This window comes from Helianthus annuus, chromosome 4, assembly GCF_002127325.2.
Source record: "Helianthus annuus cultivar XRQ/B chromosome 4, HanXRQr2.0-SUNRISE, whole genome shotgun sequence".
NCBI lineage: Eukaryota > Viridiplantae > Streptophyta > Magnoliopsida > Asterales > Asteraceae > Helianthus > Helianthus annuus.
The window spans coordinates 11,015,894-11,076,841 of record NC_035436.2 but is presented as its reverse complement, the minus strand read 5'-3'; the positions used below and the strand labels follow the sequence as shown (position 1 = coordinate 11,076,841).

The window sequence follows — 60,948 nt, the reverse complement described above, 5'->3', positions numbered from 1 at the left end:
TCACGATGTTCTAACATGTGCTTACATACTTTTAATCTTTTGATACACTTATAAGCGTCTTTAGAAATTAACTGATAGGACCCTTATGATGTAACATTATAGCTAATTTAGTACCAAGAAAAGGGTCCTAATATACCAAATAAGATTATGAAACCAATTTTATAGTCGCATAATATGTCTATAGACAACTTAAATAGCGTCCTAAAAAGAACATATTAGGACACTTTTACAATGTTTTAATATGTGATTATCTGCTTTTAATCTTTTGATACAGATACAAGTGTCCTTAAAAATTAATTTATAGGATCATTATGATGTAACGTTATAGATACTTTAATATCAAGAAAATGATCCTAATATCCCAAATAAGATTATAAAACCAATTTTATAAACAGCCCATCAACATATAACATCCTAATAGTTATTGTATAACATCAAGTAATGAAAGAAATAAAACTTCATTATATTTCAAATAAGCATGTTCTTAACAAAAACACTAACCATAAATAAGTTATAACATTATCTAACATAAAATCTTAATATTTAACAAAGAAATTAAAAGCAATTAAAGAAATAAGAATCATAAAATCTTGAGTCATCATGCGCCCTCAATCCTCATGGACTATCTACAAATAAACAATCCATGTATAAGCATTAAGTTCCATGATATTAAATTATTTGTATCACAAGTTTAACAAATACATACCGAGATGAACGGATAGGGCCATGCGATGGATGCACCAATACAATCTCGGTATGAACTAAATTCTTATGTTCTTAAGGTACCAGAGCAAAAGTCATTCCACAATTCTCTCAACTTGTAAACCACAAACAATATAAAAAAATAATTCAAAACAATAATCAATAAATGAAATAACTAGGGCTTGTAAGTGAGAAGATGCAAACCTCTTTTTGTCGCCGGTATGGTACTCCTGAGGGCCATTGAAGTCGTCAAAATCTGTCATCAAACTAAGGCGTGCTTGTTTTTTATGCTAAGAGGTCCCAGTGGTGACACACTAGTCATTGAGGCTGATTAAAAAATGTTATTAATCAATCAAAAAATAATTAGAGAAATTAATATCAGTATAGATTAATAGAATAACATATGAAATTACTATTTGTCTGACTCATCTTGATATGAATTATGTACATTTGATAAATGACTTGTTATTGGTGACTCACTTGAACACGGAAGTGGCACAAGTTCATGATTTTCTTTGAAAAGAAAAAAAATGTAAAACACTGTTGTTATATAAAAAAAATATGAGCACTGAAGCCATAAATTGATTTACCTTTAGCATTTAACTAAGATGACGAGCTCGTACGATTTATACAACTGGTGCAGCAACCATAAGGTTTGTAGCCTGCAATCCCATCAAAAATTTGAATAATGGTTAGGCATATAAGTAATGAATCTAACTGTAATCTCATATGGACAAAGTTCAATTTATGCTCTATAAGCCTTAAAAGCGAACATTGATTTATCTACACTATTAAAAACGTTATTGACTCCCATAACTTTCTTCTTATCATGAGCGTTTCCTAATGCTCTCTAACTGATTAGTTAGAAGAATAAAATAAAGCTAACTATTTAAGTGGAAAAAACTGAAATAAAAAACAAAAGGTAGAGTTTCTAATTTCCAAATCCAAAACACATAGATTTTGTAATGTGTTTTTTAAGGAGTATTGTTAGGTGTTAAAGCAAACTTATAATAAGGTAATGAGATCAAAGTAATTGTGGTGAAAACAACTAAATAATATATACTATGTTATGTACAAAAACAATTATGAGTGCTTATAAAATAAATTATACATGGATTTAAAAAAAATAACTAACTAATAATCAACAAGCCGAGTCATAGCTGAGCTCAAACTCTCTTAAGTTACATGAGCCAAGCCTGAGTTTAGGCGAGCTGGGCTTGGCTTGGCTTGGCTCATTTACACATCTAGTGATGATAGGGGTCGTAATAGTAAAGTTGTCAACTCATTGTTATGACCATGCTAACTGTATTATATGCTAACTGTATTATATGATACAAGCAAGCACATATATATGAATAGACAACATGAATTCAATATCTAGTCCAGATGGAACCATTGCTACATCGTTTGCAGCTACCTGATAAATATAATAACTAAACAATTAATAAAAAAAATAAGCCTAGCTCGAGTTTGAAACTTTTTAACAAGCTAAGCTCGAGCTCAACTTGTTAAGCAAAATGAGCCAAGCAATTGAAAAGACATTTTACAATTATTTGCCATGTATAAGCATATGCATGCATGTATAACAAAGATAACAGTATCCGTAAAACAACACACGCAGATACATTACTTGTTTATGGGAGTTCATACTAGTATGTCGAAGACTGGACCCAACATGATCATCCATCAGATATAATCATTGCCATTCGACTCCCATGTTCTTCAGCACAAGACACCAGTGTCGTTGAATCTCAAATGTTGTTCAAGTAATATCCTACCAGTACAGCAAGAGCTGCTTACCTGATCATATTCATCATATCCATTCCCCATTTTCAGCCACAAATCACGTCTTTACTATACCTTCACATATTTGTCAACATAGCCCTGCAAAAATAACATAGGGAGTTTATTATCTTGACATAGCTACGCATATAAACTGTAAAAGATTAAAGCAATAAAAAGTTGAAACAAATTACCATTACAAGCTTAGTGAGCTTTCTTTGAGAAGAATCAATGTAATGATTTATCTTGGTTTGGGACTTGGGTATCTGGTGTTTCTTCATAGCTCCCGACACTTTATAAACAGTCTTCTTAATGATTGTCTTAAACGCCTCTTTACTCATATTACCCTGTCTCCATGACGGATTTAATACCTCCTTCACAAAATCCGCAAGTGCGATCTTGAACAGTTTCATCGATCTCGAATCCTTACTCTTTCTATTCTTCACTTGATCAATAGAAAAAGTGTCATCGGTCATGAGAAAAAGTGTATGAGCGCCTCATCGGGTTATGTTTGTCTGTACGCCTCTCAGGGCTGAGGCAGTAAGAAAACGTGCGCCTCAGGTGCGCCTAATGGAGTTAGTTACGAAAAACACCTCGAGGCTCGATTCCGTTCTTTTAAACCTTGCTGGTATCTCCTGAATCTGATATCAAACATCAATCATATCCAAATAATTACATCAATTTACATAACAGTACCAAAAACTCTTTATCATATGAGCCACATGAAGCAATCTACTGATGCAGATATCCTAAACATCTTGAAATCCATAATATAATCAGTTTATCATGCAGTGATCAGTCTAATCAACATATATCAAACAAAAATTTACACACATCAAGTCCAAACAGAAACCCTAACAACAATATCTAATATATTTATTCTAATCATAACGATTATCCACAGAGACTACACATCAAGCGTCAATAATCGAACATCAGGATCACCGTACCAGTACGAAATTCAAGTAGTGCGACAATATCAAGGGCTTCATGATTCCCACGAGTTAAATGCAACATTTTGAAGATAGTCAATCTTGAAAAGTAAAACAAAATGCAACATACATTATAATGTATGATTCTTAGCAAACTAAAAGCAACTTTCCACAACAATAAGATACATGACAAAAAAAACCTAACAATCTTGCACAATTTTAAGCTAAAAAACACCAAATCCGCAACAAATACAAACCAAAAGTCTTGATTAAAAGTTTAAAATTCAAGAAACAAGAATTGGTGTCTCAAAAAACAAAAAAAAAACAAAAAAAAAAAAACAAGAAACTAACTATTTCTTAAAGATCTGACTGTGATACGTCAAGAAGTCTTGCCCGATTCACAAAAAGGTCAAAACTTTGAAAACCCTTATGCTCTGCGGGTTTCTTGATAAAACTAAAGAGCACCTCTTTTGCTTACCATGACTTTCTCGTTGCGCTCGATCGAGAGTTGTGATGACTCAGCCGATGTACGCCAGCAAAGAGCCGTACGGCGGGTACGGAAACTTGATTGGTATGCCGCCGATGTGGTTAACATGTGGTTGGTTTTGATGGTTTAGGGTTTGGATTTGATTCTGGTAGTGAGCATGAAGACATAACTGGTCCAGTGTGTAGATTTTCGCCCCTGGTTTGTCTTTTTGTTTTTTGGAGGTGACGTTTGGCTAAGCTTTTTGACTTCTCCTTCTCAAAAGGACTTCTTCTTCGTAAGAAGTCACAATTTGTGACTTCTCCTTTTCTCCTTCTTGAAGACAAAAAATCACCTTGAAAAGTCCTTTTCTAGCTTGTGTTTGGCTAAGTTTTCTCATCTTCCTAACTTCTCAATAATGTTTGGCTAAACTTCTCCTTCTCAAAAAGGACTTTTAGCTCCATATAACTCAATAAGTCATTTTGAGAAGGAATCCCAAACACCCACAGTGGCTCTGTGAATCACCATTAGAGAAGCCATTGTTGTGGGTGTTTTGAGTTTTAGAGAAGCCATGATTGTTGCGGGTGTTTTGAGTTTTAGGCTTAGGCCATGTGTAATAAAGCCCCTTTTGTGGCGTTATGTAACATGTGTCTGTCACGTTATACAGGGGCTTTATGGGGTGTTAGACTATTGGGTATGGTGGGGTTTGGGTTGGGGCATTTGTTGACACGTGGAATGGGAGGACCCCCACCACTCAAACCCACGCCCATGGGATATGGTGGGGCTTTGGTTGGGGGCATGAGTTTGGTTTGGCCATTGAGAGCCCGCCATGTCACCTTACTAGCCCTACTAGCCCGCCCCACGCCCGGCTTCAAACCCACGCCAATGGGGCCACACCCCAAACCCACACCCCAACCCAAGCCCCCGGGGTGGTGGCTTGGACGTTTTTAGCCAACCCATGCCCCAACCCAAGCCCCATGCCCCATGGCCTTATGTCACCAGAGCCCGTAGTCATAAAACCCCTACCTCATCATTACTCAATTAATTAATTTTCGTTTTTTTAATTAATTTCTAACTTTATAAAATTAAAAACCATTTTATTAAATAAAAAAAACGTTAAAAGAATATAAATAAATAAAACTTTACACTAATTAACTCAAATTATAATAACCGGGCTTCTTGGCTCAATAAAACCACAAAACCTTTTGAGCCCGACCCAAAGCCCATAAAAAACAAAACCCTAAAATTCTTTCAATCACAGCTCAATACAAACTGAAAACCTATTTTTTTCCAGCCGTTTCCAGAAGTTCTTCCTTCCTCTGTACCAGCAACAAAACAGAAACAGAGCAAAACATATGTATGTATATATGTTTGTGAGTGAGGGGAAAACCAGCAAATAAAAAAAACAAATAAAAATTCAAACACCCCATAGCGCCGCTATGGAGCTCGCGCCTCACCCCTCTTTTTCCTTCATGGCGCCCTCCGTCCCGGTGTTTGGCGGCGCCATTGGGCTTTATAGCCCCTCGTACCGCCCCACTACAGGGGGACTTAGGGTATAAGGAGTGATTAAACATTTGAGAGTGACAAACTAAAAAATCAACCAATCAGAGTGTGCCACGTCAATCAGTGAAAAGTGTTTAAACTTTGCTGAAAAGTGTTGGCAATTGTTAGACACTTGGTGAGGTGATAAACTTTAAAAAAAAGGTGTGATTGGTTGAGAGATGACATGGACCCCACCCCACACTACCCTCTCTCTCTCTCTCTCATACCCTCCCTCTCTCTCTCCTCCGATCATCTCCCCGCATCGACAACCTTTCCCCACATCGGCAACCTTCACCGAGCAGCAAACCCACTGGCAGCAGTGTTACCGCACGGCAAAGGTGGTTTGCCAAGTGAGTTTGTCTAGGGTTAATGGATTTGGGGGAGCAGGAATTTGAAATTCTAAATTACTTTGGGAGGAAAATGTTTTTGGGATCTTATTTGAAATCCTAATTTTTAGAATATACATTGAATTTTAGTTTAATTATAAACTTTAAAAATAATATTAAAATAGGAAATATTTTTTAAGAAAAGTATATAAATTAAAAAGTATATCGTAGAGTATATAGCATTTTAAGAAAAAAAATATAAATAGAAAAGTATACCGTATAATATATAGCATCGTAAACACTAATATAATATAAGACATTGTATGATATAGCATAATATAATATAACATATATTATGATGTAGTAGATTATAGTATAGTATAGTAAGTATAATATAATATAGTCTAGTCTAGTATACTACATGGTTTAGTTTATTGCATATTACGATCCATTAATGTCCAACGTGATTCAATAAGACATATATGATTTATACTATTAACTGTTGTGATCTACTAAGACCTAATACGGTCTTGAAGAAACACCGAACAAATCTGGCGATTAGTTTGTGGATTGTGCCACGACAAATAAGGTTAATCTTCTTGTCTCATCCGAGCTGTTGTGATGATAATCCTGCAAAACACTAAACACATCGATAAGCTCGTTACTAGGAGGGGAATAGGGGGTTCTTTTCGTAACCACCCTCCTGCGTGATAATAAGTATATGTTTTGAGGACAAAAGTGTGTGATTAAAGTGAGAGAGCAAGAGAGCGATCCTTAAACCTGAAGGTAAAATTCACTATTTTTATTGTTGAGGTGGTTTGTGGAGGAGATGGGTTGATGGGCCTTGGGCCTATAGTCGATATTGGCCATTGTGATCCATTAAGACCCAATATGGTCCATTAAGTCTACTATTGTCCATTGTGATTCATTAAGGCCCAATATGATCCATTAAGGCCTAACATGATCCATTATGATATCAACATGGTCCATTAAGTCTACTAATGTCCATTATGATTCATTAGGGCCCAATATGATCCATTAAGGCCCAACATGATCCATTATGACATCAACATGGTCTATTAAGACATGTACAGTCTACTATTATCCATCGTGATCTATTAAGGCCTAACATGGTCCATTAAGACATGTATGATATAATATTGTTCATTATGATCCATTAAGGCTCAACATGGTCAATTAAGACATGTGTCTATATTATCCATTCTGGTCCATTAAGATCCAATATGGTCCATTAAAAGATCTATCATACACTATAATATATGACTTTAAAAAAATGGAAGGATATTATTAAAATAATGAAATGAAAATTTATAACTTTATATACTTTATAATATATGATTTTTAAAAAATGTTGTTTAAAATATAGAAAATATATTATAAAAATGTATATAAACAGAACTAATATGCACACATTAACATATTATTTATAAGAAAATGGATAATAACAAATATGATTTGAAAATATAATATATAGTATTAGTTAGAATTTTTAAAGTAAATGAAAGATATAGTATTAGTTAGATTTCAATTAAACTTTGAAATCTAAAAATAAAATGTTAAAGAGATGGAATACAGATTGTAAAGTATAATTAAAAATTAAGTTCAATAAAAAATTGGAAACGAATAAAATCTAAATTTAAAATAAACAAACCAAAAATAAATTTTTAAACGATCAAAACATTAGTGTTATGAATTTCTTATATTTTTTCTTTCCAAAATATGTTTCTTTTAGTGAATTTATAGGTTATCCAATGAGATTTGGAGAGAAACAAGCAAGTTGTTGAAAAAAACACTATTTTAGTAAATGATTTTTCAATAACACCAATTTGAGAAAAAAAAAATTACCTACAATCTTTTAAGAAAAAACTCTATTATATATAATAGATTTTTTTTACGGGTACGGGTGTACCCTTCTATATCTAATTCTTATCCTCTCATCAACACTATGTTTGAAGGCTTAAAAACCTTATTTTTTACATCCTCGTTTATCTTCTTTCTTAGTGGGATTAAAAGATAATATAAACAGTAAGATATAAAAATCCAAGTCAACAAAACACCAATATAAACACAACTGGAAAAATAACTTGCATGAAGTTCACAACTTAAATAGAAAAAGAGAAAAATAAAACCGAATGAAAAGCAGATGTAAAAACGTTAAACCACGTACACCTGTTGACTGTAGATCGAGCGGTATCTTAAATCGCGAGTGAGCCGTTCTTCCAGCAGGGAGTAACAAAGACGCAATACCGGATGCAGCCACTGCAAGTACAATTTTACCTTCAGAGCGTAAGGCGGAGATAATAGTAGTCCATAAGAATGTCTTACCTGTTCCCCCATAGCCATAAACAAAGGCCATTACTTGCTCCTTTCGCTCTAATGTGGACAAAACATAATCGTGTATGCTCTTTTGTTGTGGATTGAGAACAGACCGTGATGACATATGTTCAATTGCAAGTTGTTGCCTATTGTAATTTCTTTCTTCCATGAGTAGTCTATTTGTCACTGATGCAACAACTGTTGGATTTGGCATTGGCAACCCTAACTCGCACAATGATGAAGACGATCCAGTGCGCAATAATAGTTCAAGCTCATACAAAACATGTTGCATTTTATCATCATCGTTTAATAGACGATGTTTATGCACAACGTCATCAGCCATTCGATGCCAATGCATGTCCCACAATTGTTTAGGGTTTGACACCTCACAATATAAAAGCATATGTATGAATAGGTGTCGTAACTCAGAAGCAGTAGCCCAAGCAGCAGCCTCAACGAAAGTATATGACCATTCCCTGTCATCACCTAGTAATCCAAGCCTTTCACATGCAGTACGGTATGTTGAGCATACCTCTCCAGAAACTGTGCGAATGTCCTCGAAGGATCGACAACCTTTCTGGTGTGCCAGCAATAGACGCAGGTAGAACGTTTCACCACATGTTGGGTGTACGTAGATAAGTCTCCCAATCGCTGGTGTCCTGTTTGTTATTCGACGTAGCCACGTCTTACTTGAGGCATCCCATCTATACTCCGATAAAAAGTAGACGTAAGTCAAATGTCGTCCACTCTCATCAATACAATTGTTGTAAAGCCATTCTGTTAAGGTAGTACGCCTTGATAACGGGTTTCTAACAATGTTTTCTAATTGATCATTGTCCCTGAAAGTTACACCTTGCATTCCTTCCAAGTGAACAGCTAAAACTTGTACTGCAGGATTCCTCTGATGAATGTGGAAATCAAGAATTCTCCAAGCTGACTCATGTGGACATATGAATCTTCCGTCAACATAGTTTTTAATCTCGTCGATTTCAAACGTAGTATCACTTTCAGTATCAGCAGAAGAAGGACCTTTACTAATGTTAAAACGAATACGATCAGAGCCCTTTGATATGTACTTAAAGAGGTACTTTATCAGCATGCTCCACCCGCAGTACTCGACATTTATGTGTGCTTGGAAGTGTAACAGTAGATCACGGTTGTATGGGACAACGTACCTGTTATCAAGGGCAACGCCACCTTTGAGAACAGTATTCCCAGTCATCCATCTTTTATAATGTGCATATCCATTCTCGTCAATCATACTACTCTGTTGATAAGCCTTTGGAAAGTTCTTAGAGCACATACCGAATGACATGCATGACGCGTTGGGTCTAACAGTACCGCATGGTCCATGTATCATGAAGTCGGTAACAATCCTATGCAGTTCTGGGTCGATTATAGGATCTGGAATTTCTGCTGAAATATACCTATCAACGTGAGTAGCATCAGTTATCTTATTAGTTTCGGCTACCCATAACAATAAATGACAGTGTGGTAGACCCCTTTTCTGAAATTCAATGGTGTATAAATCTGCGGTAACATTCCCAAATGGCCTGTTATTACGAAGAAAGTTCACAAATGAGGCAACTTTCATATGGAAAACGCGAGCTATGATATCCGGACGATCTTGCGCTTTAAGTACCGGATACATAGTCAAATATCTACGAATTTCAGGCCAATTGACGTTGCATGTGAAAGTGATGAAGTATTGAGGGTTTCCATGTACTCTACAAATCGCTAACGCATCCTGATAGTGCTTGTACATGTATCGTGGACCCCCCGTAAATGATGAAGGTAGAATAGTACGTTTCCCTATATCACGTCCCTCAGTATCACCACGGCGAATAGCATCATGTATGCCTTTCAATACGTCACTTCTTAAAGAACTTTGATTTCGTCTGTAATATTCTAGCCTATTCTGCTCTATACACACGTAGGCATCAACCAGATATTGTTGGAATAGACGACCGCCTCGTAGCAACAATGTGTAGACGTTAAGACGATCGTGAAGCTGATAACTATAGAACATATTCATAGATAAATTTTTGTCCTCTTTTCCGGAAACACCCGAAAGACGTAGGTTAGGAGACCAACCACTCTCACCGTAAATAAACAACAAAGGATATTGCAAAGCCATGTATAACGGATGAAGATTGCTTATTCGTTGAGGACCAGTAGCCTTATGCCGAATAATAATGTCATATCCATCAGAATTGGGGTCTTGGTCAGTGACAATCGCACCAATGCAGTCAGGACCAGGTCTATCATAAGACAAAGAATTATATGAATTGTACAAACGAATTGAAAACGAAGGCAAGTCAGACGAAAGAGTCAAATCTCTAGCGTTTCTGAAAAGCCTCACCAATTTATTACATCGCTCAAGGGCTGTAAGAATTGTAGAAACAACATCAACACTTAATCGTGAACGTGTAGCGCCGTCAAAGAAGCGAAGCCTGTTCGCAACTTCGTTATCAGTATCATAGATATACAGCTGTAAAAATCTTGGGGGTTCATTATCTATGGGACACAATGAACCCAACGAATGATAAACCTGGCCCTCAACCTTAAACACATATGGCGCAGACCCAGTATTAATAGTTTCGTCTACTTTGCCACCAAAAGAAGTCATTGAGAACATAGAGTTATAAGCACGTATATTTGCTAGAAAGTCTGGTCGATCAAACAAATCAACGAAGACCGACAAAGGATGGTTAGGAGGCGATAGCTTCACACGTCCACTTTTACAACATTGGTTATATCGAAGATGACGTGTCATAGACGTTGCAACTATACGTTCATCAAACCAAAAAAAAGCACCACAATGCTCACAAACATTAGTACAGTCTCCATTGTCCAAGTATAAGGAATGACCAGAAGAAGAGGAAACGTCAACCGGCAAAGAGACCCTAGTACGTTTACGTGATGATGACATCTTAAAATATAACTAAAAATATCATAACAGTAACACGACAATAGTATTAATCTTTAAGATGCATGTATAAAAAGACGGGTGACCAGAATAATAAGTATTAGCCTAAGAAGAAAGCCTAGTATGCTTGACATCTTAGAAGACGACTAAAGTTAGCATAACAGCAAAAACAATAATAGTATTAGTGTCTAACATGTATGCATATACAGACGGAAAGTGAAGAAAAATTTTAGTAAACCACAAAAGAAACAAAGAAAACTTCAAGAAGGCGTAAAACATAAGTTGTTAACACCTACCTTAAAAGTAGAGTGACAAACTTTAGAGAATCTTCAAACGATCCAAGCTACCTAAAAAAAAAAAGAAAAGGTTAAAAAGTTGTCCTAATCCGAGAACCTAGAATTTCAAAAACTGTTTGTACATTGCAACCTATATGCAGCCCAAGCATTCCGAAAGAAAACATAATGACAGGTTTCGGAAACATAATTACAGGCAACCTATAAACAGAATTAGATTACTATTAAAAACTCACGGTCATTACAGATATGGTCGAAATACGTAGTCTATTCTTCATATATGATAACGATATTCCAAATCAATTGTTACCAATTTATGATAACGATATTCTTTTACCGTTTGGAAAAGAACAACAAAGTTTGGTACTTTAACATATTCCAAAATCATAGAAGCCACAAATTTAAGTATAGACATAAATTTTTTATGATAACGATATTCTTTTAACGTTTGGAAAAGAACAACAAAGTTTGGTACTTTAACATATTCCAAAATCATAGAAACAACAAATTTAAGTATAGACATTAAATTTTAATCTTCTGCACATAACTTTGAACGCTTTAAGCAATCTCAGAAGTAAAAGTCTCTAAACTATTTAATCTTCTAAACGGCTGCACATAACTTTGAACGGTTTAAGCAACCTCAAAAGTAAAAATCTCTAAACTATCTAATCTTCTAAAGGGGAAAAAACATGTACTTTACACCGACAAAATTTTTTGCGCATTCAAAAACTATGAGGTACAAATTTTTCAATTTAGGAAGCCCACATTAGAAACCTGGCATTTTTTTGTTTAGAAAACCCAGCTTTGTATATGTATTTTACACCTGTCGGTTTTTACCCACGCAGCCATTTACGACTTTTCTCTCAAATCTTTGAGTCCGGCCTATCTTCTTTTAAATTAAAAAGATCGAAAAAGGGCCAAAGACAATACAAATTCCAATGGCCCAATATTGATGAATTTTCGGGCGAAACTTTGTGCCCATGGAGTTTGGACCTGAAGGCGAATTGAGCTCCTTGTTATCACAGCCCTTAACCTATATTTGTGATCTGAATTTTATAGAATTTGTTTAGGATTTATAATAAAACCATCATTAATATTGCTAAAGACTAACCGTTTTTCACCCGAACAAATAACCAAAAACTTGGTGAAACACAATTTTGACTATGTTTTTGTTACAAAATTTAATGACAAATACAACCCATGCTAGTCATATTGTTAAACAGTCTAATAAAACTATCAACATCTTCCCAAGACCCTATCATTTGAGTGGGTACGTTTTTTGTTTGTAAGCTATTATCAACATCTTCTTGAAGTGGACTTACAGCTTTTAAACAAAAGTTTAACATATATTTTTTGTATTTATAGATCGAATTTAGTATAAATGAAAGAGCCTAACATAAGATGTCACAAAAAGACAACCACTACAATTTCAATTAGTACCAAATAAAACTGAATATACCATCTTTTAATGACCAAAAAGTAAGAAAAGGTATACTGAGTAAAATGGGACACTTTATGCAAAAGAATTACTGATTAACATGTGCTTAGCTGAAACTGAATAGAAAATCATTATTTCTTTCTTCTGGGTATGGGGCTTGGGGCTTTGGTTGGGGCGTGTTGGCTGAAAATGTTTGGGTTGGGGCGTGGCCCAATGGACGGGAGTTTGAAGCCGATCGTGGGGCGGGCTAGCAATCCTATGTGGCGCCCTCCTATTCGCTTTGTTGGCCACCACATAGGATTGCTAGCCCGCCCCACGATCGGCTTCAAACTCCCGTCCCTTGGGCCACGCCCCCATGGGCGAAGCATTGAAGGGGCCGGGAGGGGCGCCCGACCCCCCGAACTTTTTGCTTAGTAGTGTTATGTATGTACGTTTTGTATAAATTTTTTAGGTATATACGTTTTCGACCCCCCGATTTTATACAAAAAATAAAATTTAGGTATATACTTTTAGGTCTGGTGACTTCCGACTCCCGAGAGAAATTTTCAAGCTTCGCCGCTGCACGCCCCAACCCAAGCATTTTCAGCCAACACACGCTCCAACCAAAGCCCCAAGCCCCATACCCAGAAGAAAGAAATAATGATTTTCTATTCTGTTTCAGCGAAGCACATGTTTATCAGTAATTCTTTTGCATAAAGATGAACATTCTTATATCATTTGTCCCATTTTACTCAGTATACCTTTTCTTACTTTTTGGTCATTAAAAGATGGTATATTCAGTTGTTTTACTACTGAAATTAGCATACCCGTGAAAAATGGCGACAGATAGAGATGACAGCAAGCAAACCTTGAAGACGATGTTGAGTCGATTGTCAGCTACGAAAGCAAATTCCAAACCGGGTTTTCAGAAGAAATAAGACACAAAAGAGAATAAATTGATAAAAGATGAAACCTAGGGTTTTGAGGAAAATAAAACACAAAAAAGAAGGAATTGAGACAAACCTATGGCAGCAAGAATGATCGGTGAGAGTGAGAAGCAGAAGATTCTGGATGGGCCTAAAAGAAAAAGGGTGAACACACGTGTGGTAAAGAGGATATAAAAGAGAAAGGTAGGTGGCATATGCCACCGACCTTTCTCTTTAATATGTATATAATTGTTACATCTTTATTTAGTTATTTAGATTAGTAATAGTCTGAGCTTTAGAATTTTCTTATCCCTTAGTCCGACCTTTAAGGCACTTAATTCAGTCCGAGTTTTTTTTTTAAATTTATTAAGTCCAAGTTTTAGATTTTATATTGGTCCGAATATTGTAGATGGTTAAAGAAGTCCGATTTTTAAGATGTTGAGTGGAATCCGACTTGTATTAGTGTTTTAGGTAGAGTCTGTGTCCGAATTTTTATAGAGTTCATTAGAGTCCGAATTTTGTTCTTAGGGGAGTCTGAGTTTACATTTCTAACAGTGTAGTGTCCGAGGTTTTCTGTTGTTTGTGTTTTATTTCAGGTTTGTGTGATCCGGGTTTCGCAACTCTGTTTAAAGCTCAGACACTTCACTCCGTGTTTCCCTCCGAGTTTGAACTTTGAGAAAGTCTTCTGTGACACATTCTTGCTTGGAAGTTCTCTGTTGTTTTTTGAAATGGCAAACAACAATCTGACTGCAATGGTGCAAAACCTCAAGCACAATGCTGAGGTAGGGAGTAACGACAAACCTTCTTTGTTGATCAACGAGCTTGATTTTCCTGAGTGGAAGGAGCGTTTTGAAAGGATGTGGAGCTACTCCAGTACGTACGTTGACGATTGATACGTATTTGGGGCTCATTGACGAACAGAAGAGATTCTTTGACTGTGAAGAGAAAGCTATGTCAATGATAACGATGGCAATGCCACAATCTATACTTCATACGTTCCGTAAGAGAAATAGCTCCAAGGAGTTGTGGGATAGCATGATTGAGCGATATGAATGAAATGCAATCTACAAGAAACGACGACTCGAAAAGTTGAAGACTCAATTCGTTGTGTTTAAAGCGTTAAAGAATGAATCTTTTGATGACACTATGAATCGATTTTATCATCTGTTGAGCGAACTTGATAGAAGTCAGGAGGGTATCTACACTGAATTTGAGAAGGTCGAGAAGTTTCTGAATTGTCTTCCTAGAGAATGGAATATGTACACCGCATTGATTAGAGAGGGTGTTCTCTATGAGGAGCTCTCCTTGGAAGAAGCTGTTCAAAAGCTGAAGGGTTATGCCTGGAATATGGAAGATCAAGCATCTGATTTCGAGAAGCTCCAGGATCCTTAGTTATATAAGGCTTCGAAACAAATAGAGAAGGGTAGTAACAGTGGAGTCGGTGTTGCTTTGTATTCGGAGAATGGAGGTTCTGCAAGTGAACACGCCTTTATAAGCAACAGTGTTAGTTCAAGTGGAACAACCAATTCCAATCAAAGGATGTACTCTTCTAGTGGAGCTCAGAAATCTCAAGGGACAAGTTTGAACATTCCTAAGATAGAAGCAAGCGGTTTGAAGTTGATTGAAGAAAATATGGGTCTGTTGGCGTCCTTCATGACTGCCTACGAGAACTTCTGTCTTGGGAAACTCATTGAACCGTCAAGTCTCGATGAGGACTTTGATCAGATAGATCAAGACGAAATGGAAGAACTTGATCTACAACTCAATATGGCACTGTTAGTCCGTAGAGCGAAGAAGTTTCTGCTGAAGACGGGTAGGAAGTTCATAGGAGGTCAGATAAAGACTCGAATGGGAGTCGACATGTCAAAGGTAAAGTGTTACAACTGCGGTATCTACGGGCATTTCGCACGTGATTGTCGAAAGCCGAAGATGGAAAGATCTGATAGAGACAACAACTCCCGAGGAAACAATTCAAGACCTCAAAACAATGCATCAACTGCTACCTCTAACTCAAACTCAAGTGCTCGTTCAAGTGGGTCTGAAAATCTTACACCTTCGACAAACAATGCTATGGTGGCTCAACCTCTACAAAGTGTGACGGAGCCTTATGACTGGGGTTGTGCTTTGGAAGACATCTCAGGAGCAATTGTGTCACAAGCATTTATAGCAGAAATTGTGAACGAAGAAGTGTATGAAGAGGTTGTAGAAGAGACTAGCATTGAGGAGCTTGCGGTTGTAGCTGAAGTTCTTGGGGAAGAGTTGGATTCGGGGAATGTTGCTGAGAATGAAAGTCCTTCGATCGAAGAGACTGTTGAGAAGTCTAGCAAGACAGAAGATGGAGAAAAAGGAGAACGCTTCGAATTCAACATCTCCACAGCTGAAATGCAGCAATTTGCGGATGCAGAAGCTAAAAGGTTGGAAGAAAACTCCATAGGAAACGAGGCCTGTGCATTCATGGCTGGCATTGAGGTAAAATCATCTTCTGTAGATAAACGATGTGCTAGATGTGTTGAGTTTGTGACTAAAATTGATAGATATGCAATTCATAACACAAACTTAATTGCAGATTTAGAAAAATCCAGAGAACTCATTGCTGTGTTGTCTAATTCGGAAAAAGAACACCGAATTAAGATAAAAGCGCTGAAAAATGATATCTCTGAATTTGAGAGACTTGTGGCTAAGGGAAATCTTAGAAATCAAGAATTAAAATCTGAACTTGAAACGCGTCAAAATTGTGTTTTGGAAAAGAACAAAATCATTTTGGAAAAAGATAATCTGATTTTAGATTTGCAACAAAAGATTGAAAAGTTCAGGGATTCATCCGAAGTGATGAATTTCTGTATTAACAGCCAACGTCCCAAAGAATCTGAGGAAGAAATGTTCGGCATTGGTTATAACAAGGTGCCTCCGCCAGTAAACCAATAATTATACATCAATGCCAAGCATTGATCCTGAATTGGCAAACTTTGTGCCAACAACCCCTCTGACAGTTGAACCACAAAGTGAGTCAGAATCTGAGCCAGATGAAGTTACTGACTCAGATCAGTTGAAGAAGAGTGGAATTTCTAAGAAAAATGAGGTGAATCTTGAAAACATTGAAAATTTTATAAGCAATAAGATTTTGGAAATTTTCGATCAAGTTCAAAATGAGAAGTCAAAACCAAAGTCACGTGGGAAAAATAAAAAGGCTTTGAAAAATGTCCCTAAAACTGAGTTTGTTAAAGGGGAGGATTTTGTCAAAGAAGAAGTAAAAATCGAAACAGGTTCCAACTCTCAGCTTGTGAACCAAATTTTGAAAAATTCCACCAATGCCTCATCATCTTCGACCGATCATGAGGAACGTCCAAAGAACGCTGCGAAAATTCGCAAATGCTACAAGTGTCGTGGGAAAGGACACTTAGCAGCAGACTGTCCAGATGACAGGGGTAAATCACTTGTTGATCCTGATCAAAAGAAACCTTTTGTTGAAAAGCCACAAAATGAATTAGTTAATGTTGAAAAGAAAAATGGTAAAAATCAGAAGGTTGAGAAACACAAAGTGATTAAACAAGAAGTAAAACCAGTTGTTAAACAAAATGTTAAATCACAACAAAATCAGGATCAAGAGGAGAAACCCGTTGTTATTAACCGTGGGGACAGATCAGAAAATGTACCTCAAAGACATGATACTCGTGAGAAAACCCCTCACAAACGACAAAATCATGTCACCTTTCAAGGAGTTGAGAATGACAAACGTTCTGGAGGTTCGAACAACAACTATGCTAGACCTCATGCACATAACAGATTCGTGAATGATCGAAATGTGTCACCCCCCCCCCCCCCGATTTACAAATCAAAGACCGCATTCGGATAATCATCATTCTCAAGACATGAAGATGCTTCTAGATGTGGTAGGAATTTTGAGCCACCCAGGAATCAAAATTACAGCTACCAAAACTATGGAAGCCGAGGGTATGGAAACTCTGGTTATACCAACAGATCGTCAACTCCGTATAATCCACGATTTGTGGGGACTCATTCCAACAATTTCCGAAATGGAAATGGTGGACACAGAGGCGATGATGGTTATTTCAAAGAGTTTTCTTATGTTGACGAATCAGGACGACCCAAGACCATCATGGCTTGGGTCCCACACTCTAACTAAATTTTTGTTGGGGAGTGTAGGAGCAGCTGAAGAGGGCTATCTATATTTGGTATATCGATAGTGGCTGTTCCAGACACATGATAGGAAATAAAGAGTTATTGAACAATTTTAAACAATTTCGTGGTGGTTATGTGAATTTTGCCGGTGAAAAGGGTGGTTACATCACCGGTGAAGGCTCTGTGTCAAATGGAAAAATCACGCTACATAAAGTGAACTACGTTGAAGAACTGAAGCATAACTTGATGTCGGTTTCTCAAATCTGTGATAACAAGTACACGATGCTTTTCACTGATAAAGCTTGTTTCGTCTTGCGTCCGAGATTTGTTATTCCTGAAGATTGGATCGTCATGAGGGCTCCAAGGGTGAATAACACATATGTCATGGACATGCGCCCGTTGGTTAGCTCGTCTGCTCCAGTGACTTGTCTACTTTCGAAGGCGACTGAAGATCAATCGTATCTCTGGCATAGGAGAATGGGCCATGTCCATCTGCGAAAAATGAACCACTTAGTGAAAAACAACTTGGTGTTGGGGGTTCCTTTACGTAGTTTCAATATGCACAACAAATGTGAATCATGTGAAAAAGGAAAAATCAAACGAAAGCCTCATAAACCGAAAACAGTTAACTCTATCCAAAAACCACTTGAATTGCTTCACATGGATCTTTTCGGCCCGATCCATGTTGCTAGCATTGGTGGGATGTCTTATTGCTTAGTTGTCACTGACGATTTCTCACGTTATTCATGGGTATTTTTCTTAAAAACTAAGGATCAAACTGTTGGTATTTTAAGAGACTTATTCAAACAACTTGAGAAAAATTATTCACTTCCTATTAAGAAAATCCAAAGTGACAACGGCACTGAGTTTAAAAATCAGTATATGGATGAGTTATGTCGGGAAATGGGAATCATTCATCAGTTCAGCGCTCCATATGTTCCTCAACAGAACGGAGTTGCAGAACGGAAGAATCGTACCCTGATTGAGGCGGCCCGCACTATGCTTTCTGAATCAAAATTGCCAATTTTCTTCTGGGCCGAGGCGGTGAACACTGCATGTTATGTGTTAAATCATGTGCTTACTGTCAAAAGAGAAGATAAAACATGTTATGAATTGCTTGAAAACAGGAAACCGAACTTATCTGGTTTTCAGCCTTTTGGGATTAAGTGTGTTATCAAACGCACCAAAGATACTCCGAAAATGGGGGAAGTTGGTGAAATTGGGTTCTTTTTGGGTTATGCCAATGGAACTCCAAACAAACGCGTTTATAACATCAAGAAGCGAACAGTGGAGATCGTGTTTGATATAACTCCTTTGAGTTTCGATCCTCCACCGTCCGAATTTGGTCCCAAAAGCGGTTATGATTATGATAAATTATTTGATTCGTTTGATCTTCCTGATGTTTCAGAAGAAGATTCGGAGGTCGTATACACACATCTTGTGAACAAAGATGAAGTGGATGCGAGCTGGAGAGCAAGTATTCCTACTAATGTGTCTTCAAATGTTCCAGTCGCTGATTCTTCGTCCGTAAATGATGTTGTTGTTGAGCAGATCCCCAATGCAGCTGCTCCAACTACAAGTGGAGATCTATACGTTGACTTTTCAGCATATCCAAATGTTGCTGCGTCTTCTAGTAATGGTGGAGCTTCTAGTAGTAATGCACATGCTGAGGGGGGATATTCAATCGAATTTGGGAAACAATCTTCAAGCTCCGGAAATCCATGTTCCTAGAACAAATATTCATCATCCTGTTGATAATATTATTGGGAATCCAAATGCGGGAGTGCAAACGCGAAGGAGTATTTCAGAAATGCAATGTCTGTTCTCTACTATCAAGAAAGAAGAAATCTACAATCTTAGCCTGCATGAATGTTTTATCTCTCAGATAGGGCCGAAGAACTATCAAATGGCTCTGAAGGATAATTCTTGGTGTGAGGCGATGCAAGAAGAGTTAGCTCCGTTCGACAAGTTAAAGGTGTGGAATTTGGTCGATCTTCCAAAAGGCCAACATGCAATCAACACGAAATGGGTTTTCAAGTGCAAGAAAGACGATAAGGGTGTCGTTATCAGAAACAAAGCACGGTTGGTTGTTCAAGGCTTCACTCAGGAAGAAGGGATTGATTATACAGAAGTTTATGCACCGGTGGCAAGACTGGAAGCTATTCGTTTGTTTCTAGCCTTTGCTGCACACATGCGTATCAAAGTCTATCAGTTGGATGTCAAAAGCGCCTTTCTTTACGGGAAATTGCATGAAACTGTGTATGTGTCCCAACCACCGGGTTTCGAAGCTCCAGGGTTAGACAACAAGGTCTATTTGTTGGACAAGGCTCTCTATGGTTTCCATCAGGCTCCTCGAGCATGGTACGAGACGTTGTCAAAGCATCTTTTGGAGCATGGGTTCTCGCGTGGTGCGATTGACTCCACACTGTTCATTTTGAAGAAAGGGGGAGATTTTCTGATTGTGCAAATTTACGTTGATGACATAATTTTTGGTTCTTCAAATGAAGAATTGTGTCGTGAGTTCAAAGCGGTGATGAAGTCAAAATTTGAAATGAGCGCGATGGGCGAGTTATCATTCTTTTTAGGTCTCCAAGTGAGTCAAGAAAAAACCGGGACGTACGTACATCAGACAAAGTATGTCCACGAGATTCTCAAAAGATTTGGATTGGAAGATAGCTTACCCTATGACACGCCTCTACCGACAAATCTCAAGCTCTCACCCGATGATGAGAAAATCCTGAAGTGGATCCAACATTATATCGAGCAATGATAGGTTCATTGATGTATCTTACTGCTTCATGACCAGATATTATGCTCTCTGTTTGTTTGTGTGCTAGGTACCAATCAACTCCGAATGAGTCGCACTTGAAAGCTGTCAAGCGTATTTTCAGATATCTGAAAGGGACGCCTAAGCTTGGATTGTGGTATCCAGCTGAAGGTGGTCTGGATTTGATGGCGTATGCTGACGCAGATTTCGGAGGGTGCCGGATGAATAGAAAGTCAACCTCTGGCGGCGCACAACTCCTTAGGAATCGTCTTGTCTCTTGGCAATGCAAAAAGCAGGTTGCTGTTTCTCTATCCACGTGCGAGGCCGAGTACATTGCTGCTTCAAGCTGTTGTGCTCAGGTTTTGTGGATTCAGCAGCAAATGAGGGACTACAGTTTGAATTTTACTCGAACTCCTATCCTTGTCGATAACAACTCTGCAATTTCCATAACAAACAATCCAGTAAATCACTCACGCACTAAGCACATAGATGTTAGGCATCATTTTATTGGCGACTATGTTGAGAAGGGTTTAATAGAAGTGTTAGGGTAGACACCTTGGATAATCTTGCCGACCTGTTTACGAAAACATTCGATCGGGCTAGATTTGAAAATCTGGTCCGAATGATTGGCATGATCAACCCAGAGTAAAATGCTTTCAAAACTCGCATAGAAACTTTATTTTATTTTTCTGTACAGTTCTTACCGCTTTCGAAAAATTGAAAAACTCCAAAAATATTTTACTTAGTTGTAGGATAAATTTCAGAAAAATACAAAAACATTTGAAAAATCTAAAATGAATTCGTGTTGAGATATAAGGGAAATGATAGTACATCGGTTAGTCGTATCTGGTGCGGGACTATGGTTACATAAAATTAACCGTTAACTGTGACAGCTTCATTATACGTTGCTTCGGTAGGTTTTACGCGTAAATAAGAACCTGTCTTTGGTATATAAACATAATGAACTGCGTAACTCGTGTGGCGCATCTCTCGGATATATGGTCTTGGTACCGTAATTCCGTTTGATAGATTGCCGAGGTTCTGAGATACGTGGTCTTTATGCTGTTTATCATCTGGGTATCATGGTTGTCTCTTTTACCGGAAAACAACGGGGACGCAAGTCTTGATCTTCCATGATACCATACATACGTGTAAATATCCTTAATACATGATGCATTCGACCCAAATAAGTGATAAACAATCACATGTCCCACAAAATTTTGCGGAGGTCAAGTTCGTCTCTTTGTCTGTACGATGGTACTAACCTGTTCACGGACTTGCTCCTATGCCCTTTGCATCTGAAATTCAAGTTCCTCCTCAATAAGTGATTCTATCACAAAGGACTTGTTTTCAATCCCAAATAAGTGAGTATCTCACATTAGCTTATACGTCAAAAACAGATGATAAATGGTATACTCACCAGTAAGATGATCTCTCGCGCATACCTTGATACGGGAGTATATTCTGAGGTGGGTAAACATAGTTACTGTCAGCTATTAATACACTTAATTTCATATCTCGAAAACAGTGTTCGAAAGCGTGCTAAAACTTAAGTGGACCACAATACCGTTGAACGTCTTGAACTGTCAATATCATTATTAAAAGATTAAAGCTAAATGCTATGGTTCTTGTGTCGGATACTGACAGTAAAACCGATATGATTCCTTTGCTCCGATTTCACAAAAAGATAATTAGTGTAAATATGTTCGTAGGTTTGATCTCCATTTCAGTCAAAAATTGAAAAACCGCAAAAAGATTTTACTTTCTTGTTTCTATGTTGTAACACCTCGAAAATTTCCGTCCAATAATGTCTGGACACGTGTCATAAGGTTCCGGTATGTGAAAACATACTTTAGAGGGACTAAAATTGACAAACGGTGAAAACTATGGAACGTAAGGGTCCAAAGTGTCAACAATGCATAAATAGACTCTATGATAACCCTACATAATTTTTATAACCTTAAACGGATGGTTCATGGATCATACGACGCGGAAATTGCACAAAAGTGAGGAATTACAAACTACAGGGGCCAAAAGTGTCAACATGTTGAATTTATACCTCTGAGTGAACTTTTGGCAGACCCGAAGCATTGTAATGCTAAAATATACTCACTAGAATATGTGGTAAAAATTTCATGAAGATTCGTTAATGTATGAGAAAGTTATGGCCAAAACCGTACTTGAGGGGTTAAAAGCGTCAACGTCGAATTTCATGGCTTTTCGGTTGAGCGCAAAGTTATCCGAGGACAATACCATGTTGGTAAATGTCCCAAGGTACTTAAAGCCAAGTTTGGGGGTTTACGGGTCAAGATAAGCATCAAAACATCGCGTGCGAAGGTCAGGGGCCATTTCTGCCAACTTTGGAAAGTTGCTGGTCTGACCAGGTCCTTGCGGACCGTATGGGGAGGACCTTACGGTCCATATACAGTGCCCAGTATCAGTTTCGCGAATTCAGTTATTTGGGTCCGAAATTTGGGTTGGAAACAGCTAATATCACCTCCAAATTGCTCCAATGGATGGTCTTGCATGCCTAGCCTACTGAGAACTTGCTACAACCTCTGAATTACCTCCTTAAAGCAGATCATTCATTCATTTTTCTTGGCACTTGGTTGTAAACAAAGAACTCTCAACTTGCAAGAATACTCTCAAGGCTTTCTGGAGCATTTCTGAACGACAAGGCAGCATCCTAGTGTTAACTAAGCTTCATTAGGACCTTTGTAAGCTTCCATATCATTCTATAATCCGTTCTTGCTTAGATTAATTGCTAAAAGTCAAACCGTTGTTCTTATAATTTGACTTTTCGATTAAACGAGTTTAGCTCTGTCATTTCTCAAATTGAAACCACTAATATGTTGGTATTTATGTGGGAAACAAACCCTCAAAAGGGTATTCTCTGATTCCCACTTTATGCATGCTAATTGTCGAGTCAAAGATGTTATTAAAAAGTCAACAGAAATCGTTTTTGCGAAATATTGCATAAATGGTAATGTAGATGACATGCAATCAGTTTGATCATCATAAATAACTTATAATGAATATAAGAATGTGTTTTATCATAATCAACTCGACAATCTTTAGTATAAATACGAATCGGAACCGAAAGTCTTGTAAAACGACTTTTTCGTGGACTATCGATTCGGATCCGTGCATGCATGTTTGAGATCTGTATTGAAGCTTATTTTTGACCATTTTATTTTGGTTAAACTTTCTGGAATTTTTATATCTTGAGTCTATGCTTAGCCGATTCATTTGCATGTTTCCGATGTATGCTTAAAGTTGACTATTTTGCCCTTTTTGATATAAAACGTGATTTTTGGAAAAGTGAAAGAGTAGAAGTCTTTATTTCTAATATATAGACCTGCACCGAAAATTTGAGACCAGTTGGTGGTCCAGATTTTGAGTTATGGCCAATAGCGTAAAACTATGTCTTTATGTCTAATAAACGGCACATTTCGCGTATAACCTATTTCAGGCCACGTTTTGGTATAAAACTTTTTACCCACTGATGTTATATAATTTTTTGGGATTTTTGATGATTTTTATTTAATTTTTGGCTGATCGTTTCTTAGATCGCTAAGTTATTTCGGTTAATGCCGGTTTTAACCGTTTAAGCCATAAAATGAGTTTTATACATTCTTTTGACTCCAAACCTTTTCCTACTGATTTTATATGTTAAATAAATTATTTTGAGCATTCTGGAAATATAAAAATCTCAGCTTTCTTTTAAAAACCCGGAAGCGGCTCTAAATCGCATTTTTAGCGTTTTTAACGCATAGTAAGCGTTATACTCATTTTAAACATATAAGACTTATACCTACTGATGTATTTAGTATATTTTCATATAATAACAGTAAGTACAAATATTTGAACTCAGATTTCCAGTTTTGGCATTTTTAGCCCTTGTGAAGTTACTAAAATACCCCTACGGTGCATAGTTTGATTTTAAATGATAAGTTTGGTATATGGGTCATACCCTACTGTTATGATATGTTAAATGAAGTATATTTACTGTATAAACCAGACCCGAAACTCAGATTTCTAATTTGACTCTTTTATAATCTTTTAAATGACCAAAATTGCCTTCTAAGGCATAAATTGAGTTTAAAATCATTCGGGGCATAATAGAACATAACTTACTGATATTATATCATATTTAAAGCATATTATCTCAGGGAACTTGCATTTGACTCTTTTGGCTACCCGTAACGCCCTTTTTGCGTTCGGTTCGGTTTATGTAACTAGTTTGCATAAATTGACCGAAACGGGTCAAACGTTATCATTTTTATCTCAAAATCCAGAATGTATTTAGTATACCCATATTATACAAGTATTCAAACTTGTCGGGTCTAAATCACATTCTATCCGGTCTTTCGCTTAATCGTGCGCTTGTACCGTATCGTCCTTAAACTAACCGGTCAAAGCTTAGGCTTAAATAAAAGACCCGTTAGGAATCTAATAGGTTATTATAAACCTTTGTTCCAGATTAGGAGGCCCAGTAAAAGCTACCTACACTTACCGTTTGTGATTCGTACTTGCTCAGGTAAATACATTTTGACTTATTTTCCCTATACGGGCTTGGGGTACGGTATATAGAATACCGCTTGATCGAGCGTACAAATCCTGCGCCTTGGGTGTACAGTCTTGAATAGTTTGTGCGACTCGTTTAAACAGTCTTGTTCTTACTTTAGGCTTTGGGGGGTTATTGACCATGTCCCGGATATCCTTGGCATTATCTTACGAGATGGCCACGACCAGAGCACGGGGTGTAGGCATACACCCGGCGTGTATAACTCTTTAATGTGGTGTGTCATTTAATCTTTAGCCCGGACAGCAGATCCCGGGCCACCAAATGTACGAGTAACATGTAATTCGTTCACAAGTTTATATTGCATAATTATCCCAAGTTAATAAAAATATTTATGCCTTGTGCATTTAAATCAATTTTCAATCATCTTCAAAATGAGTCAGTTGATTTGTATTTACCAGTGTAAACTGACGTATTTTTCCCAAAAGGCTAAGTGCAGGTACTAAACGAACTAGGCTGGCTGTTTCCTAAGAGCATCCACTATAGTCTCGCAAGCTCGGACGACAAATAAACTGTTGAACAATTTTATCTTATTTTTATTTGATCCGCCTGTGGATCCGTTTCAACTACTGTAATATTTATTATTGCAATTTATTTAAAGTTGAAATGTATCTATTTCTGCTTCCGCTGTGCATTATTATGTTGTGTTGTTTGTCTATGACGACGCCAACCACGTCACGTACCCCACACCGGGCCCACCGGTGACACGTGGAGGTCAGGACAAAGAACTTAGGAAATGTTCAACATTTTGTTTATTTTATTTTTATGTATTATTTGCTTTATCTTATATATTTTGTTGTGCAACTTGTTTGATTTTTGACAGGATCATCATGCCGCCACGTATGCGAGGACGAGGAGGATTCGCCACATCACATGACCACGAGGCAGGGCCTTCGCACAGGCGAGCCCCATCAGCATCGCACAACACTGCAGCCAATGATCTTTGGAGATCATTCGCCGAGCCGGCCAGGCACTCGGTATCATTGAGTACCTCGCCGTCCCTACCCCACTCATTTGGGCCCCACTCTGAAAATGGGCCCAACAACTCCCATGGATCTTTCATTCCCTTACACCAGTCACCTCACCACTACCCAGCACCCGTTTATCAGGGCCTGTATAACCCTGATGCCTACTTGGATGAACCAGTGGGTCATAACCCACTCGGACCTGAAGACCACTTCTCGGGTGGTAATGAGATGGAGGTCGACGAGGACACTGACCCTTCCCTGCCGCCGTCAGGCACGCCGAACCATCCCATTGAGATATCTGATGGGTCACCATTTAGGGGATCACCTTTCAATGGTGTTGACAGCTACAAGGAGAGGTTTAAGCAACACGATTGGTTTCATACCCCCAGCTACCATAACTCCCCCATGCACCAGTCTTACCACAGTTCTCCCGTGTACTCGCAGCACCACTCTCAACAGCAGCAGCTTTAGCAGCAGCCGCCCCAGCAACAGGATCCATCTGAGGCCTTCTGGCGCGACGTGGTCACTCCGTCGCCACCACCACCACCGGTTTTGCCTCCTCCGCCTCAAAGGCCAAGGAGGAACGCGCGTATGTCTACGCGAGGAGGGATTCGCATTGGCACCCCTCCGCATGTTGGTAGCAGCCGCTACTCGCCGCTCCACGAGGAGTCCGAGATGGGAGAGTCTCCACATCCCGTCTCAGGAGTTACTTCTGCACCTGTTGCGCCACTGCCGCCGCAGAACTTTGGAGAGCCCATTCCGGCTTACGCTAGCTCAGCGCCGTTCAACCCATTTGAGCAGATTTACCCTCAGGGCTATGATTATACAGGAGACCCGTACTGGATAGCTTCAAACTTCAGCTCTCATCCACCTGAAGGTCCATTTGGAGGCACTTGGGCGACGGGGCAATCCACTTTTGGATTCCCGCCGCAGGGATACCAGCAGCCGCAGCCTCCATAGCCACAGCAGTATCAGCCACCGCCGCCGGCACCTATGATGTCGCCGCCGCAGGTCCAAGAAATCCTGCAAGGAATAAACAACGTGCGACGTGGGTTGCAACATGAGATGCGAGCTGATCGCCGACACAACAGTGGTATGTTCAAGAAGATGTTTGACTTGCTCAAGGGTAAGAGTAAGAAGGATCATTAAATCCTTTGATTGTTAGCTCTTTTACTCATGTCCCTGCGTGGACATTTATTCCTGTATTCTACCCCTGCGTGGGTATATTTCTCTTGTTCTACCCCTGCGTGGGTATGTTATTTGAGTTAACCCTGCGCGGGTTTGTTTTGTTTTAATTGTTGTTATTTGGTTTAGCCCCTGCGTGGGCATGTTATTTCAGTTAAAGGTCCCGTTTAGGGCAAAATTGTACTAGTTACCTTATTTTAATGGTTAATTTAAATTTTTCATTTTATCTATGTGCATGAATTTAATATTCAAATAAATGGAAAATATCAATTTTTATTTGATTTGCCATTTTAATAAGAATCTTAGTAAGGTAGAACCTAGCTTGAATGTCTTATTAACAGGCCTGGCCAATATGGTAAAACCTGGTTGAAAAGATTCAACTCTCTGTTAACATCTGAAAACATGTTAACATTCTTGACTAAGCGTGATTCGTAAAATCACGCATGTCACCCTATTTAATAAATTATCTACAGATTATATCTGTATACAAGTCTGATTGTGACTTGATACCTACGGGTTATGACTATGTCATATAAAGCAAAAAGGCAGTTGTGGTTTATGACTCCCTGCCTAGTAAAGGATTATTTGTTTAATTATACAATGCTAATCCTATAAAAATCTAAATTTATAATTTAGTAGTTGTCCGAAGTGACTAGGCCTATTGTGCCAATATATATATATATATATATATATATATATATATATATATATATATATATATATTTCATTCTATGATTTAATTGCTAATAAAAGCGCTGAATGGAATTAAATAAATTAACTAATATGGTTATTAATACCATGGTTAATAAATCGTCTAGAACGATAATACTATTAGGTTTCTAAATAGACCTTGTCCTTTATTGTAGCTTAAAGCTACATGGCCAAACCGGAAGAAACCAACAGTCATACTGGGGAACACCCAGATAACGTCAGGATTCACGTCACTGGTGCTGAACTGCAAGCACTGGTTGAAAACGCTGTTGCCAAGGCTATCGATAGGCAATTCAGAGAATCTAGCGGGACTCGGAGCAGAACCCGAACCGTATTGCATGTAAAGCCCAAGACTGATTCGGAGGCTCATAGTAAGCCGCCTTCTAAGAAGAGTGAGCCGAAGAAGGATGAGGAGGATAATCACTCCTCCAACCACAGCAGCATCCCAAAGCAAGAAGTCAAACTGAAGCATGATATGCACAGCAAGTCCTGTACGTACAAGTATTTCGTTTCATGCAAACCCAGGGATTTTACTGGGGAAAAAGGAGCAGTTGACTGCATGACGTGGATTGATGAGATGGATACGGTAGTTGATATCAGCGGGTGTGCTGATAGGGACGTCGTGAAATACGTGTCCCAGTCGTTCAAGGGAGATGCTCTAGCATGGTGGAAATCGCTTTTATAGGCTGCCGGTAAGGCCGCTCTGTACAGCATGACAAGGGATCAGTTTGTAGCCCTGATCAGAGAGAATTTCTGCCCGCAGCATGAGGTCGAAAGGATCGAGTCGGATTTCGTATCCCTAGTCATGAAAAACCTCGATTGTCAGGCATATCTCACTACCTTCAACACCTTATCTCGATTAGTGTCTTATCTGGTGACCCCGGAGCCGCGAAGGATCGCACGTTTCATTGGGGGTCTGGCACCTGAGATCAAGGCGAGCGTTAAGGCATCAAGGCCTACGACATTCAGATCCGTAGCTGATCTATCACTCTCCCTCACTCAAGATGTAGTCAGATTGAGAGCTATTAAGAGCTCAGAGGAAAACAAAAGGAAACGTGAGGATGACACCTCACGAAGATCTGAGAAACGACACAGAGGGAACAACGACCACCGGAAAGGGTCGGGATCTAAGAAAGGAGATCATCAATCGGGTGAGAGACCCAGATGTAAGACCTGCAAGAGACACCATTTCGGGAAATGTTGTTTGGAAGCGAAATCCCAGTCTCACGAGAAACGATGTGGAATCTGCAAGTCCACAGACCATAAGGCAATAGATTGCAAGAAGATTAAGGATGCAACTTGTTTTGGTTGCAACGAAAAAGGGCACATCCGGCCAAATTGCCCAAAGAATGCGAAGAAAGCCGATGACGGAAAGAAGACTAATGCGAGAGTCTTCAGAATGGACGCCAAGGAAGCAGTTCTAGACGACAACGTCATTACAGGTACGTTTCTTGTAAATGATGTTTTTGCTAGAGTCTTGTTTGATTCAGGAGCCGATAGTCGTTTGTAGATGATAAGTTTTGTAAATTGTTAAACCTTCCTGTTAAAACCTTTAGTGTGAAATATGAGGTGGAATTAGCCGATGGAACCATAGAAACCGCCTCGACTGTTCTAGATGGATGTGTTATATCCATTAGGAATCATTCCTTCCCGTTATCCTTGCTTCCCTTTAAGCTAGCTGGATTCGACATAGTGATAGGCATGGATTGGTTATCGCATAACCAAGCCCAGATTCTGTGCAACAGAAAGCAAGTAATATATAAGACTCCGTCTGGTGAGTCACTTACTATTCAAGGAGATACCCAGCATGGATTGCCGGAGCAAGTGTCCATGCTCAAGGCATCCAGATGCATGCAGAAGGGATGTGTCATTTATATGGCACAAGTTACCATTGATGAGCCGAAGCCGAAGATTGAGGATATCCCTGTTATCTCGGAATATCCTGATGTATTCCCAGAAGAACTACCCGGTTTGCCACCAGATAGGCAAGTGGAGTTTCGAATCGACATCATTCCAGGTGCAGCACCTATAGCAAGAGCACCATACAGATTGGCACCAACGGAGATGAAGGAGTTGAGGACGTAGTTGGATGATTTGTTAGCTAAAGGTTTCATTAGACCTAGCTCGTCTCCTTGGGGAACGCCAATCTTGTTCGTTAAAAAGAAGGATGGATCGATGCGTTTGTGCATCGATTACCGTGAGCTTAACAAGGTCACTATCAAGAATAGGTATCCGTTACCCAGGATCGACGATCTGTTCGATCAGTTGCAAGGAGCAAGCTATTTCTCCAAGATTGACCTCAGGTCAGGTTATCATCAGCTGAAGGTCAAAGACGAAGATGTGCACAAGACAGCGTTTAGGACTCGTTATGGACATTACGAGTTCCTAGTGATGCCTTTTGTACTCACTAACGCACCAGCCGCATTCATGGATCTCATGAATCGGGTCTGCAAGCCTTATTTGGATAAATTCGTCATCGTCTTTATTGATGACATCCTTATCTACTCGAAGAGCCAAACTGACCATGAGAAACACCTTCGTTGTATTCTCAAACTTTTGCATCAGGAGAAACTTTATGCCAAATTTTCGAAGTGTGAATTTTGGCTTCGAGAAGTCCAGTTCCTTGGACATGTAGTAAGCGAGCATGGTATCCAAGTAGATCCCGCTAAAGTAGAAGCCGTCATGAATTGGCAGGAGTCGAAGACGCCTACTGAGATTCGCAGTTTCCTCGGATTGGCAGGATACTATAGGCGATTTATTGAGAACTTTTCAAGAATTGCTGCGCCCCTAACTTCGTTGACTCGTAAGAAGATTAAGTTTGATTGGGGCCCTAAGCAGCAGGAATCCTTCGACATTTTGAAGAAGAAGTTGAGCAATGCGCCAGTATTGACACTGCCCGATGGAATAGAAGAATTTGTGGTGTATTGTGATGCATCACATACTAGTATGGGCTGTGTACTCATGCAGAAAGGCAAGGTCATTGCCTACGCTTCTCGACAATTAAAAGTACATGAGAAGAACTACACCACCCACGATTTGGAATTGGGTGCAGTTGTATTTGCTTTGAAGCTATGGAGACATTACTTGTATGGAACCAAGTGTATAATTTATTCGGATCACAAGAGTCTTCAGCACTTGTTCAATCAGAAGGAATTGAACATGCGTCAAAGGCGATGGATGGAAACTCTAAATGATTATGATTGTGAGATAAGATACCATCTAGGCAAGGCTAATGTAGTTGCCGACGCCTTAAGCAGAAAGGAAAGGGTTAAACCGATCAGAATCAATGCCAAGCGCATTGAAATAAGAAATAATTTGAATGAAAGTGTGTTAGCTGCACAGAAGGAAGCTGTGTTGGAAGCTAACTATCCTGAAGAAAAGTTAGGAGTAACTGAGGAGCAGTTATCCTACGACAAAGATGGAATGCTACGACTAAACGGACGAATATGGGTTCCAGTTTATGGAGGACTTCGGGATGTTATCCTCCAGGAAGCCCACAGCTCTAAATATTCCGTTTATCCTGGAGCTGATAAGATGTACCAGGATCTGAAGTCAAACTACTGGTGGATTGGTTTGAAAAAGTCAGTAGCTGAGCATGTAGCAAAATGCTTGACTTGTGCACAAGTCAAAGCTGAGCATCAGAAGCCGTCAGGTTTGCTTCAACAACCTGAAATTCCCAAGTGGAAATGGGAAATGGTGACAATGGATTTCATCACCAAGTTGCCGAAGACGAAAAAGGGAAATGATACCATATGGGTCATAGTAGATTGACTGACTAAGTCAGCTCATTTTCTACCCATCAAGGAGACGTATAGCTCCGATATGTTAGCTCAATTATACGTCGATAAGATCGTAGCGCTACACGGTATACCTATATCTATTATCTCCGATAGAGATACTAGATATACGTCGCATTTTTGGAAGAGTTTCCAACAATCGTTGAGCACTCGTTTGAATTTTAGTACGGCTTATCATCCTCAGACTGATGGTCAGAGTGAGCATACTATTCAAACTTTGGAAGACATGCTTCGTGCATGTGCGATCGACTTGGGTGGTAGTTGGGATAAGAACCTACCACTGATTGAATTCTCCTACAACAATAGCTACCATTCCAGCATAAAGGCTGCGCCTTTTGAGGACTTATACGGTAGAAAGTGTAGATCGCCCATTTGTTGGGCAGAAGTTGGAGATGTCCAGCTGTCAGGACCAGATATCGTCTTTGAGACGACAGACAAGATCGTTCAGATTCGCGATCGTTTGAAAGCTGCCAGGGATAGGCAGAAAAGTTATGCGGATCCTAAGCGCAAGGATTTTCACTTCAATGTAGGTGATAAGGTATTGCTTAAGGTATCACCTTGGAAAGGGGTGATGCGATTTGGTAAGAAAGGCAAGCTAAGCCCAAGATACATAGGACCATTCGAGATTATCGAACGTATCGGGTCAGTCGCTTATAAGTTAAACTTGCCTGAAGAACTTAGCGCTATTCATAATGTGTTCCACATCTGTAATTTGAAGAAGTGTTTCGCTGACGAATCACTGGTTATACCACATACAGATATACACATAGATGAGAGTCTGAAGTTTGTGGAAAAACCTTTGTCGATTGAGGATCGACAGGTGAAGAAGCTTCGAAGGAGGCATGTGCCTATTGTTAAGGTCAAATGGGATGCCCGTAGAGGTCCTGAATACACGTGGGAAGTGGAATCCACGATGAAGGAGAAATACCCTCATCTGTTTCAGTAAATCTCGAGGACGAGATTTCTTTTAAGGGGGTGAGGATGTAACACCTCGAAAATTTCCGTCCAATAATGTCTGGACACGTGTCATAAGGTTCCGGTATGTGAAAACATACTTTAGAGGGACTAAAATTGACAAACGGTGAAAACTATGGAACGTAAGGGTCCAAAGTGTCAATAATGGATAAATAGACTCTATGATAACCCTACATAATGTTTATAACCTTAAACGGATGGTTCATGGATCATACGACGCCGAAATTGCACAAAAGTGAGGAATTACAAACTACAGGGGCCAAAAGTGTCAACATGTTGAATTTTTACTTCTGAGTGAACTTTTGGCAGACCTGAAGCATTGTAATGCTAAAATATACTCACTAGAATATGTTGTAAAAATTTCATGAAGATTCGTTAACGTATGAGAAAGTTATGGCCAAAACCGTACTTGAGGGGTTAAAAGCGTCAACGTCGAATTTCATGGCTTTTCGGTTGAGCGCAAAGTTATCCGAGGACAATACCATGTTGGTAAATGTCCCAAGGTTCTTAAAACCAAGTTTGGGGGTTTACGGGTCAAGATAAGCATCAAAACATCGCGTGCGAAGGTCAGGGGCCATTTCTGCCAACTTTGGAAAGTTGCTGGTCTGACCAGGTCCTTGCGGACCGTATGGGGAGGACCTTATACAATGCCCAGTATCAGTTTCGTGAATTCAGTTATTTGGGTCCGAAATTTGGGTTGGAAACAGCTAATATCACCTCCAAATTGCTCCAATGGATGGTCTTGCATGCCTAGCCTACTGAGAACTTGCTACAACCACTGAATTACCTCCTTAAAGCAGATCATTCATTCATTTTTCTTGGCACTTGGTTGTAAACAAAGAACTCTCAACTTGCAAGAACACTCTCAAGGGTTTCTTGAGCATTTCTGAACGACAAGGCAGCATCCTAGTGTTAACTAAGCTTCATTAGGACCTTAGTAAGCTTCCATAACATTCTATAATTCGTTCTTGCTTAGATTAATTGCTAAAAGTCAAACCGTTGTTCTTATAATTTGACTTTTCGATTAAACGAGTTTAGCTCTGTCATTTCTCAAATTGAAACCACTAATATGTTGGTATTTATGTGGGAAACAAACCCTCAAAAGGGTATTCTCTGATTCCCACTTTATGCATGCTAATTGTCGAGTCAAAGATGTTATTAAAAAGTCAACAGAAATCGTTTTTGCGAAATATTGCATAAATGGTAATGTAGATGACATGCAATCAGTTTGATCATCATAAATAACTTATAATGAATATAAGAATGTGTTTTATCATAATCAACTCGACAATCTTTAGTATAAATACGAATCGGAACCGAAAGTCTTGTAAAACGACTTTTTCGTGGACTATCGATTCGGATCCGTGCATGCATGTTTGAGATCTGTATTGAAGCTTATTTTTGACCATTTTATTTTGGTTAAACTTTCTGGAATTTTTATATCTTGAGTCTATGATTAGCCGATTCATTTGCATGTTTCCGATGTATGCTTAAAGTTGACTATTTTGCCCTTTTTGATATAAAACGTGATTTTTGGAAAAGTGAAAGAGTAGAAATCTTTATTTCTAATATATAGACCTGCACCGAAAATTTGAGACCAGTTGGTGGTCCAGATTTTGAGTTATGGCCAATAGCGTAAAACTATGTCTTTATGTCTAATAAACGGCGCATTTCGCGTATAACCTATTTCAGGCCACGTTTTGGTATAAAACTTTTTACGCACTGATGTTATATAATTTTTTGGGATTTTTGATGATTTTTATTTAATTTTTGGCTGATCGTTTCTTAGATCGCTAAGTTATTTCGGTTAATGCCGGTTTTGACCGTTTAAGCCATAAAATGAGTTTTATACAATCTTTTGACTCCAAACCTTTTCCTACTGAGTTTATATGTTAAATAAATTATTTTGAGCATTCTGGAAATATAAAAATCTCAGCTTTCTTTTAAAAACCCGGAAGCGGCTCTAAATCGCATTTTTAGCGTTTTTAACGCATAGTAAGCGTTATACTCATTTTAAACATATAAGACTTATACCTACTGATGTATTTAGTATATTTTCATATAATAACAGTAAGTATAAATATTTGAACTCAGATTTCCAGTTTTGGCATTTTTAGCCCTTGTGAAGTTACTAAAATACCCCTACGGTGCATAGTTTGATTTTAAATGATAAGTTTGGTATATGGGTCATACCCTACTGTTATGATATGTTAAATGAAGTATATTTACTTTATAAACCAGACCCGAAACTCAGATTTCTAATTTGACTCTTTTATAATCTTTTAAATGACCAAAATGCCCTTCTAAGGCATAAATTGAGTTTAAAATCATTCGGGGCATAATAGAACATAACTTACTGATATTATAGCATATTTAAAGCATATTATCTCAGGGAACTTGCATTTGACTCTTTTGGCTACCCGTAACGCCCTTTTTGCGTTCGGTTCGTTTATGTAACTAGTTTGCATAAATTGACCGAAACGGGTCAAACGTTATCATTTTTATCTCAAAATCCAGAATGTATTTAGTATACCCATATTATACAAGTATTCAAACTTGTCGGGTCTAAATCACATTCTATCCTGTCTTTCGCTTAATCGTGCGCTTGTACCGTATCGTCCTTAAACTAACCGGTCAAAGCTTAGGCTTAAATAAAAGACCCGTTAGGAATCTAATAGGTTATTATAAACCTTTGTTCCAGATTAGGAGGCCCAGTAAAAGCTACCTACACTTACCGTTTGTGATTCGTACTTGCTCAGGTAAATACATTTTGACTTATTTTCCCTATACTGGCTTGGGGTACGGTATATAGAATACCGCTTGATCGAGCGCACAAATCCTGCGCCTTGGGTGTACAGTCTTGAATAGTTTGTGCGACTCGTTTAAACAGTCTTGTTCTTACTTTAGGCTTTGGGGGGTTATTGACCATGTCCCGGATATCCTTGGCATTATCTTACGAGATGGCCACGACCAGAGCACGGGGTGTAGGCATACACCCGGCGTGTATAACTCTTTAATGTGGTGTGTCATTTAATCTTTAGCCCGGACAGCAGATCCCGGGCCACCAAATGTACGAGTAACATGTAATTCGTTCACAAGTTTATATTGCATAATTATCCCAAGTTAATAAAAATATTTATGCCTTGTGCATTTAAATCAATTTTCAATCATCTTCAAAATGAGTCAGTTGATTTGTATTTACCAGTGTAAACTGACGTATTTTTCCCAAAAGGCTAAGTGCAGGTACTAAACGAACTAGGCTGGCTGTTTCCTAAGAGCATCCACTATAGTCTCGCAAGCTCGGACGACAAATAAACTGTTGAACAATTTTATCTTATTTTTATTTGATCCGCCTGTGGATCCGTTTCAACTACTGTAATATTTATTATTGCAATTTATTTAAAGTTGAAATGTATCTATTTCTGCTTCCGCTGTGCATTATTATGTTGTGTTGTTTGTCTATGACGACGCCAACCACGTCACGTACCCCACACCGGGCCCACCGGTGACACGTGGAAAACGGGGTGTGACATATGTGCGAGTTATCATTCTGAATAATACTCTAGGGTTGTGAAAATTGTTTAAATAAGTTATTAAATGTTGGTTGTTTAAAGATTTCAATTGTTTATTTTGGGGTATTGGAATTTATTTTTGGGATCCAGGTTTGGGCCGATGTCTCCGGGGTCAAGTTTCTTAACCCGGGTTAAGTGTTTCAGGTCTGGATCGTTCATCTCAAGATGGAAGATTTGGAGAAGCTGTGTGCGTCTGGATCGTGCATCTCAAGCCTGGGGAAGCAGTGATTTCTGAAAGGAAAGTGACTGTTGAGATTGCTAAAGTGCTGGATCCGAATTTGGCTTGCCAACCTTAGAGAAGCTCAGTTGAAGAAGCTTCGGCGCTTGCCTCTAAAGTACAATGAAGAAGATCGTGTTCTAGCGGACCAGTTCATCAAGGTGGTTCAGTTCTGTGTGAAGAACAAGGTCTGGGCAGGAAGCCGCTTCTCGAAGAGAGTATGAAGATCTCAAGAGCAATGAATACCATGCACTGATCAAGGGGGAGTTTGTTAATGCACTTTAGGTGATAAGTGCATGTCTCCCAATTTGTTAGGGTCTTTATTTTACATTTGAAAATTAGTCCCAAATTTATCCTAGGGACATTTTGTCCAAGTTTTAGGATGGAACTTTTGTCTGAGTTTTGTATAGGGACAAAATTTAGAGTTTCTTTATGTAGTTGTTTTGTCCGGGCTTTCTAGTTAGTCTTGAAAGTCCGGGCTTTGCCTTGTATTTATACCTTTATGTGGAATAGACAAGCAAACGATTCTGTGTGAATTTCTGTGCACCTAACCCTAATCATTGTCTTTTGTCTGGCGGCTGCTTTGTGTGAGTGACGTCATTCATCTTCATCAAGAATACTCAGTGTATTCTTGATTTCTCTCTCAAATCCTTGCATTCTAGTATTTCATCTGCAGTGGTTGATCATCAGGTGGATTCCGCACACCTGTTGGTTGCTTTAGCTGAGTGAGATCTTGGATTAGGAGGCCTTACAGATGGTTGTTATTTGTCAGAAATAATAACTTAGAAAAATTGCATGCTTTGCCACTAAGTCCATGTCGGACTCCCTGACTGTCTTGTCGAGCCCACATCCCGTGATCTAAGATGACATGGAAGAACATACTAGGGTGACTTAAAAGAACAAGCTAGCTGGCTTGTTTGTTGAGTAGGACTTCAAGCCAATTTACTCGTGAGAACTAACATCAGACTGATCCATATATCCAAAAAACTTACGTTAAACGTATATGAACTTTTTTTTTAATATGAAACGATAATATTACATCAATCGTCCTATTTCACAACAAGAAAAAACACCTGTGGAAATCAATTTTTTTTTAACTTTTAGGGACGACTTATCGTCCCTATAGGTGTTTTTAACATATAGGAACGACATATGGTATCCACACACTACTAGAAATCTTCATTTTTACTAAAAATGTTTCCCACAAATTTTCTACAACTAAAATTTTACTACAACTTTCCTACAATTTTTGCGACAAAAAAGAGAAACAAAAAAAAACCCTAAAACTTTTCCGCAATTTTGTCGAAAAATGGTAGAAAAGGCTTTAAAAAAATTATTGTCAGAATTTTGTGGAAAATTTTGCGATGGTTGTTATTTGTCGGAAAGTTGTAGCAAATTTTTTGGTAGTTTTGTCGCAATCATACTTTCCGACAAGGATTTTTAACACGGATCAGTTTTATTCAAATTTGTAGCTAAGGCCAATTTTCCACAGATTTGCTACAAATATGCTTGTCGTAAATCTGGTTGTTTTCTAGTAGTGACATTTTTTGTTCCTATAGGCCTCTCCCTACAGGTTATTAAGGTGGTCCCTACTGGTGTTGTCCCCATATATCAACTTTTAGAGACCAAAAGTCGTTCCTATAGAGTTAAAAAAAACTGGTTTAAACTCTTAGATACCAAAAGTCGTCTCTATAGAGTTAAAAATAAAAAAAATGGTTTAAACTTTTAGAGGCCAAAAGTCGTCCCTATAAAGTTAATATAAAAAATTTGGTTTAAACTTTTAGAGACCAAAAGTCGTCCCTATAGAGTTAAAATAAAAAAAAAATTGGTTTAAACTTTTAGAGACCAAAAGTCGTCCCTATAAAGTTAAAATAAAAACAAAATTGGTTTAAATATATAGGGATGATATGTGTTCCCACCAAGTTCAAAATCATTTTTTTCTACACAGACAATATGCCGTCCCTACAAATTATTATTTTTAATGCCGTTTTTTACAATAACCTGCTTTTTTAAACTGAATTTAAACATAAAATTTCAAAACTACATATTATACTAAAGATTCAAAATACAAAGTATTCGTCATAGTTATCAAGTCCAAGCTTCAAAATAAACATTAGTTATCGAGTACAAACTTCAAATTAAAAGTTTAATGAAAATATCTAAGTATAATCATCATCTTCGTCAACTTGACGCATTTTTCGTTTCAATTCATTAAGTCGGCATTGAAATTGTGCTTCCATTTGTTGCATTTGAAACACATGTTGTTGTTGTTGTTGTAGTAGTAGTAGTAGTTCCATTATTGCTTGGTTTGAGAATGGTTGCACTTGCACTTGTTGTTGTCGCGTTTCTTGTATTTCTTGTCGCATTTGTTGCATTTCTTCCAATTGTTGTTGTTAACATGGCGGGGGGTATGAGCTCGATATTTCGTGGGTGACATTTTTAACAACACGACCAACACCGCGTGCGTGCCCATTCCTATGACCCAAGGCACTTTTGAGTACCTCGAGTTCATCAACTGGTGAACTATCATCCACATCACTCTACGCTCTAGCTAACTCGTCTTGAATTTTACCCTACATTAAAAGATACATTAGATTTTTTTACTAAAATTCGGCAACATAACTGTATTAAAATCGATAAAACTAACCTGTTCCATCATTAATAATAAAGAATAACAACTCATTTAGTAGAGAAGTTAAGGGGCATCGGTGATTCTCGAGTTTATTTAACCAACATATGATGTTTTGGATTAAGGGAGGCATGAATCCTATGGCAGAATTAACACCAGGGTTGTTCTATTATATGTATCATATTACATAAATGGAGCATATTATATACTGCATATACACATACACAATATATATTGCATACACACTGTTTATACTACATATTAGACCTGGCAAACGGGTCGGGTTGGGTCGGGTCATGGGTCAAAATGGGTTCCAATTAAAGTGCTACAACTAGTGATTTTATCATGATGAATGCAACAAAATGAAACTCTTATAATCAAATTTCATTCACATGTATTTAATGTCACCTAACCAGAAAAAATGTTTAGAACTTATTTAAATACCGTTTGATCAAATTCTTTTGCACATGTAAATGGTTTCACATGAATCCAAACCCAACTATGAAGATTATAAGTATACCTGAAAGAAAATTTTCGGCGGAGAAGAGGGCTACATAGAGTTGCAGAGGTTTTATTTGTAGAATTCATGTTAAAGCTCAGAAACACGTCATAACTATTGCTATTAGTCCCCGTAGATCAAACTAGGAAGATGGGAAAGATTAATGAATGTAGAAATATGAAAAGCCATGAAGTTTCTAGGTTGTGGATTCCAATTTAAAGAAGTAGTGAGCATGGACTTGAACTAAAAAATGAACATATGAAAATGATAATAATGATTTTTTTTTTGGACTTTTGATGCTGGATCATATAAATGAATGATGGTGCTACTTAATCGAGTTTGAGTGATTTTCACTACTTCAATATATAGAGTTCGAGTTAGTGGCAGGGAAAAGGTGAGAGATGGCTAATCTTAGAAGTAAAAAAAAAGATGGCTAATCTTAGAAGTAGAAGATGTTACTGCTATTGAATGCTTGTGGGAGATGAGTTAAAGTGGGGCTGGTGGCATCAAATGAAGAAGTTGCACTACTGATCAATCAATGAAGTAATGCTTGGGTACGTGAGAATTTATGAGGGACGGATCTAGGGTTTTTGGGGGTCTTGGAAACCCTTTCAATTCGAAAAAAATTAATGGAAACCTATATATGAGTTGGAAAAATTTAGTTAGAATCTACAAAAAAATACTCCGGATATTTAAAAAATTTCTGGATCCATTGTTGCTGATCAATTTATTTAGAGACAAACACATGCAAGAAAGCACGGTCTTCAGCAGGTTACCATATGTAAGCTATCATTATAACGTACAAGTGTAACCATATATAATAAGAGGTAACAAACTTGATAATTAGTGCCTTATAATATATTGTCATTGTTTTTTGCTTTTTTTTAGTTTTGTATGTAAAATACACGTATAATTCTATAGTTTACTTTTACATTAAAATAATATTTCTTTTTTCGTATTCCTGTTTTATAGAACGATGTTGTCATTGAAACTACAAGTCTAAAATTTTACTAAAACCGTCATTGGTGTTATTATGGAGGGAAAATGATCGATAATCATTAGAGATACTCTTTTACTCCCTATTAGTTCGATGAATTTTTACTAAAACCGTCATTGGTGTTATGACTCAAATTGCTACATTTTTCTGAATCCTCTTGTCCAATTTTGTTTTGTAATTATCCCCCCGTTTAACGTTATAAGCATACATGCTTTTGTGTTATTGTAACACATACTTTTATAAATAAAATTTTTGTGTTATTGTAACACATCTATACATATAACTAGTAGGTAACTCGCGCGTTGTGGTGGGATCATGATTTTTGTAAGGGGTATATGCCTTCGGTGATAATCAAGTCAAGGTTTTTCATATTTTTTTTACCCAAACGAGACCCGTTTGACCCAAAAGAAATTTGTTTTTATTCATTTTTGCTTATTAATACTCAAAAATTACAAATCTACAAACCTAAGGCATCAACAAAAAAGTTATCTCTCTTTGCATATTCTAAGACAACAAAAAGATTAGATGGTTTTATGGTCTTATGGATTAGATGGTTTTATGGTCTTATGGATTAAGTATTATGTAACAGAATATGCAAGGCGAAACCAATATACAAAAGTTTTAACGATCTATGTTTGCTTTCTGTTGCACAAATCAACAAATTTATTAAACTAATTAGTTAGTAAACATTGAAAAAATATCAAAATAGCAACAGAATTACCAGCAAAATGTTGCATAGTTCACTCCTAAAACACAATGTCTATTTCCTAAACATTAACATAAATAGGATATTAGAGCATAAAACCTAATCAAGTAAGATGTAATGTCACCTACTTTAATAGATTAGTGAATCAAATTTAAGCAGCAAGTTATACATAAAAATCTTATCATTCTTTTGCATGGTTAAACAGGTCGTGATGGGGTTGACTCGAATGATGTCAGTGTGGGTTAGAAACTTAGGATTGAAATCTTTTACATGAATAATAATATGGGTTGGGTTCGGGTTGCACATTTCAACCGCCAATCCGCAACTCATCAACCTTGTAATCCGCTAGGTGAGTTTCATGGCCCCTATTTTATTGTTTTTTTAATACCTTGGGGGGGGGGGGCATGAATTTATTTAAAGTATGATCGCATGAGTATAGTCTAGTTGATCGTTTATGTGTTTCATGAGTTCTCGATGATCTCAAGACTACTGGGAAAAGTCCTCATGTTCTCTTTCTCCACTGTAACCATTAGCAATGGATTTAGCCATGAAATCTCTCGAATAGATCTATTGGATTGACACCCCTACTATTGGTTAGTAGCGCTAACCCGGTAAAGACAAAGAGTGCTTGAACTTTTGAAAAACTATATCTCATTGTCATGAGTGTACAATGGGCGAGGCAAAGTCGGAGTCAAGGTTTAGTTATATGCTCATGTTAGTCACATAAGTCATTGTCGTAGCTAGGCGTTGATTTGATCATTCACAAATTTAACCAGATATGCATACGGTTTCTCAAACAGTTTACTTCGACTGTCATAAACCTGTGAGCTCACCAACTTTATGTTGACGGTTTTTAGCATGCTTGTCAGATAATTGATCACTAGTCACATAAAAGGATTTAAGCTGCATCATTTGGTGGATACCACTTTTGGGAAGATTTTCCGTTTATTTCTCATCCACTTCGAGATATAGATGTAAAATTGTGGTTTTTTCAAAACGATTTTGGTGATGTAAACACTTAACTATTTGGTATCCAAACTCTTGTTATTTCAATTAGATGTTTGCTTTATCATGTTCTTGAAAAACTTTCGTGTCGCACTTTGATATTCCGCCTTGGCGGGGTGTGACAGATTAGAATACGAGCCATTGTTATCGCGAACTAGGATTCTTTCTGAGTCTAGACTTTAGCTCCTAGGACTTTCACACGAACTGTTTTAACTGCTTGACACATTTTCGTTGCATTGCATTCTCATCCATGGCATTCATTATATCTAAGATATATATCTCTTTTGTATGGAAATTTTCCCAGGTTACCTGATGTCTTCACCTTTTGATCCCATACTTATTTCTTACTTTGAGGAGGTGACGCCTGACGAGTACGAGACTTCAAATGATGTGATGGTGGATGATTTGGTGGATGAGTTGGAGCCCGAGCAAGCTGCCAGTCATGATTCCGAGCCTGAGGAGGCAATGAATTACGACCTTGAGCTGGAGGAGGTGGATCACCAAGATGATGCTGTTATGGTTGACGACCATCATGTTTTTTATTAACGGGTTTTGGATTGACAGCTCGTGGGTTGTTGATCCGTCAACCATCATGAAGTTTATTCAAGAGAATTTGAAAAAGAAATTCACGGAACCTATGGCGTCAAGATCTCGGATTCCATCTCACGGGTTCTCGAAGTTATCAGAGATGGATGCAAACGGATTATTCGAGAGTTTTACACGAGAGGAAGTAAAGGCAGCCGTCTGGGAATGTGGTTCGGATAAGGCGCCGGGACCCGATGGGATCACCTTTGCCGTTGTCAAAAGATTCTGGAAGGAACTTGTGTAACATTTCGTATTTCTGAACTTTCTATTTTTAGCAAGTCGTATCATACTTTCCCAAATTAATCAATTGTACTCTCGTTGCACTTTATTTGGTTCCAAATTATAAACCGAGACTTGAATCATAATGAAAAATGCATTGTTTTGATCATATGCTTGTTTGATTTCTATGTTATGACTAAACACGTTAAACTATGTCAAACACGTAAAAACAGTGGAAAGATATCCTAATCTCGACTCTCGAAACAAGTATTATCAAGAGATTACCCTAAATCGTACAAAAATCGGAGTTCTTTTTGAATGTTTCCGCTATCGGTTGGAGTGTGACATTTTGGTATCAGAGCCAGAACTATAGGGAATTAGGTAGGATTGCCTTACTTTTCCCTAGACTATAGTTGGAATACTCTGATACCATTGGTATCAGAGCCATAACTATAGGGAATTAGGAACGCCTTGCCTAGTCTATAGTTTAGGAGCTTATTCACTATGTGTTGCTTAAAACAACTTCCTTTCTATCTTCTTTACTTCCCTCTATTCTCTTGGACTCTTAATATACATGCCTTTCCTAAGGCTAACACAATACACACATTGAGGCTTTGAAGACACTCTTACAACACAATCGAAATGATTCATCAAGATAGGGGTGATTCCCACACTTGGTGATGATTTTCACTCAGCTATACTTTGATTTTTGCACGAAATCTACCATCAAGTTAGGAGTGATATCCGAACCTTGAAGGGAGTTTTCCATTTCATACTCTAGTGGACCCTTATCTTTTGATAAGTACCAACCACATTAGGGTACAATGTTATCAAGGTAGAGGTGATACTCGCATCTTGTTTAACTAGTCCCACTCCTCGATTTTCGCCCTCGCCAAAGTTTCGATTTTCCCAATCGATTAAGGACGTGTAGTAACTGGAAGGACAAATATCGTTAGTCGCTCCTCGATGAGAGTATTTGTCCATTAGGCCAAAGCACGTTTCCTTAATTCGAAAAGGACTTCGATTCACTTTGGAATTGTCGTATGTTATGTTCCGTGACAATCCATGTTTTACGTTAAATCTCTTTTATGTTATCTCAATTTCTATGTGTTTTACATTGAGCGTTTCATTCATTTCTAGCTAGGAGACACATTTCGCACTATTGTCGCAACCTAAAACAATTAATGTTACCCTATCGTGAACAAATTAAATTTATTATGCTTTCATCATACATGTTACTCTATGTGAAAATTCATGTCACTTTATTCATGCTATACTATGTGAAATTCTATATGAAACAAGGTGCTATATGGTGCATTCATGAAAACAAGTTTTCCTAAACAAACATTATGATCAAGGTCTCATCTATTCTCGTTTTTTTTTTTAAAAAATCACCTTTTCTAAAGTCTTTCTCTTAGATTTCGAGGACGAAATCTCCTGTAGTAGGGGAGACTGTAACATTTCGTATTTCTGAACTTTCTATTTTTAGCAAGTCGTATCTTACTTTCCCAAATTAATCAATTGTACTCTCGTTGCACTTTATTTTGTTCCAAATTATAAACCGAGACTTGAATCATAATGAAAATGTATTGTTTTGATCATATGCTTGTTTGATTTCTATGTTATGACTAAACACGTTAAACTATGTCAAACACGTAAAAACAGTGGAAAGATGTCCTAATCTCGACTCTCGAAACAAGTATTATCAAGAGATTACCCTAAATCGTACAAAAATCAGGAATTTATACGTTAATTCGGTAAAATACCCAAAATTTGGGTTAAAACAAATAATTATTATATTTATTATTATTAATTAAATATTTTAATATAAAAAAAACTTTATAATTATAAAAATTAGTTTTTGGTTAACAAGGTTAGTTTAAACCTAACCTAGTTAGTAGATCCTTTAATACACTCAAAATAACCTAGTTAGTCCAACTAGGTTAGTTGTTATAAAAGAAATAATTAACTGAGTTAGAAAACTCAGTCAGTTAGTTCAGTTAAGTATCAAAAAAAAAAAAAGGGTTCTCTTGTATGAACCGGCCTCTATTGGACTCGAAGCCGCGCACTTCTTACCAAACACACGCGCTTTAACCGGATGGGCTAGCATCATCGCTGTGAATGATTCCAGCTTATTAATTCTTAAGCGAGTATAACGGAGTTCTTTTTGAATGTCGCCGCCAACATGCAGCAACTTCCAGCTATCATTTCCTTTCTTGTAACCACTGATTGTTTCAGAATATCAACTTACCATTTTCAATTCAATCATCCCCGAATTCCATTCGGTTTCCTTAAACTCCCGAGATCTTTCCAAGTATCTCGGTTTATTTCCCAGTCAACCGACACCTCCCTAAACACCTATAAATACCGATCCACACCTCCACTAGAACCTGCATCATTCTTCTCGATCACCTCTTTACCGAAACCCACGTTCACCACTCGACCCTCTCACCTCCCTGTTGCAATCACAACTCGCCGGAGAAGACGAAGTCGTCGCCGGAACTCCCTCCACGACCGTCTCTGGTAAGCCTCCGTTCCGCCGGTTCTTGTTTTTCCGTCTTGTGCATGCGTAAACATATACATATATATGTATATATATATATATATGAATATTATGCATGTTGTATATAGATATATAAAATACTGATAATATTAAATAAAGCAAAAAATATCATATTATTATTATTATTATTATTATTGTTTTAATATTATTATAATGTTATTATGATATAAAAGAAAAATATATGTTAAAATCAGTAAACATTATTATTATGTAAATTCAATATTTTCAATAATATTATTAATAAAAAAAATCAGATAAAAAATAATTCTTAATATTCTAAATTATTTTTATACATATTCTGAACTAACATTATTATTCTTATAATCGGTTTTATTATTATTATTACTAGTAAAAATCAGAATTATTATATTTAATTAGAAATAAATCTTAACATTTTAAATATTAATAATCCGAAATAATATTATTATAATTGTTAAATCAGATTAAATATTATTGACCTATATTATTATTATCAGACTTATTATTTCAAAATTATTATTTAAAACAGAATCATTAATATTATTAATCAGAATTTTTATAAAAAAATCAGAATTATTACTCTTATTATTTTTCAGAATCATCATTATGTTATCTAAATTAATATTATTATTATTATTTTTATTTTCAGAATTATTATTTCAATTATTAATCAAAATTATCATCTTTATTATTATTATTATTATTATTATTATTATTAATATTAACATATATTACATATATTAATATTAATGTTATTATCAAAAATGCTATCATTGTCATTATTATTATTATCAGTATTAATATTATTATTATATTGATAAATAATAACAAAGTTATTATCATTATTACTATAAATATTAATATTATTTGAATTATAAAAACGAGGTTAATATTATTATTATTATTATTACCATATATGATTCTCATTATTATTACCATTTTAGAAATATTACTATTATTATTCCCACTAATTTTACCATTATCACATTGTTTATTTCACCAACATTAATTAACTAATTCCCAAACACAATACGGTAAATCTCTTGTGCCTGTTTCAACTCTCTTGGAACAACTTTTACTCTCTTATTTCTTACCAAGAAACGCAACGCAATCTAAGGTGAGTATACATGACCCATTTTCGTTTTACACTTTGGGTGCAATATGTATTCTATATCAAACATCACAATCACATCAAACATTCTATGCACACTCTATCCATACTCTATGTGATACATTTTAATCATGTTAGACATGTTATGCTACTGTAAACACTCATGACTATGTGTTCATTAACTTCGTACAAGCCTCCCCTAACAATGGTAGCGCTATAGGTTGAGAAACGCCCCTCTCGTTGTATTAACGAGTATTGTTAGGTTAAACTATGTTAAAAAGCACCCGTACACTTTTGGGTTGGACACGTTAATTGCGTTAAACTTTGGTTTGGACATATAGAGTAACATCGTTTCGAGTATACTGTTGACATGATATTGTATTTCACATTTGGATATGAGCAACATTTTAAACACGTATTATGCTATCTATGAAAACTTGTATACTCGCCAACATGCTTTTGTTGATTTTATTTTAATACATATTGCAGGTTTAATGATCAAGAAAACAAGAATCAAGCTAGGATGGACATTAGAAACCCACTTAGCATTTTGATTATCATGAATGTTATGTTTATTTATTTGAAACTATGTACCCCACTTTACAATTTATGAAATGAATTTAATATTTATTGTCACAATAGTGTTATGTTGTTTTGAGCAATTTGTTTGTCTCATCCCATGGGTCCATTCAGAAGTCTTGTAGTGCGTCTTTCATTTCATTGATTCCAAAGGTTAGTGACCCTGGCCAATTTTGCTTATCGGTGTCATTAAAAAAATTATTTCTAAGACTCTGGCCAATCGATTGAAAGGGGTTTTGAACAATATCATATCACATGAATAATCTGCTTTCATTGCTAATCGAAACATAATTGACGGACCCTTGGTCTTAAACGAAGTAGTTTCGTGGGCGAAAAGACAAAAGAATCAGGTTTTCTTGTTCAAAGCTGACCTGGAGAAAGCTTATGATACTCTAAATTGGAGTTTTTTAATCTCGGTACTTACACGTATGGGCTTTCCATCCCGGTGGAAAACATGGATTATGGGTATTTTATTTTCGGGCAAAGCGTCGGTCTTGGTTAACGGGTCTCCAACGGGGGAGTTTCAATACAAGAGGGGCCTAAGACAAGGCAACCCATTATCCCCATTTTTATTTACAATCGCAATGGAAGCTTTGCATGTACTAATAATGAAGGCAGTTGGATCGGGTGTATTCAAGGGGTTAAAATTACCAAACAATGGCCCATGTTATCGCACTTATTCTTTACAGATGATTCTATCTTTATAGGCTCATGGGACATAGATAACATGAAATCACTACCTAGGATACTAAGAGTGTTTTTCATGATGCCGGGGCTAAAAGTGAACCACAATAAAAGTTTTCTATATGGGATTGGGATGAATGAAACAGAAATTGAGAACATGGCCAGTGTAGTGTAAAATGGGGCGGTTCCCATTCACGTATTTGGGATTGAAAGTTGGTGCAAACATGAACAGGGTAGGAAATTGGAAGGAAGTAATTGGTAAGTTCAACAAGAGATTGTCAAATTGGAAGGCAAAACTATTGTCTTTCGCGGGGAGACTTACGCTTGTAAAATCGGTATTAGAATCCTTACCGAATTACTTCTTATCCTTGTATAAAGCACCCAAAATGGTTACAAACATATTAGAAGGGATTAGAAGACATTTCTTATGGGGAGGATGCGGGGTGTGAAGAAAATACGCTGGATGAAATGGGAAAGAATAGTGGCGGCAAAAAATATGGGTGGACTCGAGATAGGGGGGATAAGCAAATGAACATGACACTTTTAATGAAGTGGAGGTGGAGATTCTAAGTAGAACTATAGCAGCTTTGGGTTAAGGTTCCATTTAGTGACACACAAAAAATGCTACAAAAAACCAAAAAAGTGCTACTAAAGATCCCTGTAGGAATGGGCGGCATGCAAAAAAAGTGTTATTAGAAGCGCTGACGCTAAAGCCTTTTAGTGGCACATTTTAGATTGCCGCACAAAGTTTTTTTAGCTTTTAATGGCATTTAATTTTTTGCCACAATATTAAAAAAGACTTTTGTGGCACAATCATTGTGCCTTTAAAAGGTAATCTTAGTTACATATCTATCTATACTAGTTTTATTGGCAGTTTTTTTGCCACAATATAAAAAATCTTTTGTGGCACAAATTTTATGCCGGTAAAAAGTGTTTCTGATAAAAAAATGCACTATTTTAATGGCTCATAATTTTGCCTCAAAATCACATTATTTACAATATAAAATATAAAATTCTGATAGAAACAATAATTTAGAAATCATAATATTTTAACTTCAATAATAAGTTCAATCTGAAACATATTCCAAATGTTTACACGAGTAATCTAAATGTTCTTTTGATTGAGAATTTCATCTTCATAAAACTTAGCTCCAAAGCTTCTCATGATATCTATCCTGCCATCATCAACCACATAAACAAGTGTTAGTAATGATTAAAGAGTCTAAAAATACTTTAATTTATGAACTTAGTGTTCTTGACTCAAAATAAAAACTTGTATAAGAAGATGGCCCGAAGACCTAACAATTAAACAAAATACCATGAAATAATTTCCTGCCATTTATATTGGCCCGAACACCTAACAATTTGATAAAAAAAAACCAACATATTACCTTAGCTGCAATGTCAACAAAAATTTAAAGATCAATTGTCCAGTCGTTTTTCTTGCCCTATAAAATGGAAAGTTTTGGATAATCAATTTCATACCAAGATTACAACAACATAAACACATCCATTTAATATTGCGACGTATTTTAAAAAGTAACAAGTTAAAATTGATTACCGTTATCATTATGCCTTCTTGAAGATGATATTTCGTTAACTGGTATAGAGTTGTTATGGATCAATGAACCAATACCAGGGACCTAAAACATATAAATAAAACAAATATTAGTATATAAACACATAATCGTAAAAGAACAAATATGGTTCATGCATGTAATTACTTGTATGTTCATATTGCCAAGAACCGAAGACAAGTTTGCACTGGGGATATGTTCTTGGATGATGATAGCCATAGCATTAACAACACTCTTTAGTTGATCATTAGTTTGGATAACACTTTTTAGTTGGTCATTAGTTTGCGAATCTATCGAAGAAACACCATTACTTTTTGCGGCTGGCATCCTTCCAACTAATCGAACGTATCCTCTTTTCTCCGGGCCTTTAACCTTTGAGTAGACGTCATTTGTAAAATCATTTGGATCACCATGTGTGATTGTAGAGTCATTTGCAATATCTTTTAACGAAGCCTAATTAAACACATAATAAAATAGGTAACCATAAGAAAATTAAACGAACTTGTTATATATGAGAACATTAAAATACATTACCACAGCATGTGCATCGTTATCATTAACAATACTTCCATTTTTAAGAGTGCGAGTTGTTATATACATTTCTTCTCGTGATGGATATACACCATTATTCTTTGTCACCTATAACTCATGTTTAATGGTTAGTATAGAAAATAAAAACCAAAAAATAGTTAATAAATGTCAAGTATGGCTAGAATAATACCATTTCATGAACAAGTCCGGAAAATGACATTGACCCACTAATATGAGGCTCCTTCATCTTTGAGCGACTAATTCTTCTAATAATAAATGTTTTCTATGGTAAAACCGTAAGACTTCTTTGATCTAGTTCCATAATTATATATAAGAAATCAAAGTTAAACATCATCTAGAGTGAACCAACGAGTAACAAGCTCTTTAAATTGAGTTGGATTCACTGTCATCGTTAACTTTTTGTGCCACGATTTCATCAACAGTAAGGCTTGGATCATATACACGTGTCTTCAGCGAACTTTTCCACCCTCTCCATTTTTGCCCATGTTAGAGAAGATTCATTTTTTAAGCCCGTCTGTTTCATTTGGATGAATATAAAATTTAGACTACAAAGAAAACTTATATATATATATATATATATATATATATATATATATATATATATATATATATATATATATATATATATATATATATATATATATTAGCATACACCTCTTTCCATTCTCTATGATACAACTTCAGTGTTTGTGATAAACTGAAAAGTCAATTGATTGGTTAACCCAGTGAGTTTTGACAATTTTTTGTTTGACTCTTATATTACTCAACAATTTCTCAAAAAGATTAAACAAGAGATCTAATTTACATATCTTATAACAATTTAATCTAGTGAGATTGAAAAACTAGCAACACATATAAACCTTTATTTTTATTTGATTAACACGGGACGACCCACCTCTATTTCTAGGTACATGACCTCCAATTATTGTAATTTCACTATAATTCTTTAAAATCTTCATCATCTCTCCACTTCTCATCCTTTCATTTCATTTCCACGTTGATGTAAACGTCACCGTTCAAGGTTTACCTGTCACCTGGTCCTTGCAGCCCCTGTGCTCCACCACGCGCACGTGGTCAAAAATACAAAGGCGGCTCTCAGCGATGCGAGCGTGCGAAGTGCAAAGTGCGACATCAAAGCGCCTCATCGCCCACGCCACACGCGCGCGCGTGTGCAAGTTAGGGTGCTCTGCACCGTTCTCGAGTACACTTAGTGTGTGCTTCCACGAAACAATAAGGATTGAGAGTTCACACTTAATACCCCTTTAAGTTTCATCTCTCCTCCTATGTTTTTATTTTCTTTTATGATGTGATGTGGTGGTAGAACAACTTGAATGATGGTAATCTAGATTGTTTTATGTTTGTGTTGTATTATGTTGGATTGTGGTAGTATTATAGTTCACAGGTACCATCGGAGGCTTGTCACACTAAGCATAGTGGTCCCCAAGCTTGGAAAACAGAAGCCAAAAGACGAAACCTGGATTTTTACCTGAAACAGACGATCGCCATAGGGTCCTGTTCACAAGACACGCCTCCGTGCCCACGTAACTGATGCCAAAAATTTCTCCCCAGAAAGTGACACGGGCCGTGTGCACCAGGCATGTCCCTGTGCTCACTCCACTGTAAGTTTTCTAAAAACACAATTTGCAGACACTTTGACCACGAGCTATGTTCACCCGACACGCCCCCGTGCTCAGTGCCCAGTAACCGTAAAAAAATGTTTTTTTTTCACACTTTTTACACATTTAACCAAAATAACTCTTTTTTGGGACACATTGAGCATAATGTGTAATTTAAGTGTGTGTGGGTGGGGGGGGGGATGTCAAAACCTTGAATCGTTTGTCCTAAGTCAAGTCTTACACAAAACTTTACTTGGAATTGCTAAAATACACCAAATCTTTTTTCAAAATTTTTCTTTGTTTTGTCTTGTTTATAGTTTAAGTTAACAGGCCAAGATCTAAAATTTTCAAGTTTTTATAAAATTTACAACCAATAGCGACGTGATAAAAAAGAATCATACAAGAAAAATATATAAAAATGGCATGACAATTCTTCGTAAAATTTGATTGTATATTTAATTTCACACTTATACCCCTTTTTACCACAAAAATGTGAGTTTTGAGTCTTTATCGAGCATTCAATCATACATATTTTCTAAATGCTCATCTTTAACCTTATTTTCTCTTTATCTACCCACCATAAACAAAAACAACAAAAATATTCCACTTGACAAGACAATACATTCCCGGTCTTTACTGACAAATCCAAGTAAGTAAATGTTGGAGACATTAGGATTTTAAACCCTCTTTTTCATCTTCAACCTTATTTTCTCTTTATCTACCCACCATAAACAAAAACAACAAAAATATTCCCCTAGATAAACCTTTTGAGCCTAAACCTTTCATCTCAAAACCCGCAAAATATCATTTTGCACAAACTACCCATCACCCCAAAACCAATTTTTATTTTCACAACCCTTGTTTTTAGTGAAATGCGGTTCTTTTGAAAATCATACATAAAGAAGTGATTTAGGTTTATAAAAAAATCCCTAGCTACTTGAAATAAATAAGGAGAATTTATTGCTTATAAATATGTAGTTTATAACTAAGTCACAAACAAATAAATTTTCAAAAGAAAACGGACATTTTTCATTTTAGCCACTTTTCAAATAAACTATCCTACCCTTAGCCAAAACCTACCCTTTCAAAGTTCTCTTGATATTTACAAAGATTATGTTAAAAAGAAGGAGGTTTGATTACCTGTCAAGCATATGGTAGGAGTAGATTCCATACCGGTATCGAGCCTTTCACCTAATACATCTTCGGCCGAGTGTTTAGTGATCACTTGTGAGATGTGTGAATTTATATAGGTAAATGAAACTTTATAAAGGTATGTTATGCCTAAAAATATTTATTTTTCTTTAAAAAGGTTCAAAATAGATCATGACGAATAGGATTGTAAATAATATAAAAACAAGAATAAAGAACTTGGATTCCCGACACTCTACAAACAAGATCCGAAAATTTCTTCTCTACCAATTCCATTTGGGTGTGTAAGCAACATTATAGAGTTTTGCTTGAAGACAAGCAAAGATTCAAGTGTGAGGGTATTTGTTGTGCGTAAAATAAAACATATAAATTATATCAAATACGGTGTAAAATCAATCCTTTTTTGTACTAATGCTAGAAAAAGCCTGTTTCATTGTTCCTTTTTAATATATAAGGTCAAAAGAGCTTAAACGCACAAAAGGAGCAAAATAGCAGCAAAAACCAACATAAATACAAAGAAGGAGGATTGACACAACTCGCTAAGCCCCCATCCACATCCAAACTAAGGAAACAACAAGATCAGAAGCTATGGCACGGGCCGTGCTCACCAGGAACGAGCCGTGCCCAGTGGAGAATCTCTGTAGAAGAAAAACACAACAATAAAAGACAAATCTGACAGAACAACAAGGGGTCGTGTCAAGGCAACACGGGGTATGGTTAACTCTAAGATTCGCAGAATCTGAGATAGTACCGCAAGTACATTGGCCATGGGCCGTGCCGTTGATGCACAGGGCCATGTTAGTATGAGGTCTGACACTATTGTTAACTTGTTGAGAGATACTGAAGGCCAGGGGGGCGTGCCAGGCGGGTACGGGGCCGTGTTGGGCGTCTAACTTCAACTATAAATAGGGGTGCTTGGTTTCATTCCAATCCATCCCTTGGCAAACCACTTCTCTCACACTTGCCACTACTCCACCACCACCACTCCACCACCATCAACCACTCCCATCATCCATTTTCCATTATTTAGAGTGTGTAGTAGTCTCGGGATCCAAGATCGATTGTAAGAGTTTTTGTCAAGAAAAGGCCATGCTTGACTAAACTCTTACATCACTTGGTGAAGCAAATATTTTATGTAATACTTTTTGATTTCCAATCTTTGGCTCCTTTTTAATTGGGTATGTATTAATGACTTTAATAACTATTTTTTTATATTAAAGGCTAATTTATTTAACCATTCTTCATATGTTGTTGATTCACATATTCGTGTCTTTACGGTCTATATAAAGTGCGTTAACTACTTGGAAGGGGGTTAGAAGGGTGGTTGGGTAATTCTATGTCTTGTTCAGTGTATAGATCCTGTGAGAACCTGGTTCAAGCTTAGTATTACTTCAAGATTTGGGCGCTACTGTTCGCCCCAGAAGAAAGTAAGAAAACGCTTGAATCCCTTATTTATAAATTACTATTAACACTTTAAACCAACCCTGCAAGGACCGTATCACTGCTGACTCAGACCAAAGGGTTGAGGGTAACGCTGCCTGGAAGGGGCATATCGCTTTCCGCATTAATAACTTCCTTAATTATCTTTCAATAATCCGACCTTGCGAGATTGTATCCCTGCTGACTCAGACCAATAGGTTGAGGGTAACGCTGCATGGAAGGGGCCTACTACTATAAGTTAAAGATAATCTCTTAAAATGCCCAAAGTGCGGAAATCATTAAAAGGATACATAAAAGAGGAGTTGGAACCAAGTGATTCCTTCTTGTCTATTTGTTTTTCCTTATATTTTATTTTTGCTTTTTAGTTTTTATTTTTATAGCTTTAAAACCTTTTCATCAAAATTTAGCTAGATTGGACGTTAACGATAAGTCGGTATTTAAAGCTCTTGTGTCTTTGGACGACATCGGTATCTTGCCATTACTATACTATGTCCGCGATGGGTGCACTTGTCCTAACGTGTGTGTAGAGTGATAGTGCACCACTCGCACTCACGTCAATTAACATTCTGTGTTCATATTATTTGTGCATTGCTTTCGTATGATTGATTGCATGTTTAATATTTAAATTATTATTTGGAATTAAAAAGGTAAAACACATGACTTTGATTTCTAAATTATAAAATATTAAATCTATTTTACTTAACCAATGTTTACTCACTAGCTCTTGTAGCTAACCCAAGGAAAAAAAAATACTATTTTACACATAATACATGTATAGAGGATTGAAGACTGTACTCGATCAGGATTACGTAAGAATTTGCCTTACTCACCGGCTCTAAGTATTTATTTTTATAATATTTTTCTACGATTTTTCTCTTCTGGTGTTTGAAGAGAGCAATATCTTCTTGGACAGTGAAATTAAGATTACAAACAGGGATTAAACATAGCATATTTACAATTAATTACAAGGAATGCTTAGAAGAAATTAAACAACAACCATCATATGTTAGATGTTGGATCACGTAGAAGGCAATTGTACTGTCTATTTTTTTTAACATTGAGACGTTGAGGAGATGACAAGTGACATTGGCTTGAAGGGTAATGTAGTCCTTTCTCACTTGAAACAATTTCATCCATTGATTTTCAAACAACTCCCTGTTCTATTTTTTTTCTTCAGGGAACCTGATGGAAAGGGTTAGATACAAACTCTTGGCATAAAAAAGACATTTGCTCTTCTTTTTTTACATCTCTATGAATGATAATCAAATGTTTTATTAGTTAATAACTATTGATTTTTTTTTCATGATGAATGCAACAACATATATAATTTCAATATTTCCCTCACATTTATATACTGTCACCTAAATAAAAAGTGTGTACATCTTATTCTAATGTTTGTTGACCAAATTCTTTTGCACATGTAAATGGTTTCATATGAATTCAAACTCAACTATGAAGATTATAAGCATACCTTAAAAGAAAATTTTCGAAGGCCGGGTGTTGGTGCACTTGTGTCTGTACTTTGTCTGTATTCGGTCTGATATAAACGATGTCCTGATTTGTGTTGTAAGTTGACCAAGTCAACCATCCTCCGGTTTGACTTGGACAACAGTTGAAAGATGTTCTGATCGAAGGATAGCCTCGAAGGATACACCTGATCCTTCGAGGTGATCGAAAGATATGGTTCGACCATGGTTCGACCATTAGACCTCGAAGGATGATCCTTCGAGGTCCATGCTGATCTTTCGTGTGAACTATGATCGATAGATGATCCTTCGGACCATCTATCAGATCCTTCGATCCAGAATTCATGGGCTGGGTATATATACCCATGCATGTGTTGAGTTTCGGTAGACAGACAGATAGACACACAGACAGAAAGATACCGAGAGATAGGTTGAGAGCATTCTGTCCAAAACTCACACACACACTTAGAGAGTTTATAGAACACTTCTGTAAACATTGAGCTTGTAACCGAACCCTCATTGCATTAATACAAGTTGTGTTAATCGGTGAACTTGTGTGTTTGTTTCTCTACTTGCTACTAACTCGGTTTGCTTGCTAGCTTGGATTCCGCACTCGCTAGTAGGTTTGTATAACAAGGTTTAGGTTCGTAATCCTCCAAGAAAAAGGGACCTACAAGTGGTATCAGAGCCTCGCTCTTTACCTTGTTTAAAACCGGGTTTTTACAAGTTTTGGTGTGTTGAAACACTTGGTTTTGCACCTGTTTTTACTTGTTTTCTTGCATTTTCTTTGAGTAAAAACGTGTCTAAACTAACCGGGAGTGTTTTAAAGTGGGTTGGGTAACTTGAAAACTTGTTTTTGAGTGATTTGGTGAATTCCGGCAATATTCCGGTTAAGGTTCCGGTCACCGGTTTCTGGGTTAAGTTTTCCATTTTTGGCATATTTTATTTCAAAATCTTGGTTGGTAAGAAAGTTGTCAGCCTGCCATACTCTTTGCCGAAAGTTGACCTTACCAACCTGTCACCTTTTCACCAACCTTTCACATCAGATCAGTTTGTGTCAGAACCTCTCGAAAGATATCTTTCGACATCGAAAGACTATCCTTCGACTTCTGTCGATCAAGGAAGGCTCGAAAGATTGTTATCCTTCGACCCATCCTTCGAAGTCTGAATCATATCCTTCGAGAAAGGAATCTTTTCGAAAGACTAGTGTCCGAAAGATTAGGATCCTTCGTATTGGTGAATCTTTCGAGATCTGTTGTCCGAAAGATAGGGATTTAGCTCGAAAGATAAGGATCTTTCAAAGGAGAATCCTTCGAGCTCTTGAATCTTTCGAAATCATTGTTCGAGACTCAACAGTAATCTTTCGAGTACTGTTGATCCTTCGAACAATAGTTGATCTTTCGATTGTGGTCAGTTTGTTGTTAACAAGTTTCTGTGATTTCAGATCCTTCGACCAGGATCCTTCGGCTGTGTATCTTTCGGATCATTCATTCTTAGCATTTATTTTGCTTATCTATCATGAATCCGAGTTGGTGGGGAAGTCCGGCTCCAGACAGTGGAAAATACATGAATACCAGTCAATCTCCATCATGGGCCGAATCTCCGGTATCTACATCCTCACAAACAAATGCCTCTGGTCAATGGGCGTTTGTTTCAAATCAAACTCCGAGTATTCAAAGTCTTCTACTAAGCGAAAGTGAAACCGGAAGTTTAAACAGGCCTCCAAAGTTGATGCATCTTAATGAATATCCGGGATGGGTTGATCGTTTCCATACATACATTCTTGGTCAAAATACAGAGTTGTGGTTGCGGTTCACTACGGAATTCGATCAAACTATCGAGGTTGCTGCTTCTTCGACAGCTACTTTTGCCGATCTTCCTGATGATCAAAAGAAGACGTATGACTTAGAAAAGAAAGCATACGCTATTCTCACTCAAGCACTGAGCAAGGATATTTATCATCAGTTCGTCAGTTTCAAGACTACGAAGAAGCTGTGGGATGCATTGAAGACAAGAGGAGTAGGTAATGAAGCCACACGTCAACTACGACGAGATCTACTGAAGAAAGAATTCGATGGCTTCACATGTATGGATAAGGAGTCCTTGGGAGATATGACAAGCCGCTTCTATCATCTACTTACTGAGCTGACCAACTTTGAAGTCACAACGACTCCAACAGAGGTGGTAAAGAAGTTTGCCGATGCATTGCCTCCTCAATGGAATAACTTCCTGGAAATCTTGAAGTACAACGGAACGTTGAAAACCACAAATATCAACGATTTCGTGCAGCTTCTGGCGAACAAGGATCAGGAAGAAACGTTGAAAGCAAAGAGAGTTGCAGTGCCACAGAATCCAGAGATGTATTATGGCACCTCCAATTCTTCATCTGCAAAAGCCGGTTCACATGCTCCACTTCAAACGGCGTTTGTCACAAGCACGGATATGTATGGCAATCCAGTGCAAGTTCCTGTAAAGCCGCCTCCAACCACAGATCTGTATGGAAATCCAATACAACCACCTCCTCCTCCTCCTGCTCAACAACCTCAATATGCGTGTTATGGAGGAACATCATCTGCTGCAGGTCAACAATCAAAGTCAAGTACAGTGCAGCTCGACACGTCAAGCTTTTCTAAAATCAGTGTAGAAGTAGCTAAGGAACACATGGAGCTGCTTAACACTGTAGTGAGCGCGTACTGTGGGCTGATAGAAGGTCAGATTGGAAACATTAATCTGACACAAGAAGATTACAGGCAGATTGATAAGGAAGAGATGGACTTGATGGATATCAAGTGGGCCTTTGCGAGTGCAGTGAGAAGAGCAAAGGATTGGATGGAAAGTACTGGCAGAACCAGCTTGGAAAGTAAGCGAGACACCAAGTATGGGTTCGATAAGCAGGCTGTTAAGTGCTTCAACTGTGGTGAACGGGGCCACTTTAAAAGGGAATGTACAAAGCCAGCACAGCACGGGAATCAAAATCCCTTCAGAAACCGAGGCAACCAGCAGAATCAGAACAGAAACACTGAGCGTTCATTGGTGCCTGCAAATAACCAAACCAACCGAGCACTTGCAGTTCAGGTGGATGAAGGTTGTGACTGGTCAATCCAGTTGGGTGGTGATGCTCCTGATGAAACAGCATGTTTTGCTCAAATTGTGAAAGAGTTGGTTCACACCAGTGGTAGAGAATCTTCTGCCAGTGGTGGTGAATCGTCTGAAGATGAAGACTCTTCTGGTTATAGCAGGAGTGCTGATGAAGAATCATCCAATTCTGGTGATGATTATGTGGGTGAGACATCGAATGCAGCAATCGATGCAGATATTGATGAACTCTTGGAGGAAGCTGCAGCAGAAACTCAAAGAAGATCTATTCTGGTGGATCAAGCTGCTTATACTTCGTCTTCTCTCCATTCAGCCTTTGTGGCTAATGTCGACGGTTCATCAAGTCAGGTATGTGTCGATGAACCCACTGCTGTTAATTGTGATGAATGTGCTAGGTTGCATGCTAGATGTGCTGATCTGGAGAAAAGTATGTCTGAGTTGCAAGGCAAACATGATGCTTTACAAGCTAGTTTGTTTGACTTGCAAGACAAACATACTACTGTGAATGAGAATTGGAGTGACTTGCAAAGCAAGCATGAGGCTTTGCAAGAGAAATATGATGTGACATTCATCCACAATCAGAAGTTGACTGTGGACCTCTCTAAATGCACAGAAGCCAACATGTTTTATGAAAACCATGAAAAAGAATTTAAGTCAGTAATTGAAACATTAAAGAAGGATAAAACAGAACTGACTAAAATGGTTTCAAGAAAACAAACTGATATTAATTTGTATATATCTCGCCTTGAGAGTATGCAAAAAGAGATGGCTTGTGTGAAAACCGAAAGTGATGCTATCAAACTCAAGCTAGACAGTTATTTGAGTTCTAGCTATGTGTTAGATCACATCATTGACGTTCAGAAGGAAAAGAGAGATGTCACATGCATAGGCTACAAGAAGTGTCCACCACCAGTGAGACATAACTATGACGCCATGCCTGATGAAGAGGACAGGGTTTTCTTTGAACCTTCTGTGCCTCTGGATGTTAAGGAGTTTGCTGCAGGACTCGGATACCAAAAGGAAGTATCCTCAGATTCAGATGTATCAGCAGATACATTTGTGAGTGCTGAACAGAATCAAGATCCTCCAGTTGTGATTGAGGATGCTGATTCGTCTGATGATGAATCTGACGATACTGTCCCAGCAAAGTCTGATGCGGTAGTCAAAAATGAGGACATACCTCTTGAGAATCACATTCTGTGTGATCCCCCTGTCAAACCCGCTAAGACTGTTGCAACTGAGTCCTCGTCTGAGAAGGAGTCGGAGAGTGTGAATTTGCTGTACACTCTAGTTGGTGATGATAAAATTTACTCAGACAAAGATTTTCCTATTAAGAATGTTAATCAATCCTTAATCTGCAAAGTCTTTGAGAATTCGACGAGTAAGTTCTTGGGAAAGGCAGGACCTAAAGTTACAGTTACTCAGTGTCCTCCTATTCCAAAGGCTGAAATTCGAAAACAATTTGGCAACAAGAAATTACCAACAGTGCCAACACAGCAAAATCACACCAAACCCAAAGGTAAAACACCGGCTCAAGCTAACAAGAAGTCGAACCAAAAGAAGAAGAAGAATGTTAACTTTGTGAAATCGACGGGAACAGACAAAATTGAAAAGTTTGAAAATCAATCTAACTTAGATTTTGTCAAGAAAGCTATTGTCGAGAAAAGAAATGAACCAAGCAGTTCAAAACCTAGTACCTCGGGTTCACAAAGTTCAACATCATCGGCTAAGAAAACACATGATTCTTCGGGGTTTGTAGAACGAAGGTCATGTTTTGAGTGTGGAACCATTGGGCACATTATTAGAAACTGCCCATATCTTCATAAGCAGAAAGGAAAGGTTGATGATCCCCGTGGCAAAACTGACCGTAAGCCAACTGTTTCCACAAAACAAGATCCCCGCCTTGTAAAAGAAAGGGAAAAGAAACAGA

General features: G+C 37.4%; 2 long non-coding RNA genes across 10 annotated transcripts; both read right to left on the bottom strand.

Annotated features, from left to right (window-relative positions):
• Positions 1–447: 447 nt before the first annotated feature.
• LOC110935709 lies at positions 448–13,835 on the bottom strand. Of its 9 annotated transcripts, XR_002589342.2 has the most exons (10): positions 13,747–13,835; positions 13,551–13,620; positions 11,440–11,507; positions 11,310–11,360; positions 2,679–3,125; positions 2,333–2,586; positions 1,293–1,364; positions 907–1,029; positions 707–817; positions 448–626 (listed from the first exon to the last, which is right to left on the bottom strand). It is a non-coding gene; the product is annotated as an uncharacterized LOC110935709 (long non-coding RNA). The 9 variants fall into 9 exon arrangements; XR_002589339.2 differs by lacking the exon at positions 11,440–11,507; XR_002589343.2 differs by lacking the exon at positions 11,440–11,507 and having other exon boundaries at positions 11,310–11,356.
• Positions 13,836–38,850: 25,015 nt separating this feature from the next.
• LOC110935711 lies at positions 38,851–40,213 on the bottom strand. The gene is made up of 2 exons (XR_002589349.2): positions 39,716–40,213; positions 38,851–39,139 (listed from the first exon to the last, which is right to left on the bottom strand). It is a non-coding gene; the product is annotated as an uncharacterized LOC110935711 (long non-coding RNA).
• Positions 40,214–60,948: the final 20,735 nt, after the last annotated feature.